We start from the raw sequence: 72,089 nt of genomic DNA on the forward strand, positions 1-72,089 counted from the left end.
TTTACATGAACTCCTGATGCTGAGGAGTACCGTAACCATAACAACTGGTTTAACATTAACTCCTGATGCTGAGGAGCACCGTAACCATAACAACTGGTTTTACATCAACTCCTGATGCTGAGGAGCACCGTAACCATAACAACTGGTTTTACATCAACTCCTGATGCTGAGGAGTACCGTAACCATAACAACTGGTTTAACATCAACTCCTGATGCTGAGGAGTACCGTAACCATAACAACTGGCTTAACATCAACACCTGATGCTGAGGAGCACCGTAACCATAACAACTGGTTTAACATCAACTCCTGATGCTGAGGAGTACCGTAACCATAACAACTGGTTTAACATCAACTCCTGATGCTGAGGAGTACCGTAACCATAACAACTGGTTTAACATCAACTCCTGATGCTGAGGAGTACCGTAACCATAACAACTGGTTTAACATCAACTCCTGATGCTGAGGAGTACCGTAACCATAACAACTGGTTTAACATCAACTCCTGATGCTGAGGAGCACCGTAACCATAACAACTGGTTTAACATCAACTCCTGATGCTGAGGAGCACCATAACCATAACAACTGGTTTTACATCAACTCCTGATGCTGAGGAGTACCGTAACCATAACAACTGGTTTAACATCAACTCCTGATGCTGAGGAGTACCGTAACCATAACAACTGGTTTAACATCAACTCCTGATGCTAAGTAGTACCGTAACCCTAACAATGTGTTCTCCATCAATGTTCAGGGTGTATGCACACCTAATTTAGAGTTTTCAAAGCATTGTTGCCCATTGGAAAGGTGCAACTCTCATTTTAAAGTATTTTTCTCAACTCTTCATTGTGTGCTCAGTTTCAGAGAGGACAACATAGTGGACTACTACTTGGTGACAGTGGATATGGTCAGAGTTACTTTTTAATTCACTCCAGACATAAATCCCCAAAAACAGCTGAGCAGCAAAGATACAACAGAGCTCATATCTGCACAAGAGGGATGGTCGAGCGTATGTTTGGAGTATGGACAAATCAATTCCCGTGTTTACACAATACACTTCGACTCAGGATCAAGCAGATGTGCCCATGGCTGAGGAAGGCAATGACCAATGAGGACTTGCACACAGAGTTGCTGTTAGATTGCAGCACTTCAACTAGATAAGATGCATTTAAATATGGAATGTAGTCTTTTTGGCTTATTTTTGCTTTGAAAATGATTGTTCTGTACGAAATTCAAATAGTGTCCTGCAAAATTATATGAGTGACTAAACCAAGGCTGGTTTAAAATGTAGTTTATGGTGATTAAAATACTCTCTCTCGTGAATATCCAAATTACAAAACATTTATTTTTTACATATCATATTTTTCAAAATGGCTGGTAATCACAATTGTCTCATTACTGTATATTTTTTGGATCATACCTTTCTCTTCCAACTTCATATCCAATTCAACCTGTAGAATTCTCATTTTTATTTCATGCTGTTCCTTCAAATATTTCAATTTATGCTCATGAAATTATCTGGCTAACTTTTCATGCATGGACATCTTCTTTGTTCTCTTCTGAAAGGTGGTGGCAGTATCTTCTCTCAGGGATGTTATAGCAGATGTGGAGGCTACACACTAACTGTGTACTGGCTCTTCCAACCTGTTCACATTTCACCCTCACGTGTACTGGCTCTTCCAAAATGTTCACATTTCACACTCACTGTGTACTGGCTCTTCCAACCTGTTCACATTTCACACTCACTGTGTACTGGCTCTTCCAACCTGTTCACATTCCACCCTCACTGTGTACTGGCTCTTCCAACCTGTTCACATTCCACCCTCACTGTGTACTGGCTCTTCCAACCTGTTCACATTCCACCCTCACTGTGTACTGGCTCTTCCAACCTGTTCACATTCCTTTCCCCTGGAAAAAGAACACTGTTAGAAGCACAAATAAACTCATATGGTCCTTAGAATGGAGAAGAATAAAGATTCACACAGACAGAGGAATATATTAACCAAAGGAAGTAACCAATTTACTTTCTTTGGTATATGTACCATTGCTGCTCAGTTATTCATCAGAAAATTCCAATTGGTCATCATCTGGTATACCATCCAGAGGTTGGCCATCGTCTGGTATGCCATCCAGAGGTTGGCCATCGTCTGGTATGCCATCCAGAGGTTGGTCATCGTCTGGTATGCCATCCAGAGGTTGTTCATCGTCTGGTATACCATCCAGAGGTTGGTCATCATCTGGTATACCATCCAGAGGTTGCAGGTGCTCTATTATTCCAGACAGCAAGTCACTCCCTTCATCAGTGTTGTTTTAGTTGTCCACCACCAGTAGTAAAGCTCTCTTCTGATCTCTGCTTTCTCTCTTTTTGAAAGCCAGTTTATGGTTCTTCCACAGAGTCTATAAAGGCAGAATTCATTCAGTAAGTAATGTCACAAAAATTATGATTATGAGGTATGTTAAATACGGAAAATAATGAAGATATCTCACCTGAAGGTGTAGTACTTTGTTTGTGGTTACATTTTCATGTGCATTGAATTCACTGCAAATTGCAGCCAAAACCACTCTTAATTTTGCTCAGTAGCAGTAGTATGTTTTTTTACTTTCAATAACTGGATGGTTTGACACAATTTGTTTTTAGTAGCGTTTTTTTCTGACGTTTTTTTGAACTAATGATTGCCGCTTTGCCATTGTTTTGTGTCAAGATTCACACCAGTAACGGTGTTTTCTATTCCATTCCGGGTTTTTGTGAGCACCATTAGACCAACGGCATGTGCTCATACTTAACCTAATCAGGCTTAACCCAGGTGTTCTCATTTAGGCTTGCTTACCTTACTCCATTACTCCATAGTCTCCGACTAACTAAGGCAAAATCTAAGCCACGTCCGTGAAAGTTAATTACATGTCCTAGTTTTACTAGTACACAATTAAGGCTTACTCCTGGCTTACTCTAAACCCTGTCTGTGAAACCGGCCCATGATCATCTTTCTTTGAGAAGTACTGCATTTTTCATAATAAACTGGCCTTTGCATTCAGGTGCAGGACTCTCATGAATCAAAGACAGTTGGTAAACATATTTCTTCATTGATTTTGAGGGAAGCCGAGACTTGGGTTAGGTAAAAGGTCAGATTGAGGTAATCCAAATATATGATTGTTTGGGAAGAACAACACAAGAAATCAAATCAAACTTTGTTTGTCACATACAAACCTTACCAAATACAAATGTAGACCTTACTGTGAAATGCTTACTTACAAGTCCTTAACCAACAGTGCCATTCAAGAATAATTAAGAAAATATTTACCAAAAATGTAATAACAATAAGGAGTATATATACCGGGGGTACCGGTACCGAGTCAGTGTGCAGGGGTACAGGTTATTTAAGGCAATTTGTACATGTAATTAGTGGTGAAGTGACTATGTATAGATAATAAACAACAGTAGCAGCAGTGTACAAATCAAATGGAGGGGTCAATGTAAATAGTATGGTGGCCATTTGATTAATTGTTCAGCAGTCTAATGGCTTGGGGGTAGAAGCTGTTTAAGGAGCCTCATGGTCCCAGACTTGGTGCTCCGGTACCGTTTTTCATGCGGTAGCAGAGAAAACAGTCTATGACTTGGGTGACTAGAGTCAGACAATTTTTGGGGCTTTCCTCTGACACCGCCCATTATATAGGATATAGGACCTGGATGGCAGGATATAGGACCTGCTTGGCCCCATTAATGTACTGGGCCGTATGCACTACCCGTTACGGTCAGATGCCGAGCAGTTGCCATACCAGGCGGTGATGCAACCGGTCAAATCAATTTAGCCTCCTGCGGGGGAAAAGGTTTTTATCGTGCTCTCCTCACAACTGTCTTGGTGTGTTTGGACCATGATAGTTCGTTGGTGATGTGAACACCAAGGAACCTGAAACTCCAGACCTTCTCCACTACTGCCATGTCAATGTGAATGGGGGCCGGTTCGGCATCGGTCTGTGGTGGTAAATAGACGGCTACAAATAACGTAGATGAGAACTCTCCTGGTAGATAGTGTGGTCTACAGCTTATCATAAGGTACTCTACCTCAGGAGAGCAATACCTCGAGACTTCTTTAATATTAGACTTTGCGCACCAGCTGTTATTAACAAATAGACACACACCTTCTTACCAGAGGTATCTTCTCTGTTCTGCCGGTGGAAGGAAAATCCCACCAGCTCTATATTATCCATGTGGTCGTTCAGCCACGACTCGGTGAAACATAAGATATTACAGTTTTTAATATCCCGTTTGTAGGATAATCTTGATCGTAGGTCATCAATTTTATTTTCCAAAGATTGCACGTTGGCCAATAGAATGGATGGCAGTGGGAGTTTACTTACTTGCCTATACATTCTCAGAAGGCGAATGACGGGGATTTGGGCCTGTTCCCGGGAAAGCTGTATATCCTTCTCGTCGGACTCGTTAAAGGAAAAATCTTCTTCCAGTTTGAGGTGAGTAATCGCTGTTCAGATGTCCAGAAGTTATTTCCGGTCATAAGAGACGGTTGCAGTAACATTATGTACAAAATAAGCAAACAAATAAGTTACAAACAACCAATAAAAACAAACAAAATAGAACAGCTGGGTAGGAGGGTAAAACATCAGCCATCCTCTTCGGCGCCATATCAAATCCAATCAAATTGTATTGGTCACATACACATATTTAGCAGATGTTATTGCAGGTGTAGCAAAATGCTTACGTTCCTAGCTCCAACAGTGCAGTAGTATCTAACAATTCACAACAATACACACAAATCTAAAAGTGATAGAGCCCGACAGGATGCTCTCAATTGTGCATCTGAAAAAATAGTTGTGAGGGTGTTGAGGCCAAGCCAAATTTCTTCAGCCTCCTGAGTTTGAAGAGGCGCTGTTGTGCCTTCCTCACCACACTGTGTGTGTAGGTGGACCATTTCAGTTCGCCAGAGATGTGTACGGCGAGGAACTCTGTGGTCCCGTTGTTGTGGATAGGGGCGTGCTCCTCCTCCTGTTTCCTGAAGTCCACCATCATCTCCTTTGTTTTGTTGATGTTTAGTGAGTTGATATTTTCCTGGCACCACTCTCCCAGGGCCCTCGCCTCCTCCCTGTAAGCTGTCTCGTCATTGGTAATCAGGCCTACTACTGTTGTGTTGTCTGAAAACTTGATGATTGAGTTGGAGGCGTGCGGGGCCACACAGCCATGGGTGAACAGGGATTACATTAGGAGGCTGCGTAGCACCCATGTGGGGCCCATGTGTTGAGGATCAGTGAAATGGGGGTGCTGTTTCCTACCTTCACCGTCAGGAAGTCCAGGACCCAGTAGCACACGGCAGGGTACAGACCTAGGGCCCCAAGCTTAATGATGAGCTTGGAGGGTACTATGGTGAGGAAAGCTGGGCTATAGTCAATGAACAGCATTCTTACATAGGTATTCCTCTTGTCCAGATGGGATAGGGCAGTGTGCATTGTGAAGGCAATTGCATTGTCTGTGGATCCATTGGCGCAGTAAGCAAATTGAAGTGGGTCTTGTGTGTCAGGTAAGGTTGAGGTGATATGATCAACAAGGATTTAATATGGATCGGACCCTTTTTTTTGAGTTTCGCCTAAAATGACATACCCAAATCTAACTGCCTGTACCTCAGAACCTGAAGCATTACCATTTCAAAGGAACCACTTTGAAGTTTGTGGAAATATTAAATCAATTTAAGAGACTAACACATTAGATCTGGTAAAAGATCATACCATAATACTATTTGTACCATCATTTTGAAATGCAAGAGATAGACCATAATGTATTATTCCAGCCCAGGCGCACTTTACAGTTTGGCCAGTAGATGGCAGCAGTGTATGTTCAACGTTTTAGACTGATCTAATGAACCATTGCATTTATGTTTAAAATCTTGTATCAAGACTGCCCAAATGTGCCTAATTGGTTTATTAATACATTTTCAGGTTCATAACTGTACACTCTCCTCAAACAATAGCATGGTATTCATTCACTGTAATATCTACTGTAAATTGGACAGAGCAGTTAGATTAACAAGAATTGAAGCTTTCTCCCCACATCAGATATGTTTGCGTCCTGGGAAATGTTCTTATTACTTACAACCTCATGCTAATCACATTAGCCTACATTAGCTCAACCGTCCCGAGGGGGGCCTCTCAAAGCACTTCATGATGACAGAAGTGAGTGCTACAGGGTGATAGTAATTTAGTTCAGTTACCTTTGCTTTTTGGGTACCGGAACAATGGTGGACATCTTGAAGCAAGTGAGGACAGCAGACCTGGATAGGGAGAGATTGAATATGTCCGTAAATACTCCAGCCAGCTGGTCTGCTCGTCCTCAGAGGACACAGCTAGGGATGCCGTCTGGGCCACGTGCAATTACTCTCCTGACCAATGACTGACTTGTTGTTAGACAATGTCTGATGAAGGACTCACTGAGCTGATTCCAAGTCAATGTTTCACAGCACAGGAAACATATCGCAAGGTCAAATCCCAGCATCACCACCCTCTTCAGTTTAACCAGGACATGATTTAGTATCCAGTTTAACCAGGACATGATTTATCACCAGTTTAACCAGGACATGATTTATCACCAGTTTAACCAGGACATGATTTAGCATACAGTTGAACCAGGACATGATTTATCGCCAGTTTAACCAGGACATGATTTAGTATCCAGTTTAACCAGGACATGATTTAGTATCCAGTTTAACCAGGACATGATTTATCACCAGTTTAACCAGGACATGATTTAGTATCCAGTTTAACAAGGACATGATTTATCACCAGTTTAACCAGGACATGATTTAGTATCCAGTTTAACCAGGACATGATTTAGTATCCAGTTTAACCAGGACATGATTTATCACCAGTTTAACCAGGACATGATTAATCACCAGTTTAACCAGGACATGATTTAGCATCCAGTTTAACCAGGACATGATTTAGCATCCAGTTTAACCAGGACATGATTTAGCATCCAGTTTAACCAGGACATGATGTAGTATCCAGTTTAACCAGGACATGATTTAGCATCCAGTTTAACCAGGACATGATTTAGCATCCAGTTTAACCAGGACATGATTTATCACCAGTTTAACCAGGACATGATTTAGTATCCAGTTTAACCAGGGCATGATTTAGCATCCAGTTTAACCAGGACATGATTTAGCATCCAGTTTAACCAGGACATGATGTAGCATCCAGTTTAACCAAGACATGATTTAGCTTTTTGGGTTGATTCCGAATAGTGAACTAGTAGGGCATTCTGTTGACTCACAACGTGCCATGATGCTTGTTTTCTTTCATTTACATTATAAAATCCTGTTGTTACTTAATCATCAGTTATAAAATACAGGAGTTTCTGGACAGTATTGACTGTTGAGGCGGAGCAGTGGAATAAAAAAGTAAGGAAATGAAAAATAAAGAGACATACAGTGTGTGAAGGAAGAGAAGCCTCGGGCAGGCAAAGCTCAGTCGTCACCTGGAAGCTCTCTGTCAGTCCTCCAGTCTACGATGAAGGGATGCGATGAAAGGATGAGATGGAGAGATAAGAGGTGCTCAGAAGGATGGTTCAAAGCTCTTACAAATGTGAAATAAGTTCACACCACGGTACTGCCACATAAAGACCCTGTGAGTTCCTCAGTTTAAAAAGTTCCCACCACAGTACTGCCACATAAAGACCCTGTGAGTTCCTCAGTTTAATAAGTTCCCACCACGGTAATGCCACATAAAGACCCTGTGAGTTCCTCAGTTTAATAAGTTCCCACCACGGTACTGCCACATAAAGACCCTGTAAGTTCCTCCGTTTAATAAGTTCCCACCACGGTACTGCCACATAAAGACCCTGTGAGTTCCTCAGTTTAATAAGTTCCCCACCACGGTACTGCCACGTAAAGACCCTGTGAGTTCCTCAGTTTAATAAGTTCCCCAACACGGTACTGCCACATAAAGACTGTGAGTTCCTCCGTTTAATAAGTTCCCACCACGGTACTGCCATATAAAGACCCTGTGAGTTCCTCAGTTTAATAAGTTTCCACCACGGTACTGCCACATAAAGACCCTGTGAGTTCCCCAGTTAAATAAGTTCCCACCACGGTACTGCCACATAAAGACGCTGTGAGTTCCTCTGTTTAATAAGTTCCCATCACGGTACTGCCACGTAAAGACCCTGTGAGTTCCTCAGTTTAATAAGTTCCCACCACGGTACTGCCACATAAAGACCCTGTGAGTTCCTCAGTTTAATAAGTTCCCACCACGTACTGCCACGTAAAGACCCTGTGAGTTCCTCAGTTTAATAAGTTCCCACAACGGTACTGCCACATAAAGACCCTGTGAGTTCCTCAGTTTAATAAGTTCCCCACCACGGTACTGCCACATAAAGACCCTGTGAGTTCCTCAGTTTAACATCAATGTTATAACAGTGTACATTGAGATACAGGAGTATTTAAACAAATGTATATAAAGTCAAAAGCACAAATGTAATAAAGGTTGATTATTAAAGTGGTTTTGGGCTGAGGTAAAAAACCTGGCATCATCCGAGACATTCTCACTGCACAAGACCGGTGGCGTTTTGCCTTGCCCAGGGAACCTTAGGATAACAGCGAATGAAAAAGGCCTGGACTAGAGTGCGATCGCGGTAGCTATCAAGTACAATCTATTCATGTGAAACTGATCTTTGTTTGCTATCATCACAGGTTAGCTAAACTGACTATGTTTAACTATGTGGTACACAGCAAAATAACGGCTTCAATACAAATTTTACATATTTCATGTCGGTTTTAATATGTCAATATAATCAAGTTTTAAATGTTGGTACAATCAAAAGCAGACACGCATTACATTAGTGGCTCTGCTGTCTGAGCATTCCTGGCAATATCATCTGTTCTGATGGATGACTGGGCTCAACATTATGACAGAGAAGTAACAACAAAGCAAAAACACACACACACTCACAGACACAGACAGAGAGATAGACAGCTTTATTTTCGTGAAATAATTTTTGTTGAGTATACATTTATTACCATTAAAAATCATATTTTCCCTAACCCCTAACCCTAGACTTAACCCTTTTAAGATTGAAATAGCATTTGAACAAATTCAGGACGTGAAATAAGTCCTGACTTTTCTAAATAGGTATTGTTTTCCTACCTTGTCAGGACATTAAGGTGAAATGTTAGGACATTGGGGTCCTGATACACACACACACACACACACACACACACACACACACACACACACACACACACACACACACACACAACAACAACATAGAAAAAGACAAAGAAAATAAGAAAAACAGAGGAGAGCCTTGAAGTGAACTTTTGAATAGCAATCCGTTTCCATGGAGATGGTATTTGGTTTCAAGTTAACCTGTATTAGGGCAACTTCCCCTTTCATCAATTTCAAATCATTTCTTTCATGTTTCTGCTTTTTTTTGTGTGCAAGAAGTACAGCATGAAATCCTCTATCCATCTTGTCGCATACACCTTACCTAAAACAAAATCAAATCATATCCAGATGTTTTGTTTTGAAATGAAATTCAAGCCACTTTCACCAACCTCTGAGCACCTCTCTTTCCCCGGTAGAGCAGTGGTAACAGCATTAGATCTGACAGGGGCTTTAATCACAGTCCTGGCCAATCTGTCGGATCATTCATCTGCACATTCAAACTCTTTACTTTCTCATCTGTGACCGGATGAACTGGCCCGAGGCCTGAACAAGACCACAGCTATCTGACATGTTGGTCAAGAAATACGACAAGAACCTGACGAACAGCTATGGCCAAAACGAATTGCTTCAGGAGTACACATTTCTGGAGGAATGTCACATGTATCTTTAAATTAATGTCCAGCCCAGCTGGGGAATTACATTTAAAGTACACCATACTTTATAATAATGCTTTTCAAAATGGCACTCTCGTTTTGTGTCAATAAAAACAGTTCAAAGTTCAAAGTTTACCAAAGTCATGCATTGTTATTGTTCTTAGCATCTATTGTATGGATTTTTGTGGTTTAAATATCATATGATTATAACGCAACAATCAATGACATTCAAGTCGTGTGTAATACGAACTGTAGATGTTTTTTGTTTTAAAATATTAAATAATATATACAAAAAAATACTTTTCCGATATTTTTTAAAAGATCAACCCTCGTCTCTATATGTACGGAGAAGCCAGTTCGATGCGTTGTCTGTGCATAAAAAAAACCCACAGCAAAGCAAAATATGCAAATATATTATGACCTCACTCTGACACTGAGAAATCTCATCGCCTTGGGGAGCACTGAAGGCCACCCATTCTAATATTGTAAATATCTTCATAAAGTTGCTTGTGCTTGTCTAAGAACGTGGAATATTTATGACGGAAGCATCAATGGCATGCCACGTTTCTCAAGGCTCTAGGTATGCCAAAACATAATGAGAAAGTCATCATGATCTGCCAAGTTATAAACCAAGCTCTAACCAATACCCAACACGAGGATACCAGCCTTGACTATAAAAGAACTCTGAAATCCAGTCATCTTTACAGGGTGAAAGTTCCAATGACACCAAGGTTATATATGCCACTTATAGGTCTTCTCACCACGTAGACTGGTATCTGTGGTATAGCAGCTAGATAAGGACAGTGTCTGAAGCATGATTACCTAGCAGGGAACCAAGGGTTCAGGATAGGGTTTAATATTGACTTTAGTAGGCTATTATCCACCCTTGAGATGTGGCTCCCTGGTTTGCCCTCTACCAATTAGAAGAAAGGAGAACAAATATATATATATACTATCCTACCTTCCACCTGTGTGAAAAACAGATGTCCCTGGTGAGCAGCTCAGGTTAAAGAAGGACAGTTCTCACTAGGTGTAGCATACGAATATATATATATATATATATATATATATATATATATATATATTTTTATATAGTGAGTGAGTGAGTTCTTGGGTCCGTCTGTCCAGTTACCGTGGTTATAAAATGTGTCTGTGTATTGCCAGGGGTGTTGTTTTGTCTTTACCATTACATCCTAGTTGGAACTTAACATTGCTTTGTAAAGATAAACAGGTTGATTAAGATATATATTTGGAAATACATTGTAAGATCCTGTCTAATAACACAACATCCAATATTTTAAGAATGTTCATAGGGTCATGCAATAAACACTGTCTGTGTTGAATTTCTCAGGCTATAAAAATAAAATAAATCATATTTGCACAACGTAAAACATACACTTCATTCACACGTACTTAATTTTTATTTAACTAGGCAAGTCAGTTTTAAGAAGAAATTCTTATTTTCAATGACGGTCTAGGAACAGTGGGTTAACTGCCTGTTCAGGGGTAGAATGACAGATTTGTACCTTGTCAGCTCAGGGATTTGAACTTGCAACCTTCCGGTTACTAGTCCAATGCTCCAACCACTAGGCTACCCTGTACTCAGGAGTGATACTGACGAGCATTAAACACACACAATCTCCTCAGCAGAGTTTGGGGACCAGAGCATGTGTGCACAGACTAACTCCATGCTGTTTGACAGAGAGATATTTTCAGTGTTGATGGAGCTATTGATCATTCACACATTAAAATGATGTTCCCGAAAGCAGTCAATGTCAATGACGGATAGGCACACAAATCAGGAAATCAATGGCCAACTCGACAGGCTGCTGGGGTCTGACAATGGATTGCAGTCCAGCGATTCAGTGGGGTTAATGGACCAGAAATCTCTCTCTCTCTCCCTCTCTCTCTCTCGGACTTGCGCAACTGCCAGGTATGACTTCATCATTTAGTTCCTTTTACGGTTTGTTCTGCTCCTGTCTCATGGTTCTGTCTCATGGTTCTGTCTCATGGCAGGTCGGGGTGTGACTAGGTAGTAGGTTGCCAATCAATCAATCAATCAAATATATTTATGAAGCCCTTTTTACATCAGCCGATGTCACAAAGTGCTGTACAGAAACCAAGCCTAAAACCACAGAAGCACGGTGGCTAGGAAAGACTCCATAGAAAGGCAGGAACCGAGGAAGAAACCTAGAGAGGAACCAGGCTCTGAGGGATGGCCTGTACTCTTCTGGCTGTGCCCGGTAGAGATTATAACAGAACATGGACAAGATGTTCAAACGTTCATAGATGACCAGCAGGGTCAAATAATAATAATAATCACAGTGGTTGTAGAGGGTGCAACAGGTCAGCACCTCAGGAGTAAATGTCAGTTGGTTTTTCATAGCCGAGCATTCAGAGTTAGAGACAGCAGGTGCGGTAGAGAGAGAGTCGAAAACAGTAGGTCCGGGACAAAGTAGCACGTCTGGTGAACAGGTCAGGGTTCCATAACCGTAGGTAGAACAGTTGAAACTGGAGCAGCAGCAAGACTAGGTGGACTAGGGACAGTAAGGAGTCATCAGGCCAGGTAATCCTGAGGCATGGTCCCTAGGGCTCAGGTCCTCCGGGAGGGAGGGAGAGGGAGAAAGATTTAGAGGGAGCAAACGTAAATTCACACAGGACACCGGATAAGACAGGAGAAATACTCCAGATATAACAGACTGACCCTAGCCCCCCGACACATAAACTACTGCAGCATAAATATTGGAGGCTGAGACAGGAGGGGTCGGGATACACTGTGGCCCCGTCCAACGATACCCCCGGACAGGGCCAACCAGGCAGGATATAATCCCACCCACTTTGCCAAAGCACAGCCCCCACACCATTAGAGGGATATGCGCAAACCACCAACTTACTACCCTGAGTCAAGGCTGAGTATAGCCCTCGAAGATCTCCTCTATGGCACGAACCCAAGGGGGCGCCAACCCGGACAGGAAGATCACGTCACTGACTCAACCCACTCAAATGACGCACCCTTCCCAAGGATGACACGGAAGTCCACTAGTAAGCCAGTGACTCAGCCCCCATAATAGGGTTTGAGGCAGAGAATCCCTGGTGGACAGAGGGGAACCAGCCAGACAGAGACAGCAAGGGATGGTTCGTTGCTCTAGTGCCATTCCGTTCACCTTCACAATCCTGGGCCAGACTACACTCAATCATAGGACCTACTGAAGAAATGCGTCTTCAGTAAAGACTTAAAGGTCGTGACCGAGTCTGCCTTCTCTCACATGGGTAGGCAGACAATTCCATAAAAATGGAGCTCTATAGGAGAAAGCCCTATCTCCAGCTGTTTGCTTAGAAATTCTTTGGACATTAAGGAAGCCTGTATCTTGTGACCGTAGCATACGTGTAGGTATGTACGGCAGGACCAAAACGGAGAGAGCGGTAGGAGCAAGCCCATGTAATGTTTTGTAGGTTAGCAGTAAAACATTGATATCAGCCCTAGCTAGGAAGCCAATGTAGAGGCTAGCACTGGAGTAATATGATCCCATTTTTTGGTTCTAGTCAAGATTCTAGCAGCCGTGTTTAGCCAAAAGCATGGATTAGCTTTTCTGGATAATTTTGGGACAAAAAGTTTCAGATTTTTGCAATGTTACATAGAAGGAATAAATCTGTCCTTGAAACAATCTTGATATGTTTGTCAAAAAAGAGATCAGGGTCCAGAGTAACGCAGAGGTCCTTCACAGTTTTATTTGAGACGACTGTACAAATATCAAGATTAATTGTCAGATCCAACAGAAGATCTCTTTGTGTATTGGGACCTAGAACTAGCATCTCTGTCAGCAAGGCACTGCTCCGGGTTCTGTCTGGAGAGCAGTGCTGCAAGGAGAGATGGGGACTGGGTCAGAGAAGGTATAACAATACAGGGCGAGACCCAGATGCAGACATGGGAGACAGATGGTTTGAGTCTCTGATATTTCTTATAAGATAAGGGCCAGGCAAGAGACAGGTCGTGGACAGGCAAAATATCATAAACCTGGTCAGAGTCTAGGAGGTACAGAGTGGCAGGCAGGCTCAAGGTCAGGGCAGGCTGAATGGTCAGTCAGGCGGGCTCAGTGTCAGGGCAGGCTGAATGGTCAGGCAGGCGGGCTCAGTGTCAGGGCAGGCTGAGTGGTCAGGCAGGCGGGCTCAGTGTCAGGGAAGGCAGTATGGTCAGGCAGGCGGGATCAGTGTCAGGGCAGGCAAAAGTCAGAACAGGGAGGACTAGAATAACAGAGACTAAGAAAAAGCAGGAGCACGGAAAAAACACGCTGGTTAACTTGACAAGACGAACTGGCAACAGACAGACAGAGAACACAGGAATAAATACGCTGGGAATAATGGGGAAAATGGGTGACACCTGGAGGGGGGTGGAGACAGGTGAAACAGATCGGGGAGTGACATAGGGTAATGATAGAGGAGACCCCTAGTAAAGGACAGAGGAAAAGGAATTATGGGATAAAATAAACACAAAGGGGATGAGTGAAATGAAAGAAGAATCAACCATGAACAGCATTTAACAGATCAACTGTCCCTCGAACACAAGTTAATTGCAGAAAGACAGGTACATCCAAAAATGAAATATTAGGTTTCTTGTCATTCAACGATCCATGGATTATTTTGTAAGTAGTAGAACTTCACTTGTTAGCATTTTGTTTAGCTGTTTGCATTTAACGGTTGGCTAAAATAGCAGCCAGTGGATTGGCTCTGCAGACCCAACACTAATGTAACGCCCCAGTTGAACTAAACTCTGAGGAATTTATAAGTTTGATGATTCAAGAATAAATGGTTAAAGTACAAACTCATTATTTTAAAAGTACAAAAAAATGTATGTAGGAACCTGCAGATTGCCCCTTTAAAGATGAAGTGTGATCGTGTGTGTGGCTGCTACAGTACATCAGCCGATCTGCCTGATAAACAAGCACCCAGAGCCTTTGAAATGCCCCTCTGAAACGTTTATAGCATAAAGCTGAGACAAATGACAAATCTGAGACAAATGACACAGCTCTGTCTGCTGTAAATCGCTGGATGAAATTCTTTCATCTGCTGTGGGCAAGCAACATTGGCCCTCCGTATTTTACCTCCTCCCAGAAGAATTTAACGTGCTCCAGCCATCAAGACAGATCCTATTCATCTTGGAGGGTTGTAGATGCGTTTTGAATCATGAAAACACGACATCACGAAAACACATCCTCCACCAGGTACCATTCACATCTCTAGTGAAAATCACTATTCATTTGACTTTTTTATTTGTATTATTTAACCTTTATTTAACTAGGCAAGTCAGTGGCTAATTAGATCGCAATCATCAAATACCACTTTTTATGACAAAGAAAGAGAGAAGGCCAGAGAGAGAGAGAAAGAGGGAGAAGGCCAGAGAGAGAGAGAGAGGGAGAAGGCCAGAGAGAGAGAGAGAGGGAGAAGGCCAGAGAGAGAGAGAGAGGGAGAAGGCCAGAGAGAGAGAGGGGGAGAAGTAGTAACTTATTATCAGGTCATGTAATCAGCTAGATCAATTAGTATGAGACAATAACAGTTGTAAAGGTACTTGGAGAAAACTTTGCAGAATACATTTGTATGAGGTGATTGCGATGTAAACAAATGTACGTGTTCATTATCAGCCTGTGGGGATAATGGTAGGTAAAACCTCTTTACTGCAGATGTAATATAGTAGTGTAGGCCCTCAGGTAAAACCTCTTTAATGCAGATTTAATATGGTAGTGTAGGCCCTCAGGTAAAACCTCTTTAATGCAGATTTAATATGGTAGTGTAGGCCCTCAGGTAAAACCTCTTTAATGCAGATTTAATATAGTAGTTAATATGGTAGTGTAGGCCCTCAGGTAAAACCTCTTTAATGCAGATTTAATATGGTAGTGTAGGCCCTCAGGTAAAACCTATTTAATGCAGATTTAATATGGTGGTGTAGGCCCTCAGGTAAAACCTCTTTAATGCAGATTTAATATGGTAGTGTAGGCCCTCAGGTAAAACCTCTTTAATGCAGATTTAATATGGTAGTGTAGGCCCTCAGGTAAAACCTCTTTAATGCAGATTTAATATGGTAGTGAAGGCCCTCAGGTAAAACCTATTTAATGCAGATTTAATATGGTGGTGTAGGCCCTCAGGTAAAACCTCTTTAATGCAGATTTAATATGGTAGTGTAGGCCCTCAGGTAAAACCTCTTTAATGCAGATTTAATATCACCTATTTGTGCGTTACGGATATAACTGCCTGTGTTGTGGCAAAATTGTGGGATATTTTCCATGGGGACCGGACTCCTTGCTGAAAACCCTTGTCTGCTTCCATTCATGCACAACATGAATAGTGGAGTGAACCCTCTGCTAACATTTGAAAGACACATTGACAGGCAATCTGACTTTTAGTATTTCCCTGTCTCTTCCATTTTAGCGTGTCCGGAACTTGGAGCATTTCCTTTTAACAGTTTTCTCTTTTCAATAAGTGAATTGAATTGCAAAGACCTGGATATAATTTTACTTTTGACATAACCAATTTATCCTTCACCTCTCAACTGTGTTGTAATGAGAGGTGAGTGAGAGTCAGGATTGGCAGAGAGTGGCACCTTCTCCGGTTGCCTCAAATTAGACATGGCAAAAGGGGGGAACTGTCAAGTGGAAATGTGTCAGACATCTTCCAGGCCTTAAACTATGGCCGGTAGGCAGGAGCGCTAAATGAGGTGTCAGTCCACAGGTCTTCATGTAATGAGATACGTTTTGTCTCCGTAATCACACACCCATGCATCTCCAATAAGCAATAACATACATTCAACTCTACAAGAGAGTAGAGACTATCAGACATATCATTGGTCCACTGCAATACTCAATTGATGTGTAGAACATGTTGTCATAACTAGCTACGTTTCCATCCAATTGCTGATAGATTTTTATGCAAATATTCACAAATATCCTGAAAACAATATGAACATTTCAACACCCAAGATGGTGCCGAAGGGCCGGCCATCTTATCGGCTCTTAACCAATCATTTTGTTAGTTTTTTGCGTTGTTTGTAACTTGTTTTGTACATAATGTTGCTGCTAACGTCTCTTATGACCGAAAAGAGCTTCTGGATATCAGAACTGGGATTACTCACCTCAAATTGGATGAGGAGTTATTTTTCAATGAGTCGTATGCGAGGGATATACTACAGCCACCCGACGAGGCCCGGATCCCCGTGATTCAATGGTAAAGATATGCAAATTTGCAAACAATAGCTGGTGCACGATATCTAAGGAAATCTCAGGGTTTTGCTCGCCTGAGGCAGAGTTTTTTATGCCGTAGACCCCACTATCTACCTATTTTTTGTAGCTGTCTACATACCACCGCAGACCAAGGTTGGCACTACAACCGCACTCAAAGAGCTGTATTCCACCATAAGCAAACAGGAAAATTCTCATCCAGAGGCAGCGCTCCTAGTGGCCGGGGACTTTAATGCAGGGAAACTTAAATCAGTTTTACCTCATTACTAGCAGCATGTCACATGTGCAACCAGAGGGGAAAAAAACTAGACCACTCTACACACAGAGACGAGTACAAAGCTCTCTCCCTCGCCCTCCATTTGGAAAATCTGCCCATAACTCTATCTTCCTGATTCCTGCTTACAAGCAAAAATTAAAGCAGGAAGCAACAGTCACTCGGTCTACAAAAAAGTGGTCAGATGAAGCAGATGCTAAGCTACAGGACTGTTTTGCTAGCGCAGACTAGAATATGTTCTGGGATTCTTCTGATGGCATTGAGGAGAACACCACATCCGTCACTGGCTTTATCAATAAGTGTGTTGAGGACGTCGTCCCTACAGTACATACCCCAAACAGGAGCCATGGATTACAGGCAAAATTTGCACTGAGCTAAAGTGCAGAGCTGCCGCTTTCAAGGAGCAGAACTCTAACCCGGAAGCTTATAAGAAATCCCGCTATGCCCTCCGACGAACCATCAAACAGGCAAAGCATCAATACAGGACTAAGATCGAAACGTACTACACTGGATCCGACTCTCGTCAGATGTGGCAGGGCTTGCAAACTATTACAGACTACAAAGGGAAGCACAGACTAGAGCTGCCCAGTGATACAAGCCTACCAGACGAGCTAAATAACTTATACAGTATGCTCGCTTTGAGGCAAGTAACAGTGAATCATGCATGAGAGCATCAGCTGTTCTGGATGACTGTGTGATAACACTCTCAGTAGCGGATGTGAGCAAGACCTTTAAACAGGTCAACATTCACAAGGCCGCAGGGCCAGAAAGATTACCAGGATGTGTATGCAGAGCATGCTCTGACCAACTGGCAAGTGTCTTCACTGACATTTTAAACCTCTCCCCTTCTGAGTCTGTAATACCAACATGTTTCAAGCAGACTATCATTGTCCCTGTGCCCAAGAACACTAAGGTAACCTGCCTAAATGACTACTGACCCATAGAACTCACGTCTGTAGCCATAAAATGCTTTGAAATGCTGGTCATGGCTCACATCAACACCGTTATCCCAGAAACCCTAGACCCACTCCAAATTGCATACCACACAAACAGATCCACAGATGATGCAATCAATATTGCTCAACACACTGTCCTTTCCCACCTGGACAAAAGGAACACCTATATGAGAATGCTGTTCATTGACAACAGCTCAGCGTTCAACACCATAGTGCCCTCAAAGCTCATCACTAAGCTAAGGGCCCTGGGACTAAACACCTCCCTCTGCAACTGGATCCTGGACTTCCTGACGGGCTGCCCCCAGGTCGTAAGGTAACAACACATCAGCCATGCTGATCTTCAACACGGGGGCCCCTCAGGGGTGAATTTTTTATTTATTTTATTTCACCTTTATTTAACCAGGTATGCTAGTTGAGAGCAAGGTCTCATTTACAACTGTGACCTGGCCAAGATAAAGCAAAGCAGTTCGACACATACAACAACACAGAGTTACACATGGAATAAACAAACATACAATCAATAAGAGTGTTGAAAATATATATACAGCATGTGCAAATGAGAAAGGATAAGAGAGGTAAGGCAATAAATAGGCCATGGTGGCAAAGTAATTACAATATAGCAATTAAACACTGGAATGGTAGGATTTGCAGAAGATGAATGTGCAAGTTGAGATACTGGGGTGCAAAGGAGCAAGATAAATAAATAAATGCAGTATGGGGATGAGGTAGATTGGATGGGCTATTTACAGATGAGCTATGTACAGGTGCAGTGATCTGTGAGCTGCTCTGACAGCTGGTGCTTAAAGCTAGTGAGGGAGGTAAGAGTCTCCAGCTTCAGAGATTTTTGCAGTTCGTTCCAGTCATTGTCAGCAGAGAACTGGAAGGAGAGGCGGCCAAAGGAAGAATTGGCTTTGGGGGTGACCAGTGAGATATACCTGCTGGAGCGCATGCTATGGGTGGGTGCTGCTATGACCAGTGAGCTGAGGTAAGGAGGGGCTTTACCTAGCAGAGTCTTGTAGATGACCTGGGGCCAGTGGGTTGGAGATGAGTATGAAGCGCGGGCCAGCCAACGAGATCATACAGGTCGCAGTGGTGGGTTATGGGGCTTTTTATATGGGACAAAACGGATGGCACTGTGATAGACTGCATCCTATTTGTTGAGTAGAGTGTTGGAGGCTATTTTGTAAATGACATCGCCGAAGTCGAGGATTGGGAGGATGGTCAGTTTTACGAGGGTATGTTTGGCAGCATGAGTGAAGGATGCTTTGTTGCGAAATAGGAAGATGATTCTAGATTTCATTTTGGATTGGAGATGTTTAATGTGAGTCTGGAAGGAGAGTTTACAGTCTAACAAGACACCTAGGTATTTGTAGTCGTCCACATATATTCTAAGTCAGAACCGTCCAGAGTAGTGATGTTGGACGGGCTGGCAGGTGCGGGTAACGATCGGTTGAAGAGCATGCATTTAGTTTTACTTTTGCTCATATAGAGGGTTTACTGACCCCTGCCTGCCTTGACCTGTCTATTGCCTGCCCCTATTAGTTAATTAAACTATTGTTTATTCAATGTGGTCTGCGTTTGGGCCTTACCTTCATACCTGATAACTGGTAGTTTTGTCCAAAATATTTGTTGCGTTATATAGCGAATGTGCCTACTCTGATCTTGGCACATGTGCACTAGCCAACAGCTTGCAGATACAGTGCAGGTAGCCTAGTCTACATGATGAGAATATTTAATGATGAGAGCGAGAATGTTTTTATTTGCCTAACGGCAGCCAAGTATCAATCACGTCATCAGAATAAGACCCTCAACAGTTACTGGAAAGGAGCATCAAGCTGATCACCGTGCACTTTCACCACCCTGGGAAGTTCATCATAATGTATTTCATGTGTAGCCTAGTAGACTGCATGCCTTCCCAGTTTTGTTGTGGGAGGACCTCCCAACATATGACTCCAAGTGTAACTCCAGGTCTACTTTGAAATGGTGGTTATTATATCAATATTTGTAAATGCTGTTGTTTCCACCGCCATTTCTCGCATAATTAATTTTATATCTTGTCTAGCGGGTTTTGTCGAGAGTTTACCTACAACATTTTCTGTTTCGATCCTGAAATGTACTTTAGTCACATTCAAAGGTTGGATGGAAACCTGCTTAATGTCTGAGATACATTTCACCTATCCTTTCTAAAAACTGGTGGCTGACATCTTCCCGTATCAGAAAGTTCACTGATTGCACCAAATCATTGAAGGTTTGTTGAGGAGCTTCCTGTGGCGAACACCTGCTAAATGATCATGAGAATCATGTTATTTATGCTAATACACATATTTTTTTGAAAGGTTTCACTTACATGTGACGCCATCCACACTGACAATCACTGCTAACATATTTCAAGCAAGATCCCTTTTCTTGGGTTTTCTACTCGAAACCTTAAGTATCAAGTACCTCAAAACGTTTTAATAATATCAACAGCTGTATCCTAAATCTGTCTTGCCTACTACTTACTAAAACTACATACTGTGTACTATAGTGGAGGCTCCTTAGAGGAGGAAGGGAAGGACCATCCTCCTCAGGGAATTTCATAAAAATAAAAATTGTAAAACATTGAAAACGTTATCCTTTGTAGGTAAAACTATACTAAATATATACACGTCACCAAATAATTTATTAAAACACACTGTTTTGCAATGAAGGTCTACAGTAGCCTCAACTGCGCTCTACAGGGTAGCACCATGGTGTAGCCGGAGGACAGCTAGCTGTCCTCCTCTTGGTACATTGACTTCAATACAAAACATAGGAGGCTCTTAGTTCTCTCCCCCTTGCATAGACTTACACAGTAACTATGACAACTTCTGGAGGACGTCCTCCAACCTATCAGAGCTCTTGCAGCATGAACTGACATGTTGAACAACCAATCTAAGAACCAGATAATTCATCTAGTACTGAAAGCATAAGCTAAAGCTAGCTAGCACTGCAGTGCATAAAATATGTTCAGTAGTTGACTCAAAGAGAGAGAAAGACAATAGTTGAACAGTTTTCAACAAATTAATTTCTTTGAAAATGAAACTTTCAGTTTCACTTACTTAGCTAGCAAATCCAACTGGCTAGTTTAGTTACTGAAACACCTGGCTCAAACAGAAGGATGCGATGTTAGGTAGCTGACTATGTCCATCCAGCACAACACTGGAACTTTTCCAAGTCAAGTTAATGCTTTTGGTTGTATTAATGTATTACCACCGGGGCCAGTCTAACTGCTTACTGCCTATACACTGTAAAACTAATGCATCTCAAGAAGAATTCTCGACCTGTGTGCATCTCTACATTTTAAACTTTCATTCATGCTCTAGGCTAGGTTGTAGCAACCTCATGATGGTAATAGGGAGAATGTAAGTATCATGTAGTAGCCTGAACCAAATCACTGTTACGTTGAGCTGGGTGAATGGAATATGAATGTCAGTCATCCAATATGCTGTAATAGAAATTAGGCCATTCTCATGAAGAAAGAAAATTGTCCTCCCTCATCAGAAACTGAGAATATCAACACACTAAGCTTCTCCTACTGAGAATATCAACACACTAGGCTTCTCCTACTGAGAATATCAACACACTAGGCTCCTCCTACTGAGAATATCAACACACTAGGCTCCTCCCACTGAGAATATCAACACAGTAGGCTCCTCCTACTGAGAATATCAACACACTAGGCTCCTCCTACTGAGAATATCAACACACTAGGCTCCTCCTACTGAGAATATCAACACACTAGGCTTCTCCTACTGAGAATATCAACACACTAGGCTCCTCCTACTAAGAATATCAAAACACGAGGCTCCTCCTACTGAGAATATCAACACACTAGGCTCCTGCTACTGAGAATATCAACACACTATGCTTCTACTACTGAGAATATCAACACACTAGGCTTCTCCTACTGAGAATAACACACGAGTCTTCTCCTACTGAGAATATCAACACACTAGGCTCCTCCTACTGAGAATATAAACACACTAGGCTCTTCCTACTGAGAATATCAACACACTAGGCTTCTCCTACTGAGAATATCAACACACTAGGCTTCTCCTACTGAGAATATCAACACACTAAGCTTCTCCTACTGAGAATATCAACACAATAGGCTCCTCCTACTGAGAATATCAACACACTAGGCTCCTCCTACTGAGAATATCAACACACTAGGCTTCTCCTACTGAGAATAACACACTAGTCTTCTCCTACTGAGAATATCAAAACACACTAGGCTCCTCCTACTGAGAATATCAACACACTAGGCTTCTCCTACTGAGAATAACACACGAGTCTTCTCCTACTGAGAATATCAACACACTAGGCTCCTCCTACTGAGAATATCAACACACTAGGCTCTTCCTACTGAGAATATCAACACACTAGGCTTCTCCTACTGAGAATATCAACACACTAGGCTTCTCCTACTGAGAATATCAACACACTAGGCTCCTCCTACTGAGAATATGAACACACTAGGCTTCTCCTACTGAGAATATCAACACACTAAGCTTCTCCTACTGAGAATATCAACACAATAGGCTCCTCCTACTGAGAATATCAACACACTAGGCTCCTCCTACTGAGAATATCAACACACTAGGCTTCTCCTACTGAGAATAACACACTAGTCTTCTCCTACTGAGAATATCAACACACTAGGCTCCTCCTACTGAGAATATCAACACAGTAGGCTCCTCCTACTGAGAATATCAACACACTAGGCTCCTCCTACTGAGAATATCAACACACTAGGCTTCTCCTACTGAGAATATCAACACACTAGGCTCCTCCTACTGAGAATATCAACACACTAGGCTTCTCCTACTGAGAATATCAACACACTAGGCTCTTCCTACTGAGAATATCAACACACTAGGCTCCTCCTACTGAGCATATCAAAACACTAGGCTCCTCCTACTAAGAATATCAACACACGAGGCTCCTCCTACTGAGAATATCAACACACTAGGCTCCTCCTACTGAGAATATCATCACACTAGGCTTCTCCTACTGAGAATGTTAACACACTAGGCTCCTCCTACTGAGAATGTCAACACAGTAGGCTCCTCCTACTGAGAATATCAACACACTAGGCTCCTCCTACTGAGAATCTCAACACAGTAGGCTCCTCCTACTGAAAATATCAACACACTAGGCTCCTCCTACTGAGAATATCAACACACTAGGCTCCTCCTACTGAGAATATCAACACACTAGGCTCCTCCTACTGAGAATATCAACACACTAGGCTTCTCCTACTGAGAATATCAACACACTAGGCTCCTCCTACTGAGAATATCAACACACTAGGCTCCTCCCACTGAGAATATCAACACAGTAGGCTCCTCCTACTGAGAATATCAACACACTAGGCTCCTCCTACTGAGAATATCAACACACTAGGCTCCTCCTACTGAGAATATCAACACACTAGGCTTCTCCTACTGAGAATATCAACACACTAGGCTCCTCCTACTGAGAATATCAACACACTAGGCTCCTCCTACTAAGAATATCAAAACACGAGGCTCCTCCTACTGAGAATATCAACACACTAGGCTCCTGCTACTGAGAATATCAACACACTATGCTTCTACTACTGAGAATATCAACACACTAGGCTTCTCCTACTGAGAATAACACACGAGTCTTCTCCTACTGAGAATATCAACACACTAGGCTCCTCCTACTGAGAATATCAACACACTAGGCTCTTCCTACTGAGAATATCAACACACTAGGCTTCTCCTACTGAGAATATCAACACACTAGGCTTCTCCTACTGAGAATATCAACACACTAGGCTCCTCCTACTGAGAAAATGAACACACTAGGCTTCTCCTACTGAGAATATCAACACACTAAGCTTCTCCTACTGAGAATATCAACACAATAGGCTCCTCCTACTGAGAATATCAACACACTATTCTCCTCCTACTGAGAATATCAACACACTAGGCTTCTCCTACTGAGAATAACACACTAGTCTTCTCCTACTGAGAATATCAACACACTAGGCTCCTCCTACTGAGAATATCAACACAGTAGGCTCCTCCTACTGAGAACATCAACACACTAGGCTCTTTCTACTGAGAACATCAACAAACTAGGCTCCTCCTACTGAGAACATCAACACACTAGGCTCTTCCTACTGAGAACATCAACACACTAGGCTCCTCCTACTGAGAATATCAACACATTAGGCTCCTCCTACTGAGAATGTCAACACACTAGGCTTCTCCTACTGAGAATATCAACACACTCGGCTCCTCCTACTGAGAATATCAACACACTCAGCTCCTCCTACTGAAAATATCAACACACTAGGCTCCTCCTACTGAGAACATCAACACACTAGGCTCTTCCTACTGAGAACATCAACACACTAGGCTCCTCCTACTGAGAACATCAACACACTAGGCTCCTCCCACTGAGAATATCAACACACTAGGCTTCTCCTACTGAGAATATCAACACACTAGGCTCCTCCTACTGAGATTGCGTAATCTAATGTACAGTTGTGATGATTCCCGCCGTTCATTTTTGCACAACACATCGCATATGTGATTATCAGCTGTTGTCGAACACACGTGAGTCTGGAAAGACAGTTCTCTTCCTCAATAGTGTGCAGTGAATTATACGAGATGAAAAGATGAATTACATCCTGGCATTTAATTAAAGCATATTAGATATTCAAAATGTCACATACTATCAAACTTTCTATATTCGTGTACCCAAAATGCATAATATTCAGAATGTTCAGGTATTCGGACATGGCCAACAGGTTTTGAGCAACGGAAAAAGGAATAACTTTCAGGAAACCTTCAGAAAGTGAGTAATAGATTAACTCACGTATTAGATCAATTCTGAGTTCCTTGATTTACATAAAGTGATGCCTCAAGGTTCTATGCTCGGCCCACTACTGTTTGCAACCTATGTGAATAACATTGTTAATGGATATTCATTTGTATGCAGATGCTACAGTGTTATATTCCATCGCTCCATCAGTTGGCCAAGCCTTTTTTCACATTTGAAGTCTGCTTTTCAACCACTGCAGAGGTCACTATTGGAGCTAAAGTTAGTGCGGATTGAAAACAAAACAAAGTGCTTTTTTCCAGGTCTCATTACCCAGATTTAAATGAAATTGTAAGGACTAGTTTAAACGGTATATAAATGTAGTTCCTTCCTTCCTATGTACTGCATATCTTGGTATCTGGCTTGATGACGAACTGTAATTTTAAAAAAATGGCACTGAGCTGGTGAAGAAGTTGAAGTTTATTTTTATTTTTTTACAGAAAGAAAGCATGTCTGACTTTTGATAATAGGAAGGATATTGTCCAAGGCCACTTTTATGTCTATTTTAGATTCTGGGGATATTATCTATATGCCTGCAGCAGCAACTATACTTAAACCACTAGATGCTGTTTTCAGTTGTGTCCTTTCGGTTTTATTACTGGTGATGGTTCTAGAACTCACCATTGTTCCTTTAGGTTTATTACTGGTGCTGGTTCTAGAACTCACCATTGTCCCTTTAGGTGTATTACTGGTGATGTTTACAGAACTAACTCACCATTGTTCCTTTAGGTTTATTACTGGTGATGGTTCTAGAACTCAACATTGTTACTTTAGGTTTATTACTGGTGATGGTTGTAGAACTCACCATTGTCCCTTTAGGTGTATTACTGGTGATGTTTACAGAACTAACTCACCATTGTTCCTTTAGGTTAATTACTGGTGATGGTTCTAGAACCCACCATTGTTCCTTTAGGTTTATTACTGGTGATGGTTCTAGAACTCAACATTGTTCCTTTATGTTTATTACTGGTGATGGTTCTATAATTCACCATTGTTCCTTTAGGTTTATTACTGGTGAAGGTTCTAGAACTCACCATTGTTCCTTTAGGTTAATTACTGGTGATGGTTCTAGAACCCACCATTGTTCCTTTAGGTTAATTACTGGTGATGGTTCTAGAACCCACCATTGTTCCTTTAGGTTTATTACTGGTGATGGTTCTAGAACTCAACATTGTTCCTTTAGGTTTATTACTGGTGATGGTTCTAGAACTCACCATTGTTCCTTTAGGTGTTTTAGAACTCACCATTGTTCCCTTAGGTTTATTACTGGTGATGGTTACAGAACTCACCTTTGTTCCTTTAGGTGTTTTAGAACTCACCATTGTTCCCTTAAGTTTATTACTGGTGATGGTTGCAGAACTAACTCACCATTGTGTTTTGTATCAAAAGAGGGGTTGGACCACTTTAAATGTAAGGAGAGAGCAACATTTTATTGTGTTTATCTACAAAACAATACTGCAGAAACTTCCTCTATATATATCATCATTCATTCAATATCGACTTACAAATGACCAAACCCGGTCTCAGTCTTGGATAACACTGGCCCTTAGGTCTCCACAGAGTTTGGTAAAGCTGATTTTATTTTTCATGCATTGTGTATGTGGAACAAGTTCCAGAGCTCTCTGAAAGAAGATGTTCCGGTCCACCTGATTAGTTCAGAGTCATGATCAGAGACCTCTGTGTTGATTAATGTGTCTGTTTTTATTAATATGTTTTGTCATTTTGTATGTTGTATATACAGTGCCTTGCGAAAGTATTCGGCCCCCTTGAACTTTGCAACCTTTTGCCACATTTCAGGCTTCAAAAATAAAGATATAAAACTGTATTTCTTTGTGAAGAATCAACAACAAGTGGGACACAATCATGAAGTGGAACGACATTTATTGGATATTTCAAACTTTTTTAACAAATCAAAAACTGACAAATTGGGCGTGCAAAATTATTCAGCCCCCTTAAGTTAATACTTTGTAGCGCCACCTTTTGCTGCGATTACAGCTGTAAGTCGCTTGGGGTATGTCTCTATCAGTTTTGCACATCGAGAGACTGAAATTTTTTCCCATTCCTCCTTGCAAAACAGCTCGAGCTCAGTGAGGTTGGATGGAGAGCATTTGTGAACAGCAGTTTTCAGTTCTTTCCACAGATTCTCGATTGGATTCAGGTCTGGACTTTGACTTGGCCATTCTAACACCTGGATATGTTTATTTTTGAACCATTCCATTGTAGATTTTGCTTTATGTTTTGGATCATTGTCTTGTTGGAAGACAAATCTCCGTCCCAGTCTCAGGTCTTTTGCAGACTCCATCAGGTTTACTTCAAGAATGGTCCTGTATTTCGCTCCATCCATCTTCCCATCAATTTTAACCATCTTCCCTGTCCCTGCTGAAGAAAAGCAGGCCCAAACCATGATGCTGCCACCACCATGTTTGACAGTGGGGATGGTGTGTTCAGCTGTGTTGCTTTTACGCCAAACATAACGTTTTGCATTGTTGCCAAAAAGTTCAATTTTGGTTTCATCTGACCAGAGCACCTTCTTCCACATGTGTGGTGTGTCTCCCAGGTGGCTTGTGGCAAACTTTAAACAACACTTTTTATGGATATCTTTAAGAAATGGCTTTCTTCTTGCCACTCTTCCATAAAGGACAGATTTGTGCAATATACGACTGATTGTTGTCCTATGGACAGAGTCTCCCACCTCAGCTGTAGATCTCTGCAGTTCATCCAGAGTGATCATGGGCCTCTTGGCTGCATCTCTGATCAGTCTTCTCCTTGTATGAGCTGAAAGTTTAGAGGGACGGCCAGGTCTTGGTAGATTTGCAGTGGTCTGATACTCCTTCCATTTCAATATTATCGCTTGCACAGTGCTCCTTGGGATGTTTAAAGCTTGGGAAATCTTTTTGTATCCAAATCCGGCTTTAAACTTCTTCACAACAGTATCTCGGACCTGCCTGGTGTGTTCCTTGTTCTTCATGATGCTCTCTGCGCTTTTAACGGACCTCTGAGACTATCACAGTGCAGGTGCATTTATACGGAGACTTGATTACACACAGGTGGATTGTATTTATCATCATTAGTCATTTAGGTCAACATTGGATCATTCAGAGAACCTCACTGAACTTCTGTAGAGAGTTTGCTGCACTGAAAGTAAAGGGGCTGAATAATTTTCCACGCCCAATTTTTCAGTTTTTGATTTGTTAAAAAAGTTTGAAATATCCAATAAATGTTGTTCCACTTCATGATTGTGTCCCACTTGTTGTTGATTCTTCACAAAAAATACAGTTTTAGATCTTTATGTTTGAAGCCTGAAATGTGGCAAAAGGTCGCAAAGTTCAAGGGGGCCGAATACTTTCGCAAGGCACTGTATGTTTGATGTATTTATGTAGGGATCATATGTAAAAATAGACCCTAGTCTCATTCTGACTTATCTGTCAAAAATAAAGGTTAAAATAAATTAAATTAAATTAAAATAATTGTAACAGTAATGATTATGGAAAATTTAAGCAATGCATGTCTGTCTCCTCAATTCAACAATAAGAAATGGATTCACTCATGCCTGTCTCCACTGCTGTAGACAAGAATATCACTTGGTCTCTATCTCTCACCATATTCTCTCACATAGTATTCACATAGCTCAGTCTGTCTTTTAAACAGAGAATGTCTCTGAATCATTCAAATTTCATTGGATATCCATGTGAGACCAAATATATATATATATATATATATATATATATATAGAGAGAGAGAGAGAGAGAGAGAGAGAGAGAGAGAGAGAGAGAGAGAGAGACAGAGAGAGAGAGACAGAGAGAGAGACAGAGACAGAGACAGAGAGAGAGAGAGAGAGAGAGAGAGAGAGAGAGAGAGAGAGAGAGAGAGAGAGAGAGAGAGAGAGGGAGACAGAGACAGAGACAGAGACAGAGAGAGAGAGACATCTTTGAACTGGCTCAGCTTTCCATTACTCCTGCCTGGCTTCCAGCACCTTCCTCTAAACGGACAATTAGTAAAAGGTAGGACCTATGGCAAGACTACAGCCAATTAAAAGGGCCACAGGATTACAGGTGTTCATGGATTTCTATTAGGCCCAATGCAGCATTCATCTTCGCCTTCCAGAAGCTCTTTTCTCTCTAAAAGAGTCATTTGAAACCCTAATATTTTCTGCCAGGCTTCAGATCCCCCTAAACTCTGATACTGTTTCAGACTGGCATCTGGCTCTGCTCTCTTCTGATTTTATATTTTCTACTCTGTTCTGTTCTGTTCTGTTCTTCGCTAGTCTGTTCTGTTCCGTTCTGCTCTGTTCTGTTCTGTTCCATTCTGCTCTGTTCTGGTCTGGTCTGTTCTGTTCTGCTCTGTTCTGGTCTGGTCTGGTCTGGTCTGTTCTGTTCTGGTCTGTTCTGGTCTGTTCTGCTCTGTTCTGGTCTGTTCTGCTCTGTTCTGCTCTGCTCTGGTCTGTTCTGCTGTGGTTCCCTACATCCCTATGGCAGGGTCTGTCAGTCTTCCGGTACGGCCAGCATAAACTGGATTAAGTCATCAACTTGGCCTAACAAGTGCTAACGCCCTCTAAATGTGTCATATGTGTGGGGCTTTATCCAGGGTCAAAGGTCGCAGTCAACCATTTGTTTGTTAAGACAGCTTGTGAATAATGAGGTCACTGGACTTTTGACTTCCTCAGTCTCTTAGCCTGTCACACACTAGAGCCTGTCTCAGTCCAGTCTCACACATGCACACGCGGACACACAGACACATACGGGTGGCAGGTTTCCTAGCGGTTAGAGAAGCGAGCCAGCAACTGGAGGGTTGCCAGTTCAAATCCTGGGTCTGACTGGACAAATCTGGTGGGAAGTTAGCTGACTACCGGAGAGTTGCCTGTATCAAATCCTAGATGCCATTGACTGCCATTGTCCCCATTATCTGTGTCTTCAAGGTTATTATCTGTTCCATCAAAGTTATTATCTGTTCCATCAAGGTTATTTTCTGTGTCTTCAAGGTTATTATCTGTGTCTCTAAGGTTATTATCTGTGTCTTCAAGGTTATTATCTGTTCCATCAAGGTTATTATCTGTGTCTTCAAGGTTATTATCTGTTCCATCAAGGTTATTATCTGTGTCTTCAAGGTTATTATCTGTTCCATCAAGGTTATTATCTGTGTCTTCAAGATTATTATCTGTGTCTTCAAGGTTATTATCTGTGTCATTAAGGTTGTAATTTGCTTCTTTGTGGTTATTAGCAAATGTTGTCATATCATTGTTATAAGGATGATAACAAATTAAGAGTTAATCAATCACATAATGGCACTGAAACACATTTTACAGGTAGACGGTTAGTGTCCTCTCAGATATATCAGATATATCAAAAAGACATAAGCTTCAAATTAGAATTAACAAGTATATTATAGCAAGGCTGCGTGAGATTTCAAGGTAAAAACCATCATTTTGTTTGTTTGTTTGCATTTGTGATATATTTCAAAAGTAAATCTAATCTAATCTCCAGTGTTAGTCAGATAAGTGGTGTCCTCCAGTACCACGTCAACATAAACTACTCATACATATTAAAGACATGTAGGATTCAGCCATGTCAGGAGCACTGGAGATGTCTTTTATCCAGTCTACCTCTAATGGAGTGAGAGATCAGCACTCACTAAATGGAGTGAGAGATCAGCACTCACTAAATGGAGTGAGAGATCAGCACTCACTAAATGGAGTGAGAGATCAGCACTCACTAAATGGAGTGAGAGATCAGCACTCACTAAATGGAGTGAGAGATCAGCACTCACTAAATGGAGTGAGAGATCAGCACTCACTAAATGGAGTGAGAGATCAGCACTCACTAAATGGAGTGAGAGATCAGCACTCACTAAATGGAGTGAGAGATCAGCACTCACTAAATGGAGTGAGAGATCAGCACTCACTAAATGGAGTGAGAGATCAGCACTCACCTAATGGAGTGAGAGATCAGCACTCACCTAATGTGATTTATAACAAGCAAGTACAGGCCTTTTGAGGACTACATTGTGGTGAAAACCCAGACCTGTAAATGCTGCTGTTTTATTTTTCTTAAGTGCTTCCAGCATGGCACCCTATTCACTATGTAGTGCACTACTTTTGACTGGAGACTAAAGCTTGGTGTCAGTATTGGGCATGGGGAGTGACCGTGAGGAGGGATGGGTTTGGAGTCGCATTGTAAATGGGAATTGTTAGGTAGGGAGAGGGAGGGGGACTGACTTGTATAACAACACTGGTTGCATGTGCAGTACAGTGGCTGTGAATTATATACTTTGATTGTTTGCAAATGTGAAAATATTATAATTTATTTTTGTCTGAGAGTCATAGGAAATGAGGTGGATACTTATTACTATTATTAAAAAAGTTGTATTTAATCTTAAGTAACTAGGTAAGTCATTTCAGAACAAATTCTTATTTACAATGACGACCTACCAAGAGTCAGGAGGGGCCAGCTGAGTATAAGACTGAACCATCTGCATTTAAATGGACAAGAGAGCTTTCTACTGCCTGAGCTAAGTTGTTGATGTAAATTGAGAAGTGCGTGGGGCCTAGGATCGAGCCTTGGGGTACTCGCTTGGTGACAGGCAGTAGCAGCAGCTATTCTGACAGCAAATTCTCCTTAGCCGACCCACACTAATGGAATGGTCTACCATGTCAAAAGCTTTTGGACAGTTCAATAAACACAGCAGCACAACATTGCTTAGAGTCTAGGGCTGTGGTGACATCATTTAGGACCTTTAAGGTTGCAGTGACTCATCCATAACCTGAGCGAAAACCAGATTGAATACCAGAGAGAATACTCTAGACATCAAGAAATCCAGTCAGTTGATTATTGAGTTTTTCTAACACTTTTGATAAAAAGGGCAAAATAGAAATAGAAATTAGGATCATCTTGATCTCCCCCTTTAAATGAAACATGCACCGTGGCTGCCTTCCAAGCACTGGGAACCTACCCAGCGAGGAGAGACAGGTTAAAAGGTGAGCAATAGACTCTGTGATGATAAGGGCTGCAATCCCAAAAAAGAATGGATCTAAACCATCTGACCCAGATGGCTTTTTAGGGTCAAGTTTAAGGAGCTCCTTTAGACTCAGTGACGGTGTGCAGGGAGAAGCTGTGTAGGGGCGCAGGGGATAAAGAGGGAGGTTCATCAGGGCTAGTCGCATTAGAAGGGCTGGGAGATGAGAAAGTGTTGGATGGGCAAGGAGGCGTGGCTGAGTCAAATAGGAATCCTGACTTAAAACCAAAATAAGCCCAAACAACCATCACAGCATCCTTTTTTGGCAGTATTTGTTCTTGGATTTCTGGGACTGTATTTTCTTTATTGTTGTCCATTTTTCCCCACTAATGAACGAAGCTGCTTGTGACATCACTTGAGAGAACTGCCAACAACCGGTGTAGGAAGCATGGGATAGAACATGACTCTGATTGGCTGCTTTAGTCTTGGTTCAAAAATGCTTCGGTATGATTTAGAAATGTCGGTGTGGGTAGTTTTCGGGTTTATTGTCCCATCTCTAGTACAGGCCGATGCTGATGGTGGACGATAACACCCATTAACAATCAACAAAGAACACATTTGAAAGCTTGATGCTTAAAACCAGCAAATCAAATTGTTTGGGGATAGACTTGGTGGAAACAACGGTAAAGATTGCCACTCCACCTCTTGCTGAAAAAGGTTATAACAAGAAAGGTTAACATCAGTGTTCAGAACACTCTTTCTGAACCACGTCTCAGTAATGACTAACACATCTGGGTTGGACCTGTGAACCCACACTTTCTATTAATACATTTTAGGTAATACGCTTCTAGTGTTAATGTGCAGAAAACCCAGGCTTTTACAGGAGCAGAAAACAGTGAAGCAGAAATCAGAGCACAAGTTAGAATAAACTCTTAAAGACCTAGTAATATTTTACATCAATAGCAGTCAATATCAATCGTTACCTTAATTCAATCTCATCTGAAAGTTGTAAATTCTTGATTATCTTCACAAACGTTGGATAACAAGTTGAATCAGCAATACAACATTGGGTTTAATTATTTATTTACTAAATACCTAACTAATCACACAGAATTACACATACACACAATTAGTCATAACTTGATTACAAATTACGTCATAAAGGAAAACGTCCCTAGCGGGCGGAACAGATATGACAGCTTGTTACACAAAAGAAAAGGGGCTGGGTTTGAGTGAAAGAGCGGGAAGAATGAGTAACAAAGGAAGAAGCTATGCAATCGTAAATACAGTATCTTATGCATTCTAAATTACCTCCCATTTGGAAAAGGAAAATGCAATAAATATTTACTCTGAGCTGCGCTTCAGTAGGTTGGTGGTAGATGGAAGGCCGTGTTGCCAAACCGAGTCCTTTGTCCTTTGAAGAATGTCTCTGGTGGTCAATTGGATGCATTGTAGTAACGTCGTTGTGTGATAGACGGGATACTCTGTCTGTTCCTTCGTTACCATCGTTTGCAGCTGCTGTTGCTAACTCAACAGCTAGGACGTATCACTTCTGTAGTGAATAAGAGTTCAAAGTTCATACCATTTGCAACCAAAGCTCACGCTGATGTTGGCTTCGTTCTGTAGTTATTATCTGAACCATTCTGACATCGGACCGTCGTCCTCACATCCTCGGAAAAGGAGGTTATATTGTCGTCAAGGCTTTATATAGGAAGGGAGAAAAGGGGTGTGTTTCATAGATTACAACCTATGTCTCTTCATGTGGGCGGGCCACTGAGTCATGCCTAATTCACTCATGAAAACCCAATTCTCACATTTTAGAAGCTAAAATCACATTTCATCCCATCACGAATAATTTCATATTTAAACATTTAAATTGAACAACAATTGCAAGTGAATCCGATAACTCTGATGTGTAGACTTTCCACTGCAGAGTTTATGTCACCTTATAATTGATGAGAATGTCTCAGATGACAACCGAACTGACATCATATTCATTAAGTACCACTGCACATGTTCAATTGGTCGGATAACCAGAATATAGTTCATTTCCCCCCGACTTTTGATGTTCCCAGAATCTCTATGTTAACCAAGGGGTTTGCAAATGCAACATCAGTAGGGTAGAGAGAGGAAAAAGGGGGGAAGAGGTATTTATGACTGTCATAAACCTACTCCCAGGCCAACGTCATGACAGTGTCTACATGGGAAGTGCTTTGCCAGTGTGCTCTTACAGTCATTAAAGACCTGTACCAAAAGCCTGTACCACACCAATCAGTATAGTCCCCCCTATATGCCTATTGATATGAGGATTTGTTTAGGTTCTGAGTTTGAGAAAAGCACATAGTTTAGGAGACAAAGCTGAACGATAAATTATGGCCAATGATGTCTGGCTATGTGTGTCTTTGCTATAAAGGATCTCAGTTGCAATGTGTAAGGGACTCTCAGAGAATTAATTTATAGACACTGAATTGATCTGAGAGTCACAGAGTTGTGATGGAGCTCATACAATTAAAGATGGACTTTGTGATAAACTCTGACTTTTGTGTGGTTTGCTCTCATGATTTGGTAAATACAGGAAATTTCCACGACAATCTGTACGACAAGATAACGTCTCCTTCTGAAAGCCTCATCATCTGTACAACAAGATAACGTCTCCTTCTGAAAGCCCAGCATCTGTACAACAAGATAACTTCTCCTCCTGAAAGCCTCATCTTCTGTACAACAAGATAACGTCTCCTTCTGAAAGCCCAGCATCTGTACAACAAGATAACATCTCCTCCTGAAAGCCAAGCATCTGTACAACAAGATAACATCTCCTCCTGAAAGCCAAGCATCTGTAGAACAAGATAACATCTCCTCCTGAAAGCCAAGCATCTGTACAACAAGATAACATCTCCTCCTGAAAGCCAAGCATCTGTACAAATTAACATCTCCTCCTGAAAGCCAAGCATCTGTACAACAAGATAACATCTCCTCCTGAAAGCCAAGCCTGTGCATGCACACTCTCACCCTCAGCTCTCTCATCGATCGCTCCAAATGTTGGTCCAAAGTCACATAATTAAATACATTTGTGATTCCAATACACAATAAGCAGCCACTCAATTGAACTGAGCTGGATTTGTCTTTGCATATAAGGATTTGTGACCGGCTGATCGGACTACCCGAATTGTGTTGTGCTCATGAATGTCTATCTATCTATCTATCTATCTATCTATCTATCTATCTATCTATCTATCTATCTATCTATCTATCTATCTATCTATCTATCTATCTATCTGTCTATCTGTCTATCTGTCTATCTGTCTATCTGTCTATCTGTCTATCTGTCTATCTGTCTATCTGTCTATCTGCCTGCCTGCCTGCCTGCCTGCCTGCCTGCCTGCCTGCCTGCCTGCCTGCCTGCCTGCCTGCCTGCCTGCCTGCCTGCCTGCCTGCCTGCCTGCCTGCCTGCCTGCCTCCCTCCCTCCCTCCCTCCCTCCCTCCCTCCCTCAACATGGTGAACACTGGTTATGAGCCATTGATGATCGCACTGTTTGTGATGTCACTGGTAATGTCAGCAGGCATAGTGTGCCTGTTGTGCTCTGATAGCAAGTCCGTGTGCTCTGCAGACCTCTATATGAACGCACTCAGCTGGAAATAACATGTTTTGTTTAGCTCAAGGTGTAGTCTCGGTAGGTCTTTATTTGAAAGAAAACTCTGCACAGATAACCCAATGCTGTATAGTCCAATCTTGCTGAATAAGAATCATATTTTTTTTCCACATTTTCGTCCTTAAAATATTCCTGGTTAGGATGGTCAAAGGCTGTATTCTAGATTAACTTAATTCTTCACAGAATTGACAGTCAGTCATCGTGTTCATCTGCTCAGCCCCTCCATTACCATCAATGACACGTCAGATCATCATCATCTGTTCTCAAATTTACACTTAAAAGCTTAGTATTATTCTTGGCTCCTCAAAACCACTCCATTATCGTTAATCCAAGATTTCCTAAAAACTTCAGATGAAGCGTTCTTCCTCAAGTTAGTTCTTCCTCAAGTTAGTTCTTCCTCAAGTTAGTTCTTCCTCAAGTTAGTTCTTCCTCAAGTTAGTTCTTCCTCAAGTTAGTTCTTCCTCAAGTTAGTTCTTCCTCAAGTTAGTTCTTCCTCAAGTTAGTTCTTCCTCAAGTTAGTTCTTCCTCAAGTTAGTTCTTCCTCAAGTTAGTTCTTCCTCAAGTTAGTTCTTCCTCAAGTTAGCGTGTGTCTCATAAGCTAAGTTCCCAATTCCAATTGGTGACAGATTTAAATGTGAATATTCAATAAAAATCTGCATTTAGAAAATGTGTGCCTACTCTGGTCATAGTACGTGCGCTCTAGCCAATAGTTTGCAGATACAGTGCGAGTAGGCTGTTGCGCGTAGGATAGTCTACATGGTGACATTGTTATGGATAACAACGGCAGTCAAACATCCATCATCGTGTTTTTTTTTTTTATACTTTTTTTATTTAACCTTTATTTAAACATTGATCGTCTTGTCACCAGAACCCCGTGAAGTTCACCGTAACTTATTTAATCTGTAGCCTAATAAACTGCATGCTTTCCTGGGTCATAGTGGGAGAACCCTACACCAGGGGGGGGGGGTTCTAAGCTGACATGGAATTGTTTAAGACAGGTCATAGGTTGTAGCATAAAAACACATTTAATAATACATTCCTAAATGGCAGAAATGATATGGCAAAAATGGCAAGAACAAATCATAAAGAATACGATTTTGAAGTGTCTGTCCTATATCTAAGAGATATACAGTGTCAAGAAAAAGCACGCGAACCCTTTGGAAATACCTGGATTTCTGCATACATTGATCAGGCATCTTGATCTGATCTTCATCTAAGTCACAACAATAGACAAACACAGTTTTCTTAAACTAATAACACACAAACAATTATACGTTATCATGTCTTTATTGAACACACCGTGTAAACACTCACAGTGGAGGGTGGGAAAAGTGTGAACCCTTGGATTTAATAACTGGTTGACCCTCCTTCGGCAGCAATAACCTCAAACAAATGTTTTCTGTAGTTGCGGATCAGACCTGCACAACGGTTAGGAGGAATTTTGGACCATTCCTCTTTACAAAACTGTTTCAGTTCTGCAGTATTCTTGGGATGTCTGGTGTGAACTGCTCTCTTGAGGTCATGCCATAGCATCTCAAATCGGGTTGAGGTCAGGACTCTGACTGGACCACTCCAGAAGGCGTATTTTCTTCTGTTGAAGCCATTCTGTTGTTGATTTTCTTCTGTGTTTTGGGTCGTTGTCCTGTTGCATCACCCAGCTTCTGTTGAGCTTCAATTGGTGGACAGATGGCTTCTTCCACGGTGTCCTCCAATGAACACCATTCTTGTTTAGTGTTTTACGTATTGTAGACTCGTCAACAGCGATGTTAGCATGTTCCAGAGATCTCTGTAAGTCTTTAGCTGACACTCTTGGATTCTTCTTAACCTCATTGAGCATTCTGTACTGTGCTCTTGCAATCATCTTTGCAGGATGGCCACTCCTAGGGAGAGTAGCAACAGTGCTGAAATTTCTCCATTTTTAGACCATTTTTCTTACTGTGGACTGATGAACATCAAGGCTTTTAGAGATACATTTTTTAACCCTTTCCAGCTTTAAGCAATCTAACAATTCTTAATCTTAGGTATTTTGTTAGAGGCATGGTTCACATCAGGCAATGCTTCTTGTGAATAGCTAAATCAAATTTTGTGAGTGTTTTTTGTAGGGCAAGGCAGCTCTAACCAACATATCCAATCTCGTCTCATTCATTGGACTCCAGGTTAGCTGACTCCTGACTCCAATTAGCTTTTGGAGAAGTTATTAGCCTAGGGGTTCACAAACTTTTCCCAACCTGTTTAAATGATGTATTCAATAAGAAAAATACAATAATTTGTGTGTTATTAGTTTAAGCAGACTGTGCTGTTGTCTATTGTTGTGACTTTGATGACGATCAGATCAAATTTGATAACCAATTTTTGCAGAAATCCAGGTAATTCCAAAGGGTTGACATGCTTGTTCCTGCCACTGTAAGAAAGCTCAGGAAATGATATATTTTTACACACCTTATGTTTGTTGGAACAAAATGACCTCCATACTTCCATTCATTTGGATGAGTTACCTTCAGACGAGTCCGATGACACCTGTGAGGGATCTTGGAATATGGAGAACACCATCGTATTTGTGAAAGTCTTCCTTTTCTACAGTGGGGTCATATTTGTAGCCCAAACGGTTCAGACACTACAGACAAAAGTTGGCGCATATCAGCGTTATCGACTTCAGATGAGTCCCGTGAGATTCTCCCCTTCCTGTTAGTTAATAGACCGTTCTGTTTTTACAGATGTTTTGCGTGAGAGCACTGGGATGTCTCCTGGTCTGACAAACAGAGCTTTAGCTCGGGTCATTTTCAATTGCAGATACGAAAGAGAGGCAGTGAATTGAGACACGCAATAAACCAGATATCTCTTAAACCGACGGCTTTGGGTGGGGATAGTTTTATTATGTTTCTTAGATTGATGCACTGGTGTGTCAATAGACTCTAGAAATATATGAAATGCATATTTGCTTATAAAGGCATTTCCACTGCATTTCCTCTCTCATAATTCATTTTAAAGACACAAAAAGATCTCACCGTGTCGAATGAGCAAATGTTCTGTCTGATTTTTTGGGGGGGTATATAGTATGACTTTACTAGCATAAAAACTGGATGGAAACGTGGTTATTGTTCTCATTGTTCTCTAAAAAGCTTAGTATTATTCTTGGCTCTAAAACTGTGAATTTGGGCTATAATGCTACACATTTTAATACAATCACGTGTTAGGCACCAAGGGTAAATCCTTGTGGTGTAGATCTGGTAAAGTATCAAGTCTACCTATTTCCATGGCAATTGATTCTTATCCAGAGTGAGCAAATATGCCATTTCAATCAATCAATCAATCAATCAATCAAATCTGACATGTACTTCATTCAAATGAAGTCAAGTCTTTGACTTACTTTTAATAACCTTATGAAAATGTTACTGGGCTTTACACAAACCCCTGACTAGGGGCCCCTGAGGGTAAATGTGTTCAAAAGGGGGAAAATGTGGTTCTATTGAGGATACATGTACCATTGTGACATCATATCCATTTAAAATATTCATTCATTGATTTAATCTAAAAATGAATCCATTTGCACAATCTTAAAAGAAGCTAAAAACGTATTTATGTAAAGGAATGATTCACAAAGATATTGACATTCTCCACAGCAGAATGTAATGGCAACGGAGATCTTAAAGGAGAGAGAGACATCAGGCCCCTTGACCCCCAGAGAAGCAGGATATTGATTGGTTTGTATTGTCACTAGACTCTGAAATCATCACAGATTAAACCCGAGGTGCAACCTGGGTAATTACCCACGATCCTTAGTCTTCAAGGTATGTCAATCTCCTCAGGCTCATTAATCAGTTTTATTGAAAGAGAATGTTGCAGCTCTATGCTTGTGTGTGTGTGTGTGTGTGTGTGTGTGTGTGTGTGTGTGTGTGTGTGTGTGTGTGTGTGTGTGTGTGTGTGTGTGTGTGTGTGTGTGTGTGTGTGTGTGTGTGTGTGTGTGTGTGTGTGTGTGTGTGTGTGTGTCATATGAAAAGCAGGAGGCTACTGTAGGAAAAAACCTAGAGAGGAACCAGGCTCTTCTGGCGGAGATCTTAAGAGTACATGGCCATTAAGGCTAGATTGTTCTTCAAGATGTTCAAAAGTTCATAGATGACAGGCAGGGTCAAATAATAATCACAGTGGTTGTAAAGGGGGGCGACAGGTCAGCACCTCAGGAGTAAATGTCAGTTGGCTTTACATAGCCGAGCATTCAGAGGTCAAGACAACAGGTGCAGGAGACAGAGCTAGAGAGAGAGCTAGAGAGCTAGAGAGAGAGAGAGAGAGAGAGAGAGAGAGAGAGAGAGAGACTAGGGAAAGGGCCTAAAACAGCAGGTCCCAGACAAGTTAGAAGGTCTGGTGAACGGGTCAGGGTTCTACAGCTTCAGGCAGAACAGTTGAAACTTGAGCAGCAGAACGACAAGGCAGCAGGTCTGTGTGTGTTTTCAGAGGGAGATACTTTTGATGGCAGTTTTCTTCACCACACCCTGTATCATCGGTCTTGTGAACTGTGGATAATTAGTTTCCCTGTAATGTCATGTCATGTAATGTTATGCTGTGTAATGTCATGTCATGTCATGTCATGTCATATAATGTCATGTCATATAATGTCATGTCATGTCGTGTTGTGTCGTGTCGTGTCTACTGCATGATGAATTTATGGATGTATTCATCAACAAAGTACAGATATTGACGTTTCCAGTCAAAATAAAACATATTTCAGTTTCTGTTTTAATAAGTATCAGCCCACATCATGTTACCAGTATACTGTGTACTTATTACCCCTGGTGACCCTCTGATGACCCCTAGGAAGGACACACACCAACATTACATGAAACTGATGATCAAATCAATGATCATTCATGAGACATATAACATGTTGTAAACTGTATTAATCAAAACATACCAACAACATGGGTTGGACGTTATGTTCTTGTTAAAGTTACTCTACTTGAACCGAGTTTGGGGCCCTAAAGGTACACTTAGACTCAAGCAGATAGATTTTAATTGGTCCTCTTGCTTCAATTTGTCTCTTTCCTGAACTGGAATCAAGTGAGAGTTTTGCCAAAAACATAGCTCTATCACAGAGAAGAAAAAACAGAGATAATCTGGAACATTCTAGAGCAGTTTTTTTTGGGGGGGGGGATAAAAGATTTTGAAGACAGTATGAACGTATTTATCTACTTCAGAAGTTATATATTTTTTTCCACAACCGTGTACAACAACACATCATGAAGCTAGCACATTTGTGCCCTTCTGTCCACCAGGTAGACATTACCACAGGCCCATACACAGGGTCGGGTCCGGCCCTGCCAGTGTACTGTCGGATGCACAACAATGCCGTGTGTCCTCGTTACAGTAGTGTTGTTTCTTCTTTTGAAACGGGTACGTCCTCCATTAGACAGGGACATGTCATCAATGTTGAATGAAGGAGCCCGCCTGCGCAGCTGGAATATTCCGTGTTTCATGTCTAGACCGGGGGGATACATCTGACAGGAACCCTAGAGAGGCAACTAGAGGAACTCGTTTCACATGCTCAGTCCCTGTCGAGGCAAAGATAATGCCCCATATGCACACCATGCTGGACTCATTATGGAAATACATTTTGTCCGTGTCGGCCACGTTTTTTATGTAGCGAAGGGGAAATGTACATTTTATATTCTGTCTCCTGTCCTCACATCGTATGTCTCTATCTCTCTCTCTCTCTCTCTCTCTCTCTCTACTGTAGATGTGTGTGTGTGTGCATGTGAATGTGTGTGTGTGTGTGTGTGTGCATGTTAATGTGTGTGTGTGCATGCGGATGGATGACAGTAGGGACTTGATTGGCCACAGTAAATGACTGGGCAAGATTAGTGTGGTAATTAAGTGTATCTGGGGCCAGAGATATGATGCTCTCTGTTGACTGGTCCTGCTCTGGTCCTGCTCTCTTCTCCTCTCTGTTGACCCAGCCACATTATACAGCTCTCCTCTCCTCTCTGTTGACCCAGCCACATTACACGGCTCTCCTCTCCTCTCCTCTCCTCTCCTCTCCTCTCCTCTCCTCTCCTCTCCTCTCTTCTCCGCTCCTCTCCTCTCCTCCCCTCCCCTCTCCTCTCCTCTCCTCTCCTCTCCTCTCCTCTCCTCTCCTCTCCTCTCCTCTCCTCTCCTCTCTTCTCTGTTGACCCAGCCACATTATAAAGCTCTCCTCTCTTCTCTGTTGACCCAGCCACATTATACAGCTCTCCTCTCCTCTCCTCTCCTCTCCTCTCCTCTCCTCTCCTCTCCTCTCCTCTCCTCTCCTCTCCTCTCCTCTCTGATGACCCAGCCACATTATACAGCTCTCCTCTCTTCTCTGTTGACCCAGCCACATTACACAGCTCTCCTCTCCTCTCCTCTCCTCTCCTCTCCTCTCCTCTCCTCTCCTCTCCTCTCCTCTCCTCTCCTCTCCTCTCTTCTCCTCTCCGCTCCGCTCCTCTCCTCTCCTCTCCTCTCCTCTCCTCTCCTCTCTTCTCCTCTCCTCTCCTCTCCTCTCCTCTCCTCTCTGTTGACCCAGCCATATTACACAGCTTCTTCTCATCTCCTCCAACCCTCTCCTTCCCTCTCCCCCACCCCTCTCCTTCCCTCTCATCTCCTCCACCCCTCTCTTCCCCTCTTCTCCCCTCTACTTCCCCCTTCTCCACCCCTCTCCTTCCCTCTTCTTCACCCCTCTCCTTCCCTCTCCTTCACCTCTCTCCTTCTCTCTCTTCTCCTCCACTCTCCTTCCATCTCCTCCACCCCTCCTTCCCTTTCTTCCTCCCCCTCACCATCTTACTCCTCTCCTCCCTTCCTTCATCTCTCCCTTTGAGTGATTTGTGATGAATTGCTGTCCTTTAGTTGTGTCTGAGACTGGAAGATGTTAATTCCCCGAGCCATTTGGTCCTGTCTGCCCTGGATTCAGCCTGTCGTCAGCCTTGATTCAGCTCTGCCTCAGCCTTGATTCAGCCTGGCCTCAGCCTTGATTGAGCCTGGCCTCAGCCCTGCCTCAGCCTTGATTCAGCCTGGCCTCAGCCTTGATTCAGCCCTACCTCAGCCTTGATTCAGCCTGGCCTCAGCCCTACCTCAGCCTTGATTCAGCCTGGCCTCAGCCTTAATTCAGCCTTGATTCAGCCCTGCCTCAGCCTTGATTCAGCCCTGCCTCAGCCTTGATTCAGCCTTGATTCAGCCTGGACTCAGCCTTGATTCAGCCTTGAATCAGCCTGGCCTCAGCCTGGCCTCTGGCATCAGCCTTGATTCAGTCTTGAATCAGCCTGGCGTCAGCCTGGCCTCTGGCCTCAGCATGGATTCAGCCTGGCCTCAGCCTTTATTGTGCTGACTGTCCGCAGGACTGCTGCTGCAAACCACAGAGACAGGGGAATGCAGTTTTGGAGAATGAAAAATGGGGCTAAGAATTAAACCTGTCTTGCCACAACCATACATTTTAAAAAGCGTTGATGTATAAATAAGATATGCTGATCATGTCACCTGCACAGCCTGTTAGTAATGTCTCATCCTTCCTTCCTTTGATCCTGATGTTTGAGGAAGGCCGTGAGGAGAGTTTGTCGACTTTTGTTGAGTTAGTCATTGCAATATATGACATCCACACATTTTTTTTCTGACTGACCCAAACTGCCATTGCTGTCCTGTCAAACTCTCCAAGCTCCCTCTTCCTCTTCTGTCTGTCATCTATCTGTCTGTCATGCAGGTCTGAGTTGAGACATCCTTTAAGCAGAGCTTCTCCCCAGACAGCTAGGTATTCTATCAGCATGGGGACCGTGCGTTAATGAAGGGGACAAAGGGGATATCGTGTGGCTCGTACTCCTCTCTGCATACATCTGCGTGACTATGATCACCGTACAAATCAAATCCCCTGCGATGACGGCCGATGGTGTGCCGGGATAATTGCCAGACGGGGTCCAATAAGCCCTTTGTAATGGAACTCTGTCAATCAATTCACACCGCATTTCTTTCTCTCTCTCTCTCTCTCTCTCTCTCTCTCTCTCTCTCTCTCTCTCTCTCTCTCTCTCTCTCCTTCTCTCTCTCTCTCGCTCTCTCCTGGGTGTTTGTTCAAATTGAATAAAGAAATGAAAGAATATGAGTCTGGTGAAATTTGTTCCACTGTGATTCTGATTGTGGGAAAGAATGCTTTGATTTCATGAAGTGGAGGAGAGCAAAAGCACAAGGAGGGGAAGGTTATTGCTTTGTCTGTCTCTAGTAATATATCAGATATAACTGCCCTGGATGTTATGGCAAATAGATAAGATGAGTAAGTAAGAGGTTTTACACTTGAGTTGGCAAAAAAAAGCTATTAGACTTTAGGCCATGTCATGTAATTTGCACACTCCTCTTCATAGTTTATCCATTATGTGAACTAAATACGGATAGTTTAAACATAGAGGCAACCGTGAACTTTACATGTATTGTCTTTTGCCCCCATTCTAGCATTCCATCATTTTGTCCTTACCTGTTCCTCACCTGTCCCTCACCTGTCCTCACCTGTCCTCACCTGTTCTCACCTGTCCTCACCTGTCCGTACCTGTCTTCAACTGTCCTCACCTGTCCTCACCTGTCCTCACCTGTCCTGACCTGTCCTCACCTGTCCTCACCTATCCTCACCTGTCCTCACCTGTCCTCACCTCTCTTCACCTGTCCTCACCTGTCCACACCTGTCCTCACCTATCCTCACCTGTCCTCACCTGTCCTCACCTGTCTTCGCCTGTCCTCACCTGTCCTCACCTGTCTTCACCTGTCTCTACCTGTCCTCACCTATCATCACCTGTCCTCACCTATCCTCACCTGTCCCATCTGTCTTCACCTGTCCTCACATGCCCTCACCTGTCCTCACCTGTCCTCACATGCCGTCACCTGTCCTCAACTGTTCACACCTGTCCTCATATGCCCTCACCTGTCCTCACATGCCCTCACCTGTCCTCACCTGTCCTCACCTGTCCCCACATGCCCTTCAGCTTCCTGTCACCTGGCATAGATCCAATCCTTCCATATAATCCTCTCCAAGAGCCTTGTACATACGGCCCACTGCAAAGATCAACAATAAACACATTATAATTCTTGACAGACTTCTGGAATGGAAATTATATTAAGCACAGAGAATAAAGAATGAATGAAAATGGCTGTTTTAATGTCTTAGACGTGTTCCTTATGATCTCCACACAAACTAGACGACACATGTATTAGATATCTTTTTCAAGCGTTTTTGTTGTTGTTGTTACAGTTCATATACAAACAATATCTGTCAATTGAAATAAATGTATTAGGGCTTTAACATGACTGGGAATACAGACACACATCTGTTGGTCACAGATGCAGTACCTTTAAAATAAATAAAGTCAAATCAAATGTTATTGGTCACATACACATGGTTAGCAGATGTTAATGCGAGTGTGGCGAAATTCTTGTGCTTCTAGTTCCGACAATGCAGTAATAACCAACGAGTAATCTAACCTAACAATTTCACTACAATTACCTTATACACACAAGTGTAAAGGGATGAAGGATATGTACATAAAAATACATGAATGAGTGATGGTACAGAACGGCATAGGCAAGATGCAGTAGATGGTATAGATTACAGTATGTACATATGAGATGAGTAATGTAGGGTATGTAAACATATACAAGTGGCATTGTTTAAAGTGGCTAGTGATACATTTATTACATCAAGATGGCAATATGCAGTAGATGGTATAGAGTACAGTATATACATATGAGATGAGTAATGTAGCGTATGTAAACATTATATGAAGTGGCTTGTTTAATGTGGCTAGTGGTACATTTTTTCCATAAATGTTTACATTATTAAAGTGGCTGGAGATTTGAGTCAGTGTGTTGGCAGCAGCCACTCAATGTTAGTGGTGGCTGTTTAACAGTCTGATGGCCTTGAGATAGAAGCTGTTTTTCAGTCTCTCGGTCCCAGCTTTGATGCACCTGTACTGACCTCGCCTTCTGGATGATAGCGGGGTGAACAGGCAGTGGCTCGGGTGGTTGTTGTCCTTGATGATCTTTATGGCCTTCCTGTGACATCGGGTGGTGTAGGTGTCCTGGAGGGCAGGTAGTTTGCCCCCGGTGATGCGTTGTGCAGACCTCACTACCCTCTGGAGAGCCTTACGGTTGTGGGTGGCGCAGCTGCCGTACCAGGCGGTGATACAGCCCGACAGGATGCTCACGATTGTGCAAAGAAGGCCAGGGGCGTAGATCAGTTAACCAGTCCGTATCTGGTGTGACCACCGTTTGCCTCGTCACATCACCCTTTGCATTATCCACTGACAATCGCAAAGATGATTCTAGAGTGTCAATGAGGTGACCATTAAGACCACATGTAGCTAGAATTAAATCATGTCAAATCTAGCAGGAAGCTGTGAATTAGGAACAGCAATAAGAAGCTAAATGACAAGTGAGGTAAATCTATTTCTATTTATTTCAAAGGTTTACACTTCACGCGTTTTGTTGTCCCCATATGGCATGTCAGGAGCAACATTCTACTGGCATGTCAGGAGCAACATTCTATTGTCATGTCAGGAGCAACATTCTATTGTCATGTCAGGAGCAACATTCTATTGTCATGTCAGGAGCAACATTCTATTGTCATGTCAGGAGCAACATTCTATTGTCATGTCAGGAGCACTATTCTATTGTCATGTCAGGAGCAACATTCTATTGTCATGTCAGGAGCAACATTCTATTGTCATGTCAGGAGCAACATTCTATTGTCATGTCAGGAGCAACATTCTATTGTCATGTCAGGAGCAACATTCTATTGTCATGTTAGGAGCACTATTCTATTGTCATGTCAGGAGCAACATTGTATTGTCATGTCAGGAGCAACATTCTATTGTCATGTCAGGAGCAACATTCTATTGTCATGTCAGGAGCAACATTCTATTGTCATGTCAGGAGCAACATTCTATTGTCATGTCAGGAGCAACATTCTATTGTCATGTCAGGAGCAACATTCTATTGTCATGTCAGGAGCAGCATTCTATTGTCATGTCAGGAACAACATTATAGTGTCATGTCAGGAGCAACATTCTATTGTCATGTCAGGAGCAGCATTCTATTGTCATGTCAGGAGCAACATTCTATTGTCATGTCAGGAGCAACACTCTATTGTCATGTCAGGAGCAACATTCTATTGTCATGTCAGGAGCAACATTCTATTGTCATGTCAGGAGCAACATTCTATTGTCATGTCAGGAGCAACATTCTATTGTCATGTCAGGAGCAACATTCGATTGTCATGTCAGGAGCAGCATTCTATTGTCATGTCAGGAGCAACATTCTATTGTCCTGTCACGAGCAACATTCTAGTGTCATGTCAGGAGCAACATTCTATTGTCCTGTCAGGAGCAACATTCTAGTGTCATGTCAGGAGCAACATTCTATTGTCATGTCAGGAGCAACATTCTATTGTCATGTCAGGAGCAAAATTCTATTGTCATGTCAGGAGCAACATTCTATTGTCATGTCAGGAGCAACATTCTACTGTCATGTCAGGAGCAACATTCTATTGTCATGTCAGGAACAACATTATATTGTTATGTCAGGATCAACATTCTATTGTCATGTCAGGAGCAACATTCTATTGTCATGTCAGGAGCAAAATTATATTGTCATGTCAGGAGCAACATTCTATTGTCATGTCAGGAGCAATATTCTACTGTCATGTCAGGAGCAACATTCTATTGTCATGTCAGGAACAACATTCTATTGTTATGTCAGGATCAACATTCTATTGTCATGTCAGGAGCAACATTCTACTGTCATGTCAGGAGCAACATTCTATTGTCATGTCAGGAGCAACATTCATTGTCATGTCAGGAGCAACATTCTATTGTCATGTCAGGAGCAGCATTCTATTGTCATGTCAGGAACAACATTCTATTGTCATGTCAGGAGCAACATTCTATTGTCATGTCAGGAGCAACATTCTATTGTCATGTCAGGAGCAACATTCATTGTCATGTCAGGAGCAACATTCTATTGTCATGTCAGGAGCAACATTCTATTGTCATGTCAGGAACAGCATTCTATTGTCATGTCAGGAGCAACATTCTATTGTCATGTCAGGATCAACATTCTATTGTCATGTCAGGAGTAACATTCTATTGTCATGTCAGGAGCAACATTCTATTGTCATGTCAGGAGCAACATTCTATTGTCATGTCAGGAGCAACATTCTATTTTCCTGTCAGGAGCAACATTCTATTGTCATGTCAGGAACAGCATTCTATTGTCATGTCAGGAGCAGCATTCTATTGGCATGTCAGGAGCAACATTCTATTGTCATGTCAGGAGCAACATTCTATTGTCATGTCAGGAGCAACATTCTATTGTCATGTCAGGAGCAACATTCTATTGTCCTGTCAGGAGCAACATTCTATTGTCATGTCAGGAGCTACATTCTATTGTCATGTCAGGAGCAACATTCTATTGTCATGTCAGGAGCAGCATTCTATTGTCATGTCAGGAGCAACATTCTAGTGTCATGTCAGGAGCAGCATTCTATTGTCATGTCAGGAGCAGCATTCTATTGGCATGTCAGGAACAACATTCTATTGTCATGTCAGGAGCAACATTCTATTGTCATGTCAGGAGCAGCATTATATTGTCATGTCAGGAGCAATATTCTATTGTCATGTCAGGAGCAACATTCTACTGTCATGTCAGGAGCAACATTCTATTGTCATGTCAGGAGCAACATTCATTGTCATGTCAGGAGCAACATTCTATTGTCATGTCAGGAGCAGCATTCTATTGTCATGTCAGGAACAACATTCTATTGTCATGTCAGGAGCAACATTCTATTGTCATGTCAGGAGCAACATTCTATTGTCATGTCAGGAGCAAAATTCTATTGTCATGTCAGGAGCAACATTCTATTGTCATGTCAGGAGCAACATTCTACTGTCATGTCAGGAGCAACATTCTATTGTCATGTCAGGAACAACATTCTATTGTTATGTCAGGATCAACATTATATTGTCATGTCAGGAGCAACATTCTACTGTCATGTCAGGAGCAACATTCTATTGTCATGTCAGGAGCAACATTCATTGTCATGTCAGGAGCAACATTCTATTGTCATGTCAGGAGCAGCATTCTATTGTCATGTCAGGAACAACATTCTATTGTCATGTCAGGAGCAACATTCTATTGTCATGTCAGGAGCAACATCCTATTGTCATGTCAGGAGCAACATTCATTGTCATGTCAGGAGCAACATTCTATTGTCATGTCAGGAGCAGCATTCTATTGTCATGTCAGGAACAACATTATATTGTCATGTCAGGAGCAACATTCTATTGTCATGTCAGGAGCAACATTCTTGTTAGGTGCATGAATGAGGACCCAAAAGCGAATTAACGTAAACAGAGCTTCTTTAATAACAAAACAAACGTAGGCTCAGATGGACCGGCAGATTCCGACAGGACAGGACAAGGTTGCAGCAAACATGACGATAGTCTGGTTCAGGCATGAATAACACAAACAAGAATCCGACAAAGACAGGAACAAAAACAGAGAGAGATACAGAGGACTAATCAGAGGGAAAAAAGGAACAGGTGGGAAAAGGGGTGACGAGGTAGTTAGGAGGAGACAAGGAACAGCTGGGGGAAAGAGGGGGAGAAAAGGTAACCTAATAACGACCAGCAGAGGGAGACAGGGTGAAGGGAAAGGACAGAAACAAGACACAACATGACAATACATGACAATTCTATTGTCATGTCAGGAGCAACATTCTATTGTCATGTCAGGAGCTACATTCTATTGTCATGTCAGGAGCAACATTATATTGTCATGTCAGGAGCAGCATTCTATTGTCATGTCAGGAGCAACATTCTATTGTCATGTCAGGAGCAGCATTCTATTGTCATGTCAGGAGCAACATTCTATTGTCATGTCAGGAGCAGCATTCTATTGTCATGTCAGGAGCAACATTATATTGTCATGTCAGGAGCAACATTCTATTGTCATGTCAGGAGCAACATTCTATTGTCATGTCAGGAGCAACATTCATTGTCATGTCAGGAGCAACATTCTATTGTCATGTCAGGAGCAACATTCTATTGTCATGTCAGGAGCAGCATTCTATTGTCATGTCAGGAGCAACATTCTAGTGTCATGTCATGAGCAACATTCTATTGTCATGTCAGGAGTAACATTCTATTGTCATGTCAGGAAAAACATTCTATTGTCATGTCAGGAGTAACATTCTATTGTCATGTCAGGAGCAGCATTCTACTGTCATGTCAGGAGTAACATTCTACTGTCATGTCAGGAACAACATTCTATTGTCATGTCAGGAGTAACATTCTATTGTCATGTCAGGAGCAGCATTCTATTGTCATGTCAGGAGCAACATTCTACTGTTATGTCAGGAGCAGCATTCTATTGTCATGTCAGGAGCAACATTCTACTGTCATGTCAGGAGCAACATTCTACTGTCATGTCAGGAGCAACATTCTACTGTCATGTCAGGAACAACATTCTATTGTCATGTCAGGAGTAACATTCTATTGTCATGTCAGGAGCAGCATTCTATTGTCATGTCAGGAGCAACATTCTATTGTCCTGTCAGGATCAACATTCTATTGTCATGTCAGGAGTAACATTCTATTGTCATGTCAGGAGCACCATTCTATTGTCATGTCAGGATCAGCATTCTATTGTCATGTCAGGAGCAACATTCTATTGTCCTGTCAGGATCAACATTCTATTGTCATGTCAGGAGCAACATTCTATTGTCATGTCAGGAGCAACATTCTATTGTCATGTCAGGAGCAACATTCTATTGTCATGTCAGGAGCAACATTCTATTGTCATGTCAGGAGCAACATTCTATTGTCCTGTCAGGATCAACATTCTATTGTCATGTCAGGAGTAACATTCTATTGTCATGTCAGGAGCAACATTCTATTGTCATGTCAGGAGCAACATTCTATTGTCCTGTCAGGAGCAACATTCTATTGTCATGTCAGGAACAACATTCTATTGTCATGTCAGGAGCAACATTCTATTGTCATGTCAGGAGCAACATTCTATTGTCATGTCAGGAGCAACATTCTATTGTCATGTCAGGAGCAACATTCTATTGTCATGTCAGGAGCAGCATTCTATTGTCATGTCAGGAGCAACATTCTATTGTCATGTCAGGAACAGCATTCTATTGTCATATCAGGAACAACATTCTATTGTCATGTCAGGAGCAGCATTATATTGTCATGTCAGGAGCAGCATTATATTGTCATGTCAGGAGCAACATTCTATTGTCATGTCAGGAGCAGCATTCTATTGTCATGTCAGGAGCAACATTCTAGTGTCATGTCAGGAGCAACATTCTATTGTCATGTCAGGAGCAACATTCTATTGTCATGTCAGGAGCAGCATTCTATTGTCATGTCAGGAGCAACATTCTATTGTCATGTCAGGAGCAACATTCATTGTCATGTCAGGAGCAGCATTCTATTGTCATGTCAGGAACAACATTCTATTGTCATGTCAGGAGCAGCATTATATTGTCATGTCAGGAGCAACATTCTATTGTCATGTCAGGAGCAACATTCTACTTTCCTGTCAGGAGCAACATTCTATTTTCCTGTCAGACACAACATTCTATTTTCATGTCAAGAGCTACATTCTATTTTCTCATTCAATATATTAGTGAACTCAGGATGACCCCCTCTCTGAGGTTATGGGTCACCATAAAGTAGGAGACCTTCTCCTGAGGCTTAGGTCGGGGGCTATAACTCCCCGTTAACTCCCCGGCTAAAAGCCCGTCCAAATGACAGGTTCTCTCTGTTTTGGTCTGGGTCCGGTACTGAGGGAACAGATAAGGAACGAGCATATGACAAGTCACCTGTCTGTCTATGCACCTGTCTGTCTGTATGTTCACCTGTCTGTCTGCATGTTCACTTGTCTGTCTCCTGGTGCACCTCTCTGTCTGTATGTTTACCTGTCTGTCTGTGTGTTCACCTGTCTCTCTGTATGTGCACCTGTCTGTCTGTATGTTCACCTGTCTGTTTGTATGCTCACCTGTCTGTTTGCATGTTCACCTGTCTGTCTGTATGATCACCTGTCTGTCTGTATGTGCACCTGTCTGTCTGTCTGTATGTGCACCTGTCTGTCTGTATGTGCACCTGTCTGTCTGTATGATCACCTGTCTGTCTGTCTGTATGTGCACCTGTCTGTCTGTATTATCACCTGTCTGTCTCCTGGTGCACCTGTCTGTCTGTATGTGCACCTGTCTGTCTGTATGTGCACCTGTCTGTCTGTATGATCACCTGTCTGTCTGTCTGTATGTGCACCTGTCTGTCTGTATGTTCACCTGTCTGTTTGTATGCTCACCTGTCTGTTTGCATGTTCACCTGTATGTCTGTATGTGAACCGGTCTGTCTCCTGGTACACCTATCTGTCTGTATGTCTACCTGTCTGTCTTTACATGCCTGTCTGTCTGTCTGTCTGTCTGTCTGTCTGTGTGTCCATTAAACCTTTTGAAATTCCACACCTTTCGCAAATTCATAATTCCTGACGTTCTACGAGCTATAGAGGTGAGTGAATTTTAATATTACCTTAAAATATACACATTTAATGTACAGCACCACCTCACAAGTATTGCTAAAATGCTATTATTTGTCTCTTTGTGTGACTCCAATAATTAAGGAAAGGTCATAGGTGAATTTTATTGATATCGCCTGGTCTGTTAACGTGGGAAAAAAAGAACAAACTCTGTATTTTTGGGTTGTGCGCTGCATGTCTGCCTGCTACATGTCTGCCTGTTGCATGTCTGCCTGTTGCATGTCTGCCTGTTGCATGTCTGCCTGCTACATGTCTGCCTGTTGCATGTCTGCCTGTTACATGTCTGCCTGTTGCATGTCTGCCTGTTACATGTCTGCCTGCTCCATGTCTGCCTGTTGCATGTCTGCCTGTTACATGTCTGCCTGCTACATGTCTGCCTGTTGCATGTCTATCTGCTACATGTCTGCCTGTTGCATGTCTGCCTGTTACATGTCTGCATGCTCCATGTCTGCCTGCTACATGTCTGCCTGTTGCATGTCTGCCTGCTACATGTCTGCCTGTTGCATGTCTGCCTGCTACATGTCTGCCTGCTACATGTCTGCCTGTTGCATGTCTGCCTGCTACATGTTTGCATGCTCCATGTCTGCCTGTTGCATGTCTGCCTGCTACATGTCTGCATGCTCCATGTCTGCCTGTTGCATGTCTGCCTGCTACATGTCTGCCTGTTGCATGTCTGCCTGCTCCATGTCTGCCTGTTGCATGTCTGCCTGCTACATGTCTGCCTGTTGCATGTCTGCCTGCTACATGTCTGCCTGTTGCATGTCTGCCTGCTACATGTCTGCCTGCTACATGTCTGCCTGTTGCATGTCTGCCTGCTACATGTCTGCCTGTTGCATGTCTGCCCGCTACATGTCTGCCTGTTGCATGTCTGCCTGCTACATGTCTGCCTGTTGCATGTCTGCCTGTTGCATGTCTGCCTGTTGCATGTCTGCCTGCTACATGTCTGCCTGTTGCATGTCTGCCTGCTACATGTCTGCCTGTTGCATGTCTGCCTGTTGCATGTCTGCATGCTCCATGTCTGCCTGCTACATGTCTGCCTGTTGCATGTCTGCCTGTTGCATATCCGCCTGCTGTATGACAGCCTGCACGTTATGGATGTTATGGAGTTAACTTGGTCAACTCTGTTATGGTATTGCATTACAATCATGGTTGCTGAGGTGAAGGATTAAGTTGACGATTTAGCTGGAGGAAACTCCTTCTGAATTGATGAGACAAATTTAGCTCATTGTCATGAGGAGGGGGTGACAGAGGCTGACCGTGAAACTGCAATCTGACATGGTCACCCCCTCCCTCAACACTCCCCTTATTCCAGGCTAAATAAACCCTAATTTAACAACTTATTCCAGGCTACATAAACCCCCAATTTAACCCCTTATTCCAGGCTACATAAACCCCTAATTTAACCCCTTATTCCAGGCTAGATAAACCCCTAATTTAACCCCTTATTCCAGGCTAGATAAACCCCTAATTGAACCTTTTATTCCAGGCTAGATAAACCCCTAATTTAACCCCTTATTCCAGGCTACATAAACCCCTAATTTAACCTCTTATTCCAGGCTAGATAAACCCCTAATTTAACCTCTTATTCCAGGCTAGATAAACCCCTAATTTAACCCCTTATTCCAGGCTAGATAAACCCCTAATTTAACCCCTTATTCCAGGCTAGATAAACCCCTAATTTAACCCCTTATTCCAGGCTAGATAAACCCCTAATTTAACCCCTTATTCCAGGCTACATAAACCCCTAATTTAACCCCTTATTCCAGGCTACATAAACCCCTAATTTAACCTCTTATTCCAGGCTACATGAACCCCTAATTTAACCCCTTATTCCAGGCTAGATAAACCCCTAATTTAACCCCTTATTCCAGGCTAGATAAACCCCTAATTTAACCTCTTATTCCAGGCTAGATAAACCCCTAATTTAACCCCTTATTCCAGGCTAGATAAACCCCTAATTTAACCCCTTATTCCAGGCTAGATAAACCCCTAATTTAACCCCTTATTCCAGGCTACATAAACCCCTAATTTAACCTCTTATTCCAGGCTAGATAAACCCCTAATTTAACCCCTTATTCCAGGCTACATAAACCCCTAATTTAACCTCTTATTCCAGGCTACATAAACCCCTAATTTAACCCCTTATTCCAGGCTAGATAAACCCCTAATTTAACCCCTTATTCCAGGCTAGATAAACCCCTAATTTAACCTCTTATTCCAGGCTACATAAACCCCTAATTTAACCCCTTATTCCAGGCTAGATAAACCCCTAATTTAACCCCTTATTCCAGGCTAGATAAACCCCTAATTTAACCCCTTATTCCAGGCTAGATAAACCCCTAATTTAACCCCTTATTGCAAGCTAGATAAACCCCTAATTTAACCCCTTATTCCAGGCTACATAAACCCCTAATTTAACCCCTTATTCCAGGCTACATAAACCCCTAATTTAACCCCTTATTCCAGGCTACATATACCCTAATTTAACAACTTATTCCAGGCTACATAAACCCCTAATTGAACCCCTTATTCCAGGCTAGATAAACCCCTAATTTAACCCCTTATTCCAGGTTACATAAACCCCTAATTGAACCCCTTATTCCAGGCTACATAAACCCCTAATTTAACCCCTTATTCCAGGCTACATAAACCCCTAATTTAACCCCTTATTCCAGGCTACATAAACCCCTAATTCAACCTCTTATTCCAGGCTGCATAAACCCCTAATTTAACCCCTTATTCCAGGCTAGATAAACCCCTAATTTAACCCCTTATTCCAGGCTAGATAAACCCCTAATTTAACCTCTTATTCCAGGCTACATAAACCCCTTATTTAACCTCTTATTCCAGGCTAGATAAACCCCTAATTTAACCCCTTATTCCAGGCTAGATAAACCCCTAATTGAACCTCTTATTCCAGGCTAGATAAACCCCTAATTTAACCTCTTATTCCAGGCTACATGAACCCCTAATTTAACCTCTTATTCCAGGCTACATAAACCCCTAATTTAACCCCTTATTCCAGGCTAGATAAACCCCTAATTGAACCTCTTATTCCAGGCTACATAAACCCCTAATTGAACCTCTTATTCCAGGCTACATAAACCCCTAATTGAACCCCTTATTGCAAGCATTGCGCTACTCCCGCAATAACATCTGCTAAACACATGTCACGCCCTGATTTTTTCACCTGTCCATGTGACTGTCTCCACCCCCTCCACGTGTCGCTTATTTTCCCCGGTGTATTTATCCCTGTGCTTCCTGTCTCTCTGTACCAGTGTATTTATCCCTGTGCTTCCTGTCTCTCTGTACCAGTGTATTTATCCCTGTGCTTCCTGTCTCTCTGTACCAGTGTATTTATCCCTGTGCTTCCTGTCTCTCTGTACCAGTGTATTTATCCCTGTGCTTCCTGTCTCTCTGTACCAGTGTATTTATCCCTGTGCTTCCTGTCTCTCTGTGTCAGTTCGTCTTGTCAAGTCAACCAGCGTGTTTTTCCAGCCTGCTTTTTCTATTCTCTCTTTTGCTCGTCCTCCAGGTTTTGACCCTTGCCTGCCCTGACTGAACCCGCTGCCTGACCATACTGCTTGCCCTGACGTCCAGCCTGCCTGCCACTCTGTATCTCCTGGACTCTGACCTTGTTATGACCTTTTGCCTGTCCACGACCATTCTCTTGCCTGCCCCTTGGATACTAATACATTTCAGAGACTCGAACCATCTGCTTCCCGTGTCTGCATCTGGGTCTCGCCCTGTGCCCTTATAGTATGTGTATGTGACCAATAACATTTAATTTGATTTGAGGCTACCTAAACCGATAATTGAACCATTCATTCCAGGTTCCATAAACCCCTAATTGAACCATTCATTCCAGGCTAGATAAACCCCTAATTGAACCATTCATTCCAGGCTAGATAAACCCCTAATTGAACCATTCATTCCAGGTTCCATAAACCCCTAATTGAACCATTCATTCCAGGCTAGATAAACCCCTAATTGAACCATTCATTCCAGGTTCCATAAACCCCTAATTGAACCATTCATTCCAGGCTAGATAAACCCCTAATTGAACCATTCATTCCAGGCTAGATGAACCCCTAATTGAACCATTCATTCCAGGTTCCATAAACCCCTAATTGAACCATTCATTCCAGGCTAGATAAACCCCAAATTTAACCATTCATTCCAGGCTAGATAAACCCCTAATTGAACCATTCATTCCAGGTTCCATAAACCCCTAATTGAACCATTCATTCCAGGCTAGATAAACCCCTAATTGAACCATTCATTCCAGGTTCCATAAACCCCTAATTGAACCATTCATTCCAGGTTCCATAAACCCCTAATTGAACCATTCATTCCAGGCTAGATAAACCCCTAATTGAACCATTCATTCCAGCTTCCATAAACCCCTAATTGAACCATTCATTCCAGGTTCCATAAACCCCTAATTGAACCATTCATTCCAGGGTAGATAAACCCCTAATTGAACCATTCATTCCAGGCTAGATAAACCCCTAATTGAACCATTCATTCCAGGCTAGATAAACCCCTAATTGAACCATTCATTCCAGGCTAGATAAACCCCTAACTGAACCATTCGTTCCAGGCTAGATAAACCCCTAATTGAACCATTCATTCCAGGCTAGATAAACCCCTAATTGAACCATTCATTCCAGGCTAGATAAACCCCTAATTGAACCATTCATTCCAGGTTCTATAAACCCCTAATTGAACCATTCATTCCAGGCTACATGAACCCCTAATTGAACCATTCATTCCAGGCTAGATAAACCCCTAATTGAACCATTCATTCCAGGCTAGATAAACCCCTAATTGAACCATTCATTCCAGGTTCCATAAACCCCTAATTGAACCATTCATTCCAGGCTAGATAAACCCCAAATTTAACCATTCATTCCAGGCTAGATAAACCCCTAATTGAACCATTCATTCCAGGCTAGATAAACCCCTAATTGAACCATTCATTCCAGGTTCCATAAACCCCTAATTGAACCATTCATTCCAGGCTACATAAACCCCTAATTGAACCATTCATTCCAGGCTACATAAACCCCTAATTGAACCATTCATTCCAGGCTAGATAAACCCCTAATTGAACCATTCATTCCAGGTTCCATAAACCCCTAATTGAACCATTCATTCCAGGCTAGATAAACCCCTAATTGAACCATTCATTCCAGGTTCCATAAACCCCTAATTGAACCATTCATTCCAGGTTCCATAAACCCCTAATTGAACCATTCATTCCAGGCTAGATAAACCCCTAATTGAACCATTCATTCCAGCTTCCATAAACCCCTAATTGAACCATTCATTCCAGGTTCCATAAACCCCTAATTGAACCATTCATTCCAGGGTAGATAAACCCCTAATTGAACCATTCATTCCAGGCTAGATAAACCCCTAATTGAACCATTCATTCCAGGCTAGATAAACCCCTAATTGAACCATTCATTCCAGGCTAGATAAACCCCTAACTGAACCATTCATTCCAGGCTAGATAAACCCCTAATTGAACCATTCATTCCAGGCTAGATAAACCCCTAATTGAACCATTCATTCCAGGCTAGATAAACCCCTAATTGAACCATTCATTCCAGGTTCTATAAACCCCTAACTGAACCATTCATTCCAGGCTACATAAACCCCTAATTGAACCATTCATTCCAGGCTACATAAACCCCTAATTGAACCATTCATTCCAGGCTAGATAAACCCCTAATTGAACCATTCATTCCAGGTTCCATAAACCCCTAATTGAACCATTCATTCCAGGCTAGATAAACCCCTAATTGAACCATTCATTCCAGGCTAGATAAACCCCTAATTGAACCATTCATTCCAGGCTAGATAAACCCCTAATTGAACCATTAATTCCAGGTTCCATAAACCCCTAATTGAACCATTCATTCCAGGCTACATAAACCCCTAATTGAACCATTCATTCCAGGCTACATAAACCCCTAATTGAACCATTCATTCCAGGCTAGATAAACCCCTAATTGAACCATTCATTCCAGGTTCCATAAACCCCTAATTGAATCATTCATTCCAGGCTAGATAAACCCCTAATTGAACCATTCATTCCAGGTTCCATAAACCCCTAATTGAACCATTCATTCCAGGCTAGATAAACCCCTAATTGAACCATTCATTCCAGGTTCCATAAACCCCTAATTGAACCATTCATTCCAGGTTCCATAAACCCCTAATTGAACCATTCATTCCAGGTTCCATGAACCCCTAATTGAACCATTCATTCCAGGCTAGATAAACCCCTAATTGAACCATTCATTCCAGGCTAGATAAACCCCTAATTGATGTGTTTTGTGTCTGCTAGAGTGAGAACATTTTCAGAGTGAGAAGAAGATGAAAATAATTCAGTAATGACAACTTTATGATGCTGTAGCACGTGAGCCTATGGATATATGAACAACCTTAGAATGTATACAGTAGATTCGGGATCTTAATTTGACCAGTTCCTCACAGCAGGGAAACATTCCTGTAGCAACAGGAAATGTGAGTTATTGTGTAGATTATAATTCATGGACATTTTTGTAGTGGGTTGAGACATCTTTCATTCAGAACAAATCAAGTCTGACATATTAAAGTGTAAATTACAAACTTTTACAAGCCTTTTTAAACCGTGAATAGACTACAAGTTTGCCTTTCATATAGTATAGTAAAATTCCTGCAACAGCAGGGTGATCAAATTAATATCCTACACCAATTGGCCCGCAACACTTCTTAGCAGGGTCCTGTACAGCAGTAGAATGATGTAATATGGGCTGCATAGTCGATATAGGAAGAGCAATATTATTCTGACAGATGGTGACCGCAGGTGAGATGAGCTGCCTGTTCTGATGCATGTGCAGGAAGGCCTATGTGCGCTTGCTAACTTAAATACTGAGCTCAGAGATAAATGAAAAGACATAGTGTGTGTGTGTGTGTGTGTGTGTGTGTGTGTGTGTGTGTGTGTGTGTGTGTGTGTGTGTGTGTGTGTGTGTGTGCGTGTGTGTGTATGTGGTGTCTATCTTCACAACGAGACAGAGGGCCATCTAGTTGGCTGAGCCCGGCTGGAAGCTATAATCACTTCCCAGCCACCTCATCTAGCACAAAGGTATTTACATTTAAATATCCCAATAGAATTTAATAGATGGAGAGAAGAAAAAAAGTGATAAGCATTACAAGGAAAGCAACATATTTTCAGGGGGAGAAAGCTAAGCCCATATTGAACTATATGCACAGAGAAGAAGAGCAGAGTACATTGGAGGAGCGTTTACTTGTTTCATAAGAAACCACTTCCCTCCTGCCCCGCGTTCACTTCACCTACTGAAAAATCTAAACCACCTTCTGAATCTATTCCTTCCCTCTTAATATTACAAAAACAAAACTGGGATGTGAAAAATGAAGAAAAGCCCCCCATCCCACCCCAGCCCCCCATCCCACCCCCCCCCCCCATCCCATCCCACCCCCCCCATCCCATCCCACCACCCCATCCCCCCTATACCACCCTCCACAAACACCTAAAGATTGATCATGGCCATTTTCCTCTCAGCGAGAAATCCAACGTTTCCAGTGGTTCTACTATTCTACTAAAACTAGAGGGTCTGTCCTTTCCTGTCTCACCTCCCACTCCCTGACACTTCCCCTGACTGAAGCGTTTACGACCAAATGGACCTATGTGATTCTTTATCAGTGTGTGTCTCTGTGTGTGTGTGTGTGTGTGTGTGTGTGTGTGTGTGTGTGTGTGTGTGTGTGTGTGTGTGTGTTTGTGTGCATGTGTGTGACCGTGTTGCTGCAGACAACCCATTGCGAGCTGCATGCCTTCGCTGGTGTTCTCCGGGTCAGACAGAGGGCTGAAATGAGAGGACAGAGAGGCTGCACTGGGGGGGGGAGGGGGCCTGAATGGCTACCGCTGGTTGCAAAGTGCCCTGGGAAATGGTGAGGTGCTGTGCATGCCATGTCCGAGACCACAGGGAAAGGAAGGAAGGAAAAGAAAAAAAATTCACTGGAAACCAAGGGTAATCAACAACAATTTCAGTCTGATTTCTAGCCAATAGTAGGACTGTATACTGTCGGTTAACAATAATGGTGTTCTTTCAGCTTTGACTGACTGTGCAATCAAATAACCACACCATGTTTTTTTTTTTTTTTTTTTTACATTGAATAAGACATTTTATAATAGGAAATAGCCGTGCAAATCTAAAGGATACATCTTTACAGGAGCTAGAGAGTATTCACCCTTATGAACAGTAATCAAATCAAATGTTATTGGTCACATACACATGGTTAGCAGATGTTAATGCGAGTGTAGCCAAATACATGTTCTTCTAGTTCTGACAGTGCAGTAATTATCTAACAATTCCCAACAACTACCTTTTACACACAAATCTAAGTAAAGGAATATAATGAGAATATATACATATAAATATATGGATGAGCAATGACAGAGCGGCATAGGCAAGATGCAATAGATGGTATAAAATACAGTATATACATATGACATAAGTAACGACAGATATGGTACGCCAAAGTGTTATCGCGAAGTTGGAGTTGAATTATCAATGGACTCGTCTATATAAAAGGGTGCGTGTTGGTGGCAGGGAAGTCAGGCGCAGGAGAACGACCATGCTATCAACGGAGTTGTTTAATAAAATGATGACCAAACTCCAAAACAACCACAATGTACAAAATAACAAAGTGGGTACAAAACCCCGTCGCCTCACCAACACTGAATAGCACATCTCATACAAACTAAACAATCTCCGACAAGGACATGAGGGGAAACCGAGGGTTAACTACACAACATGTAAATGATGGGATTGGAACCAGGTGTGAAGGAAGACAAGACAAAAACCAATGGAAAATGAAAAAATGGATCAGTGATGGCTAGAAGGTTGGTGACTTCGACCGGAAGTCGTGACAGTCTAGTCATATTCCGTCACCTTCTACTGTAGATATACAACATAGAAGCAATAAGGCCGGAGGGAGTGTTACATAGGGCCAATATACAAAATCTGAAGAACATATCACACATCCAGGTACTTCCCTCAGGTGCTGGAGTTCTAGGCAAAACTCATGGCAAACAGAAAGGAAAACTCAGCACACTGCTGCTCATGCTCCCCTCTGATATTTATTAATTAACAACGTTTCAACCATTAGGTCTTCATCAGGCATCCATTTCCCAGGTGGAGGTGGAGGGCCCTATGTATAGGGGCAGTACTCGGTGACATCACTTCCTGAAACAAGAGGTTTCAACTTCGTTCGTTGGAATGAATATCGGACCAAGGCAGCAGCGGATGTTGAGTTCCACATAATTTTTATGAATAAAGTGAAACTTGACAAAGACAAAAAACAAATAAACAATAAACTAACAACGAACCGTGACTACAGAGATGCTACGTGCAATAACTCAAAACAATATCCCATAAACACAAGTGGGAAAAACAGCTACTTAAACATAATCCCCAATTAGAGACAACGACAGCCAGCTGCCTCTAATTGGGAATCATACCAAAACACCAACATAGAAAAACAAACCTAGAACCCCACATATAAATAATAAACTAGAACAAACCCCTAGTCACGCCCTGACCTACTCTACCATAGAAAATAAAGGCTTTCTATGGTCAAGGTTAAAAAAAATGTGTATAACATAATTTCACAATATTAACATTCAATGTATGTGATCAGACACAGAGAATGTCATCAATATTTATAGTAATATACATGCACATACAATACTCAATTAAGAACTTTTGTTTTTTAAAAACAAATTAGAATTATTGAAACTATTAAAACCGGTTTCTAAGTCAAACTCCTCATTAAGGCCAAGAGGAGACAGTGTGTTCAGCCTGTGGATCCAGAAAGAATCCCTTTAAAGATGTCTCCTCTCAATGACCCCTCCCCTGTTTCCTCTCAATGACCCCTCCCCTGTTTCCTCTCAATGACCCCTCCCCTGTTTCCTCTCAATGACCCCTGCCCTGTTTCCTCTCAATGACCCCTCCCCTGTTTCCTCTCAATGACCCCTCCCCTGTTTCCTCTCAATGACCCCTCCCCTGTTTCCTCTCAATGACCCCTCCCCTGTTTCCTCTCAATGACCCCATCCCCTGTTTCCTCTCAATGACCCCTCCCCTGTTTCCTCTCAATGACCCCTCCCCTGTTTCCTCTCAATGACCCCTCCCCTGTTTCCTCTCAATGACCCCTCCCCTGTTTCCTCTCAATGACCCCTCCCCTGTTTCCTCTCAATGACCCCTCCCCTGCGTGACGTCTTGACCATTTCTATTCCAACGTATCTCAGAGAACTCAGAGGGTTTTACCTATGTAAGACAAACCACAAGGACATTTAAACATGTAAATAACATTGGTGGACATGCAGGTAATCAGGCCCTTGATCTTAAATCCTTGTATGTGAGGGGTTGGGTAAATGAGTTGATGTTAAATCCTTGTCTGTGGGGGGTTGTGGGTAAATTACTTGATCTTAAATCCTTGTCTGTGAGGGGTTGTGGGTAAATTACTTGATCTTAAATCCTTGTCTGTGAGGGGTTGTGGGTAAATTAATTGATGTTAAATCCTTGTCTGTGAGGGGTTGGGTAAATTAGTTGATCTTAAATCCTTGTCTGTGAGGGGTTGGGTAAATTAGTTGATCTTAAATCCTTGTCTGTGGGGGGTTGTGGGTAAATTAGTTGCATTTGTACGTAGCTACATAGAGCCACCTTTGTAATCACCCTCCGGTCTGATACACCTCGGCTGTCAGCCAATCAACATTCAGTGCTTGGACCACCCAGTTTATAAAGTGTGTTATAAACTGGGTGGTTTGAACCTTGAATGCTGATTGGCTGACAGCCGAGGTGTATCATACCGTATACCACGAGTATGATAAAACAGTTATTTTTCCTGCTCTAATTAAGATGGTAACATGTTTCTAATAGCAATAAGGTACCTTGGGGGTTTGTGGTATATGGTCAATATACCACGACTAAGGGCTGTGTCAGGGCAGTCCACGTTGCGTTGTGCACAAGAACAGCACTTAGCCGTGGTATATTGGCAATATACCACACCCCCTCGGGTCTTATTGCTTAATTAACAAGATCATCTACATGCTTCATTGCACCTTAGGACAGAAACACACACAGATGCTCACCAATGTAGCACGTACACTTAAGCACACACTAACATAGCCATGCTCGTAAAGTTGAACATCGAAACCAAGCCACCGAGACAGACGCTAACACAAAATACATCGAAACTGCTTAAATGTACCCAGTACTGTGGAGCAGCGTAATAGGCCCATATCCAGACCCTTAAATGGAGATTTGCTGTCTCAGGACGATTCCAGAGAATATTGTTAAATAATGAAAGACAGAGTTCCTCCGTTAAGGGGCTCCTGTCACAGTATTTATCCACACACACACGCACGCACACACACACACGCACGCACGCACACGCACACACACACACACACACACATGCGCGCGCATGAGCGCACACACACACACACACACGCGCATACGTGCACACACACACGCACGCACATAAACACACACGGCAAAGCACGCACACACACGGCAACGCACGCACACACACACACACACACACACACACACACACACACACACACACAAACACACACACCTCTGCAGGGGAGTTCCATAGGACACACACAGAACCATATACAATACACTGTCTCCTAAAATCTCCCAGTGCTTCAAACCAGTTCAAATAACTTCTGAGTTATCTGAGCTCTAGTGCATTACTGACCCATACTCTGTTAGTTGGGATGATGAGGGATGACAGGATGTCTTGTTCTCTGTTAGTTAGGAGGATGAGGGATGACAGGGTGCATTGTTCTCTGTTAGTGAGGAGGATGAGGGATGACAGGGTGTCTTGTTCTCTGTTAGTGAGGAGGATGAGGGATGAGTTAGGAGGATGAGGGATGACAGGGTGTCTTGTTCTCTGTTAGTGAGTAGGAAGAGGGATGACAGGAAGTCTTGTTCTGTGTTAGGTAGGATGATGAGGGATGACAGGGTGTCTTGTTCTGTGTTAGGTTAGGATGATGAGGGATGACAGGGTGCATTGTTCTCTGTTAGTGAGGAGGATGAGGGATGACAGGGTGTGTTGTTCTGTGTTAGGTAGGATGATGAGGGATGACAGGGTGCATTGTTCTCTGTTAGTGAGGAGGATGAGGGATGACAGGGTGTCTTGTTCTGTGTTAGTGAGGAGGATGAGGGATGACAGGGTGTCTTGTTCTGTGTTAGTGAGGAGGATGAGGGATGACAGGGTGTATTGTTCTGTGTTAGGTAGGATGATGAGGGATGACAGGAAGTCTTGTTCTGTGTTAGGGAGGATGATGAGGGATGACAGGAAGTCTTGTTCTCTGTTAGTTGGGATGATGAGGGATGACAGGGTGTCTTGTTCTCTGTTAGTGAGGAGGATGAGGGATGACAGGGTGTCTTGTTCTCTGTTAGTGAGGAGGGTGAGGGATGACAAGGTTTCTTGTTCTCTGTTAGTGAGGAGGATGAGGGATGACAGGAGGTATTGTTCTCTGTTAGTTGGGATGATGAGGGATGACAGGGTGTCTTGTTCTCTGTTAGTGAGGAGGATGAGGGATGACAAGGTGTCTTGTTCTCTGTTAGTGAGGAGGATGAGGGATGACAGGGTGTCTTGTTCTGTGTTAGTTGGGAGGATGAGGGATGACAGGAGGTATTGTTCTCTGTTAGTGAGGAGGATGAGGGATGACAGGGTGTCTTGTTCTGTGTTAGTGAGGAGGATGAGGGATGACAGGGTGTCTTGTTCTGTGTTAGTGAGGAGGATGAGGGATGACAGGGTGTGTTGTTCTGTGTTAGGTAGGATGATGAGGGATGACAGGGTGCATTGTTCTCTGTTAGTGAGGAGGATGAGGGATGACAGGAAGTCTTGTTCTGTGTTAGGGAGGATGATGAGGGATGACAGGAAGTCTTGTTCTCTGTTATTTGGGATGATGAGGGATGACAGGGTGTCTTGTTCTCTGTTAGTGAGGAGGATGAGGGATGACAGGGTGTCTTGTTCTCTGTTAGTGAGGAGGGTGAGGGATGACAGGGTGTCTTGTTCTCTGTTAGTGAGGAGGATGAGGGATGACAGGAGGTATTGTTCTGTGTTAGTGAGGAGGATGAGGGATGACAGGGTGTATTGTTCTCTGTTAGTGAGGAGGATGAGGGATGACAGGGTGTCTTGTTCTGTGTTAGTGAGGAGGATGAGGGATGACAGGGTGTCTTGTTCTCTGTTAGTGAGGAGGATGAGGGATGACAGGTTGTCTTGTTCTCTGTTAGTGAGGAGGATGAGGGATGACAGGGTGTCTTGTTCTCTGTTAGTGAGGAGGATGAGGGATGACAAGGTGTCTTGTTCTCTGTTAGTGAGGAGGATGAGGGATGACAGGGTGTCTTGTTCTGTGTTAGTGAGGAGGATGAGGGATGACAGGGTGTCTTGTTCTCTGTTAGTGAGGAGGATGAGGGATGACAAGGTGTCTTGTTCTCTGTTAGTGAGGAGGATGAGGGATGACAGGGTGTCTTGTTCTGTGTTAGTTAGTCAGACTGATCTTATAGACTAGACGTAACATAGTAATTCCGGGACACTCAAATTAGTATATGTTATGTTAGGTATTCTTACATAAAATTTAAAAAAATTAATGCAAAAAATAAACAAAAAGAGGGTGGTTTGTCGGAGTGTATGTTTACATGTATAACGCGAACCCTTAGCTACCAAAAGGTTGAGTGTGTGAATCTCATCACGGACAGCATTTTAGCTAAATAGCATCTTTGAATCTACTTTGCTACTACATTTGATCTACATTAACTATTTAGCATGTTAGCTAACCTTTCCCTCACACTAACTCTTACTTTAATCCTAACCTTAACCCTAACCCTAACCGCTAACCGCTAGAGCTAGCTAATTTTAGCGTTAGCCACATAGCTAATGCTAGCCACAATAAGTTTCAATTCGTAACATATCATACTAATTGTAATACATAACATTTCCTACGAAATGGATTATGGACAGCCACAAACGTAACATACCATTCTAAACGGAGTGTCTCAGATTTACATACAGAATAGCATGAAATGTTCTGAGACCCCGTTGAGTTAGGAGGATGTAGAGATGAGAGGGAGTCATGGACACACCCAAGTAGACATGATGAGAGAGGGACTGAGCCAGTTTAGGGGAAGCGAGCTGATGAGTCTCTCCTCCTCATTTCCCCAGAGCTCCATCAAGTCCCCAGCTACACTCTTCTCTTCTAATCTACACCGAAAGCCTGTATAGTACAGCACATTGCCAGCAGAGACAGGCCTGCATAATACAGCACATTGCCAGCAGAGACAGGCCTGTATAGTACAGCACATTGCCAGCAGAGACAGGCCTGCATAATACAGCACATTGCCAGCAGAGACAGGCCTGCATAATACAGCACATTGTCAGCAGAGACAGGCCTGCATAATACAGCACACTGTCAGCAGAGACAGGCCTGCATAATACAGCACATTGTCAGCAGAGACAGGCCTGCATAATACAGCACATTGTCAGCAGAGACAGGCCTGCATAATACAGCACATTGCCAGCAGAGACAGGCCTGCATAATACAGCACATTGCCAGCAGAGACAGGCCTGCATAATACAGCACATTGCCAGCAGAGACAGGCCTGCATAATACAGCACATTGCCAGCAGAGACATGCCTGCATAATACAGCACATTGCCAGCAGAGACAGGCCTGCATAATACAGCACATTGTCAGCAGAGACAGGCCTGCATAATACAGCACATTGTCAGCAGAGACAGGCCTGCATAATACAGCACATTGCCAGCAGAGACAGGCCTGCATAATACAGCACATTGCCAGCAGAGACAGGCCTGCATAATACAGCACATTGCCAGCAGAGACAGGCCTGCATAATACAGCACATTGCCAGCAGAGACAGGCCTGCATAATACAGCACATTGCCAGCAGAGACAGGCCTGCATAATACAGCACATTGCCAGCAGAGACAGGCCTACATAGTACAACACATAGCCAGCAGAGACAGGCCTGTATAGTACAACACATTGCCAGCAGAGACAGGCCTGTATAGTACAACACATTGTCAGCAGAGACAGGCCTGTATAGTACAACACATTGTCAGCAGAGACAGGCCTACATAGTACAACACATTGCCAGCAGAGACAGGCCTATATAGTACAGCACATTGCCAGCAGAGACAGGCCTGTATAGTACAGCACATTGCCAACAGAGACAGGCCTACATAGTACAACACATTGCCAGCAGAGACAGGCCTGTATAGTACAACACATTGCCAGCAGAGACAGGCCTGTATAGTACAGCACATTGCCAACAGAGACAGGCCTACATAGTACAACACATTGCCAGCAGAGACAGGCCTGTATAGTACAGCACATTGCCAACAGAGACAGGCCTGTACAGTACAGCACATTGCCAGCAGAGACAGGCCGTTCCAATAGCAAATGTATTAGATAGATATTCTAATGTTCTCCCTGAGTAATCACAGATGACACAAAGGTCAGATGATGACAGGTGATATGGATGATAGGACAGAGAGAGGATGGCTTTTTCAGATGACTTTGAAAATATCTGAAATACAGTTTGTTTTCATGGTTTATGCTGGTGAACATTGGCAATATCCATTTGTATAAATATGAAATATTCATGCCTGTTCCATTGTATATCCTAGTGTAATTATGTTGTGTTTGTGTGTGTCGGTGCTTGGCTCTACAGGACAGTATCTTATAGTGTAGTCTAATTAACAACTAGATCGCAATCTTTTAAACCATGGCAACACCCTCGGAGTGTGGTGTCAGGAAAATAACCTCACACTCAACGTCAACAAAACTGAGGAGATGATTGTGGACTTCAGGAAACAGCAGAGGGAACACCCCCCTATCCACATCGATGGAACAGTAGTGGAGAGGGTAGTAAGTTTTAAGTTCCTCGGCGTACACATCACAGACAGACTGAATTGGTTCACCCACACAGACAGCATCGTGAAGAAGGCGCAGCAGCGCCTCTTCAACCTCAGGAGGCTGAAGAAATTTGGCTTGTCACCTAAAGCACTCACAAACCTCTACAGATGCACAATCGAGAGCATCCTGTCGGGCTGTATCACCGCCTGGTACGGCAACTGCTCCGCCCACAACCGTAAGGCTCTCCAGAGGGTAGTGAGGTCTGCACAACGCATCACCGGGGGCAAACTACCTGCCCTCCAGGACACCTACACCACCCGATGTCACAGGAAGGCCATAAAGATCATCAAGGACAACAACCACCCGAGCCACTACCTATTCACCCCGCTATCATCCAGAAGGCGAGGTCAGTACAGGTGCATCAAAGCTGGGGCCGAGAGACTGAAAAACAGCTTCTATCTCAAGGCCATCAGACTGTTAAACAGCCACCACTAACATTGAGTGGCTGCTGCCAACACACTGACTCAACTCCAGCCACTTTAATAATGGGAATTGATAGGAAATGATGTAAAATATATCACTAGCCACTTTAAACAATGCTACCTAATATAATGTTACGTACCCTACATTATTCATCTCATATGTATATGTATATACTGTACTCTATATCATCTACTGCATCTTTATGTAATACATGTATCACTAGCCACTTTAACTATGCCACTTTGTTTACATACTCATCTCATATGTATATACTGCACTCAATACCATCTACTGTATCTTGCCTATGCCGCTCTGTACCATCACTCATTCACATATCTTTATGTACATATTCTTTATCCCCTTACACTTGTGTCTATAAGGTAGTAGTTTTGGAATTGTTAGCTAGATTACTTGTTGGTTATTACTGCATTGTCGGAACTAGAAGCACAAGCATTTCGCTACACTCGCATTAACATCTGCTAACCATGTGTATGTGACAAATAAAATTTTATTTGATTTGATTTGACATGGTGTCCATATCCTGAAACCAAGGAGGATTATCCGTTCTAGGACAAATAAAATATACACCAAATTATATGAATAAGATAAACTGTGTTTAAAAGATAAATTGTGGTCCTCTCCAGCTCAGTTGGTAGAGGATGACGCTTTGGCGCTATTTCACTCATTAGGCTGTCAACCACATCCAATCACCATATCCATGACCATGTTTCCAAAGCCAATCGTGTATTGCTTCTCATATTTCGGTAAAAGGACACAGCCAATAGCGTCGCACACCCCCCATCGTTCGAAAGTTGGAGTGGTGCGACGCTATTGGTTGACTCAGGCAACCACCTGGGAAAAAAACAGAAACATCCAGATAGTGCACAATTGAGACAGAACTGTAGCTAGCCTGCTAGCTAGCCTACCTTCTCCTGGACTATCAGCATTTCATACCACAAGGTAAGGTAAACAATATGAATTTTACTGCAGTGGTGATATTAACCAGAGCAAACATGTTTTCCAACAGTAGAATGTAAATAGCAACCGCTAACTTGTGGCTATCAATAGTTGCTTAGCATGCTAGCTAGCATGGTAACGGTACAGTAAAGATGCAGTAGCTCTAGCGTTTGTTTTTTTTTATAGGTAAGAGAACTGTCAAAGTTGCTGAGATCTAAAATATAATGTATTCTGCCAACATTACCAAGGTCAAGTTATTGCCCATTTTAGTAAATGCTATTGATCTAGCGAAGTTCATTAGATAACGTTTGCTATCTGTGTAAACAGCTTACAGTACAGACACATAATTTGGTAACGTTACAGTAGAATTCACTTTCGTTGGGTTGGGCAGAGTTAGTGTCACCTGATGTCCTTCTGACTAGATAGGTAGCTGTATTGTTATGCTAGCTAAGTTATATAATGCTATCCAGGGGGCCAACGTTGTTATAAACATATCTAGGCATAGCTAAACGTGCCTTCAGACCCCTTGACTTTTTCCACATTACAGCCTTATTCTAAAATGGATAAAATAAAACACACACATACCCCATAATGACAAAGCAAAAATGTTTTTTTTTTATGTTTGCAAATTTATTAAAAACAGGAATATAATATTTACATTAGTATTCAGACCCTGATATGAGACTCGAAATTGAGCTCAGGTGCACCCTGTTTCCATTGGTCATCCTTGAGACAACTTGATTGGAGCTCTGCAGCACTCCACCAATCAGGTCTTTATGGTAAATTGTCCAGATGGAAGCCACTCCTCAGTAAAAGGCACGTGTCAGCCCGGATGGAGTATGCCAAAAGCCACCTAAACAAGATTCTCTGCTCTGATGAAACCAATACTGAACTCTTTGGCCTGAATGCCAAGCGGTTGCATCTGGAGGAAACCTGGCACCATCCCTAAGGCATGGTGGTGGCAGCACGGTGGTGGAAGCATGGTGGTGGCAGCATCATGCTGTGGGGATGTTTTTCAGCGTCAGGGAGACTAGTCAGGATCGAGGGAAAGATGAACACAGTAAAATACAGAGATCCTTGATGAAAACCTGCTCCACAGCGCTCAGGACCTCAGACTGGGGCAAAGGTTCGCCTTCCAACGGGACAACGACCCTAAGCACACAACCAAGACAACGAAGGAGTGGCTTCGGGACAAGTCTCTGAATGTCCTTGAGTGGCCCAGCCTGCGCTTGAACCCAATCAAACATCTCTGGAGAGACCTGAAAATAGCTGTACAATTTAATCCATTTTAGAGTAAGGCTGTAACCAAACAAAATGTGGAGAAAAAAAATAGTCAAGGGGTCTGAATATACCTATGTATTTGTTTGGGAATTAAAATCAGTCAGCCCATGATGTATAGCCTAAGTTGACTCATTTGCAATGATATTTGATTAGCGTACTTGCTTGAATTCTGACAAATTTCCCAATAACATCATGTAATCTTGTAGGCTGCCTGTTTCAGCCTAGTCTACATAAGGTTTGCATATGTATTGCTAATTGTTCTTGTGGTAGAGCGATACATTCATCCTATTGGATTCAGATGAATAAAAATACCCATAAGCCCCACAAGGGAGTGGATGTCCTGCTTGCAGACATTTGCCACTACTGGGGTTTGATCTGTCGATGCGGCCAACAGGTCAGCTCCGAGGAAGAAGAGTTGGTAGGACCTCTTTCAAAAGGTGCGCATTATGACAAGAGATAATGGCAAACCATGCATAGGGCTATGACATTTGAACTTGTGTTTGTCTAGAAAACACACTGTGCTACTAGAAATACCTGTCATTAAATGTTGTACTTAACCACTAATGAACAGCAACTGTATTACAATATTTGGCCGTCAACTTGTCATTGGATATTGTAACAAAGACAGTATACACAGCGTCAAAGTCCCAAGCTGTGATCTTGTCAACCAATCACAACAGGTTAAGGAAAGTTCCAGAAAGACCTAGAGTTCATCATCCCCTGACTCCCGGTTTCAGGTGTTGGGGATGGGTAGTTGGGGTGAGCTGTTTAAGAGTGCTGTGAGATGGTGAAGTCACCAGAAGGGCTTCCTTATATATTGTTACAGATAGAGAATTGTCCAATGCAGGTCCATGGACAACTCTGCTCATGGGTCTTCAGAGATGTGTCTGTGGATTTCACCCCCAGGAGGTGACATTTTTAAATCTCAGACTTTAAAACAACATGTATACCATATCCTACTGTTGTATCTATATTTCCCACCGACCAGTGGACATGCTGGGCCAGCACCTGTATCTGAAGCAGGTCTCGACCAGTGGACATGCTGGGCCAGCACCTATAGCTGA

Source organism: Oncorhynchus mykiss, chromosome 15 (assembly GCF_057628025.1).
Source record: "Oncorhynchus mykiss isolate SJ-2025 chromosome 15, ASM5762802v1, whole genome shotgun sequence".
NCBI lineage: Eukaryota > Metazoa > Chordata > Actinopteri > Salmoniformes > Salmonidae > Oncorhynchus > Oncorhynchus mykiss.